The sequence below is a fragment of the Hyperolius riggenbachi genome, chromosome 1 (assembly GCF_040937935.1).
Source record: "Hyperolius riggenbachi isolate aHypRig1 chromosome 1, aHypRig1.pri, whole genome shotgun sequence".
NCBI classification, from domain to species: domain Eukaryota; kingdom Metazoa; phylum Chordata; class Amphibia; order Anura; family Hyperoliidae; genus Hyperolius; species Hyperolius riggenbachi.
Genome location: NC_090646.1, coordinates 23,011,989 through 23,084,077, shown reverse-complemented (window position 1 = coordinate 23,084,077; position 72,089 = coordinate 23,011,989). Strand labels below are relative to the sequence as shown.

At 46.7% G+C, this 72,089-nt stretch overlaps 1 long non-coding RNA gene across 1 annotated transcript; it reads right to left on the bottom strand.

Annotated features, from left to right (window-relative positions):
* Nucleotides 1-37,698: 37,698 nt before the first annotated feature.
* Nucleotides 37,699-64,946, bottom strand: LOC137545200 (uncharacterized). Its single transcript, XR_011026011.1, has 3 exons — nucleotides 64,599-64,946; nucleotides 48,055-48,423; nucleotides 37,699-38,030 (listed from the first exon to the last, which is right to left on the bottom strand). It is a non-coding gene; the product is annotated as an uncharacterized lncRNA (long non-coding RNA).
* Between the last annotated feature and the right edge of the window lie 7,143 nt (nucleotides 64,947-72,089).

Here is a 72,089-nt window from a genome sequence, read left to right as displayed (position 1 = left end):
TGTCCGTCCCGGTGCCGGCCCCGCCCCTCTGCTTGGCGCGGATATTCAGAAGGAAGACTGAGGATCAGACTGGGGAGGATTGGTCACGCAGAGCTTGGCTTTTTGCTCTATTCTATTCTGCCGGGTCAGTAAATGTCAGGACTATGTGTATCTGTTCATTGAGGAATGTGGAGCTGCACGATAGTGGCTGATCTGAAAAATTCTCCGCTTAGACTCCACTTGTTTTGCAAAGCTTTTGAAAGCTATCTTAATTTTGAATGAGTTATGCTACCAGGTCGGGAGTGTAGTGGTGACCACTGACCTTTTCAGGAATGCATGCATTTGTAGCAGTGGCGTAGCTAAAGAGCTGTGGGCCCCGGTGCAAGTTTTACATGGGGCCCCCCCAAGCACTCTATACATAACAATTGATACGGCGCACCAAAACCTGCCAAGGACAACCCCAGTGTCAGAGGTGCAAGAAGGGGTTGGGGAACAGTGTGTTAAGGATTACTACTATTCAAAGCATCTATAGAAGTAATTATTACCAGCACAGGACCAATAGAGAGGTAATACTGTGATAGAGGGTGGACCCTTCGGGGCCCCTCTGGCCCAAGGGCCCCGATGCGGTCGCTACCTCTGCACCCCCTATTGCTACGCCCCTGATTTGTAGTGACTATGCTAGGAGAATTGTAGAGGAGACTAGAGACAGTCTGACACCTCATGCCTGCTGTTTGGTGAGAAGGGACACAGTCTAGGTCTTGGTATGGTGCATAGTTGCAACAAAATGCTGCTGCTGAGGTCTAGCTGGCTGTGGTGACATAGGGCACAAGGCATCTGCTGTGGGCTCTTAACAGTAGGATGAGCTTGTGCGTTATCTGCTGGTTAGGAAGGCAACAGGCTTATTAGTTACAGATGCTGACCTGGGTGCGGAGCAGAAGGCGAGTGGAAGCAGGTAAAGTAATCAACACACACACACACACACACACACACACACACACACACACACACACACACACACACACACACACACACACACACACACACACACACACACACACACACACACACACACACACACACACACACACACACACACACACACACACACACACACACACACACACACACACACACACACACTATTTTGGCACATAAAATAAGTCCAGAACCCACAGAGAACAAGTGCTTTGGGTAGCGTTTTTTGTTGCTGCTTTTTGCGGCATGATTTCAGCTGTGATTGCAAAAGCTGCACAGAGTACTACCTGGGATTGTACAGCACTTGTGTTTTATTTTTTTGTCAATTAAGTTTAAACTACGCACCACCAGAAGATGGGGTAATGTGCCAGAAGCCAGCAGGCATAGACCTCCGGAGACCAGGCAGATAGATACAACTTTATTTAAACAAAATCGGCTATAAAGTCGCAGCACTTTTGAAAAGCGTTTGACAGTTCTACTAGCATTGGAGCGCTATTGCTCTAAAAATGCTGCAAGACCAGCGATTGTGATTTGGACAAATTTACATCACTCCTGTGTGTTCACCACTATTCACTTCATTGGTAAAACCACAGTGCAGCTGAAATCACTCTAGTTGGCCCTAAGTCTAAAATAATACTGTGCTTAGGGCCCCTCTCCCGTGCCTCACCTTTAAAAACACCTCAGATTAGTGGCAATATAAAGGCTTGGTTCACATTAGAGAGGACAGTGATACACAATGACAGCGGAGCAGTGACATCATTGCTCACTTTCTGCATTTGAAGTGTGCTGCATTGTAACAGTGCGCTGCTCTCTTCTCTAATCTGTAGGTCTGTGAGCCTTGGGGATGGGGGGGAGGCAAAGCATAGGAGGAGCTTCAGATAACTACACATCCCCACTCCTCTAACACTAGTACACCTATGCCGAGACAACTTTCACTACCTATACTGCGGACCGCCCCTTATTGGCACTTATACTAAAGGGCTACCTATACTGGAGAAACACTTCTTATACTGGGGGCCTACGTACTCTGGACACCTCTACTGGGGAGGGCTACCTATAGTTACCTGTACTGGAGGGAGAGCTTTGGCAAACCATACCGGAGGAGCTACCTATACTAGGCACCTAATAGTAGAGGGACATATTTGGCTACCTATACTGGGGGACACACCTCTTCTTACCTAAACTGGGAGTCTACCTATTCTGGAGAGACACCTTGGGCTATCTATGCTGGGGACTGTCAATTCTGGGAGGCTACATATTCTACCTAAACCTGGGGCTATTGCTGGTGGACTGCATATAGCTACCTTTGGGCTAATGCTGATGGACTACATATAGCTACCTATACGGGTGGAATGCCTGGTGAAATGCTAGCTACCTACCTAATACTACTATCTGATGAAGGGTCCATACATTGCTTCCTAATAATCCTACCTGGGGAACTCACAGGGCTACCAAACTGGCTGGAGCACATGTGGCTAACTGATGCTGATATTTAGGGGCACATGACTACTTAATTCGGTAGAGAATTTGGCTATTTGATTGTTGTATAATGTAATAGTGAAACTCTGTGGAAGTATAACGAATAATGGTCTCCCATTGCCCGTTGGACTGAGACTTTTTAACTTGCCTGAGCACTTTTTCAGTCGATAGGGAGGGGGCCCAAATTCATTTGTCCGCTTGGGGCCCTTTCTGGTCTTAATCTGGTGTGTGTGTGTGTGTGTGTGTGTGTGTGTGTGTGTGTGTGTGTGTGTGTGTGTGTGTGTGTGTGTGTGTGTGTGTGTGTGTGTGTAATGGATGGGGTGTTAGGGTGCTCTGCTCGTGGGAGGAGGGTTGCCCTGATAATGCAATTGTGTGGCTATTGAAGGCTTTATCAAAGGAGGAGTGCCCTCATTGTGTGTGAGGGGGCCTCCGATTGTGTAAAGGAGTTGCTCTGCCTAAGAGGGTGAGGTACGATGCTGTTAATCAAGGTGTTCTGACGGGGGGGGGGGGGGAGGGAGGGAGGGCGCAATTTTAGTGTTTGCCATGGGCGCTGTTTTACCTAGATACGCCTCTGGTCAGGCTACATTGCTCAGAACAGCTGCTGTCCCTGGTATAGGTCAATAAAGATAAACAATGTAATAAAATGCTTGGAGGGTCAGGGTCATTCAGGGATGTAACTGTATGTGTGTGCTTTATGCAGCCTTTTTCTGTATTCTCCTTGATCCCACCAGGCAGCCAGGTAATACTTAGCAGCTAGAATAAATAAAAGGGGAGCTGCCAGGAATATTCTAGCTGCTAAAGGGAGAAAAAAAGCAGGAGTTAGGAGAGGTGATTTGCTGTCACAGAGCACTGCACTTTTTTTCATTGGGGGTAGGGTGGGGTGCAGACAAGCAGTGCACAGCACTAGTGCTTTGTGACAGCAAGTCACCTCTTATGACCCCTGCTCTGCTTCACCCTTTAGTCACCTGAAGTAGACTATCGCCTTTTTTTCCTGATCCATAATTCATTGGGTGTAAGGGGCTCACAGGGTGCTGCAATTATCACTTCTTGCCTCTGGGGTTGCTAGTAGAGGGGTATGAAATAGCCTTTGGCACCCATTTATGTAGCATAAAAAAAAACTACACTTAAAAAATGTGACCTTCCCTTGTTTAAAAAAAAGTGTGCTACTGACTCCGCCCACATGTCCGTCCAAAAGTTTGTGTGTCCTGCTTTTTTGGACCTTTTGTCCGTAAAAAAATTAGAAATTAGGTTGGCAACCCTGGCGGATATCCGGGATATCCGGATCCGAAATACTGTAACTGAGGTGATGTCGTCCTGGAGCCAATCAGAGGGCTCCCAGCAGAAGCCCTAGCAACCAATCACAGAAGGGAACCATAGCCAGCCCCACCTGACCTCATTGAGCCATTTAGAGGGCTCCCAGGCTAAGCCCTGGCACCCAATCACAGAAAGGAACATTGGCCAGCCACCCTGGTATAATAAGGAGGGCTGCCATGATGAGACAGATCGTCCTGGCTTGCTGAATGCTCACTGAGAGACATGCTCCAGTGCTAGTGGTGGCCTAGCAAGGGGGCTGTACACAGTTATAAACTATCTGTTCATTGATTAACCCCTTCACTACTCTATAGTAAATCATTAATTAGCTTGATTGAGGTCTCAAAGTGTGACAGTTAAGCTGGCCATACACTGGCCCGATTTGCGCCCGTTTCGACAGCAGATTCGATCACTGGGATCGAATCTGCTGCCAATCGTTCACGCTACACGCCGAATTTCGATCCATTTCGTCCGATCCCGTCGATCGCGCCGTGCGGAAAATAACCGTCGATCGCCCGCGGGTAGGGAGCGCATCGCTAGCGGCGTTCGAGTGCCCGACGACCGACGCAATAGAGCCCGCATACATTACCTGCTCTGCCGGCGCGACTGCAGTCTCCCGGTCACCGCTGCTCTGTCTGCGCTCTGGTCTCCAGGTCCGGCATGCCTCACTTCTTCTAGCCCGGCAGGAAGTTTAAACAGTAGAGCGCCCTCTACTGTTTAAACTTCCTGCCGGGCTAGAAGAAGTGAGGCATGCCGGACCTGGAGACCAGAGCGCAGACAGAGCAGCGGTGACCGGGAGACTGGAGTCGCGCCGGCGGAGCAGGTAATGTATGCGGGCGGGCGGGGGCAGCAGTACCACCACAACAGATTGTGAACGGTTTCAGGCTGAAATCGGTTCACAATCTGTTTGCTGTAAAGGCAGCCATACGATCCCTCTCTGATCAGATTCGATCAGAGAGGGATCTATCTGTTGGTCGAATCTGATGGCAAATCGACCAGTGTATGGCCACCTTTAGAGTGTGTGCTGCAGTGCTGCTGGACCAAGGGCTGTACACAGTGATAAGCTCAGTGATTAACTCCTTCACTATCACTACACTATAGGTAAATAGTTAATTAGCTTGATTGATGTCTCAAAGTGTGACAGTTAGAATGTGTGCTCCAGTGCTGCTGGGCCAAGGGCTGTACACAGTCAGTGATAAGCTGTTCAGTGATGAACCCCTTCCCTATCACTACACTATTGTTAAATCATTAATGTGTTAGTGTGCACTAGTGTCTTCTCCTCTGCTGTCTGACTGTCACTTGGCACTCAGTCGGCACTTGCCAAGTGCCACGTGCCACGTCCGGCATGCTCCTGGCACACGTTACACCTGCTGCTGCTGCTGCATTGCCCTGTTCTTGCTGCCTGTGCAGCTCCCACCGCCAGCGACCAACTGTGCAAAGTATGAGATCCCTGCCATTAACAGTGTAAGAATGGCTGCAGTTTACATTTTCCAGTGAAATTTGTATTTGTCTCCGCCCCCTTTTTGGTTATGGGAATAAAAAGTATCCTATACCTTATTCCAGGTAATGTACTATGTGTCCAAAAGCTAGGAGTTTGCCATGAAGCTGCAGCACATATGTTCAAAGTTGCTCACTTCATATTGCTATATAGACAACTGGGGAATTGGTGCAGCCAGTAAATTAATGTATAGAGTTATTGCACAAAATTGGCCACATACACCTAGTACCTCTCGGTTGTATAAGTGATTCTTTATTAAACATATAGAACTGCCGGTATACACCTCTTACGACCAAATTACAGAAAGTATTAAAAACCTATTTCTGCGCAGAAATTAGAACAATAAAACCAAGGAGTCATCCCACATTTCCCCTAGATCAATACTCTAGGCTTGTGTGCATGGAGTGTGTCTAGGACTCCTCTGCTCCATGCGTACAAGCCCAGTCCACCCACAACTCACACACCACCCTGCACCATGCATACAGCAGCTGCCTCCCCCTATTAGGGATAAGTCCTGTGTTAGAGAGCAAAGCGCAGCAAGCAAGCGTTAGTCGGGATAGAAGGGTGCAAGCCACAATGTTGTTATATGGAGCAAGTTCTCCCATAGATCATCTTATGCAAACTTTAATCTTTTTATACTTGCAGTGTCCCAAGGCTTAGGGTAGCTCAGCTTCACCACTCCACTCCACTCCTCTCCAATTTTCCACGAGCCCATCCGCTGCTGCAATGGATCATCTGGCTTATGTCACTCTCTGGTCCACTCCACTCCAAGTGTTAACATCTATACTTTGCACGGAGGGGTGAGGTGCAGGCCATTCCCATCTACAGGTCTAGGGAGGTCAGCTGGACATGTCTCGCACTGCAGTCAGGCTTCGGCATGCAGTAGTCTCTATGCACTGGCTGCGAGCTGACTCACCATGTCAGCTTTGGATACTGCAAGGTTATGTACGCATGGTAGGCATAGAGGGCGCTTCCGCTTTGCCTGGCATTGCCAAGGTACGGCTAGCGGGCGCTATCTGGCTGTGATGTTGTGGGCAGCGGGGAACGCTGAGTACGCGTGATGTGGAGATAGGCTCCACCCACCGACGTTTCGCGTCACATGACGCTTCCTCAGGGCGTGTACTATGTGTGTGCCAAATTTCATTCAAATCCGTTCAGCCATTTTTGCGTGATCGAGTAACAAACATCGAAACATCCAAACATCTGAACTTTCCCATTTATAATATTAGTAAGATAAGACTCAAAATCATTTTCTTTTTATACTGACTTCAGCACATTTAAAGGACACCAGAAGTGAGAGGGATATGGAGGCTGCCATCAGGGTAGGATTTCATGAAAGGCTACAAAGGCCATGACCTTGGGCGCTAAAAGAGCAGAAGGGCAGCAGAACTTGGGAGAGATAAGAGGCCACATGTAAAAGTTAATGATCTCTCCTGGTCCGAAGCTGTCCTGCTTTGCTGCACACAAAGCCGGAAAGGAAATAATTCTGAAAGCCTTCATATGCCTCTCACTTCAGGTTTCCTTTAACCTCCAAGCTGTGTGCCTGACACTGTGCCAGGCTCGGGCATGCCACTCTAGAGGTGTTAAGTGCCTCAGGAGGCCCCCAGTTGAAAACTATTAGATACAATGCAATCAGTACATATTAGCTAGCACTAGGCTAGCTAGAATAGGTGTCGGCCCGTGCCCCCCTCCCCCCAGCGATTGCCCAGAATCCCCCTGATGCAGCCGCTTACACATTACCCAGCCAGGATCCAGCGATCGCCACAACTTCCCCGGACAGCTCCGCTCTTCGCTATGGGGAGGATCGGTTCTGCACATGACACTGATGATGTCATGACGTCATATACGACCCTCCCCATAGAGAAGAGGAGAGCTGTCCGGGGAAGGTTGTGGCGATCGCTGGATCCTGGCTGGGTAATGTGTAAGCAGCTGTATCGGGGGAATTCTGGGCAATCGGGGTGGGGGGCAGACCCCTTTTCTAGCTAGCCTAGTGCTAGCTAATATTTACTGATAGCATTGTATCTAAAAGTTTTCAACTGGGTGACTATGAGGCTACAAAACCTCCTGAGTGGTGTAACGCTCGGGAGGTTAAGGACTTTTCTTGAATTGCCATTTTCACTCATCGCTGTTTGCTAACATAGCTTGTCTGCCAGCAGAGCAGCACATCATCCCATCTGACAAAGGGCTGTATGAAAGGTACTCACATGTGTATATCCGTACAGGCTGAGTAACTGCGCCATGGCATGGGTCGTCTCATAACCAGATTCACCAATAAAGCCTCCAACCTGGTGATGTTTCGTACAGTCATAGTTAGGAGTTAGTCTTGTTGTCCCAGTCAGTATCTGCAAAGAGTAACCTTTAGTGTTCGATGGACCCCCACAGGTGTTGAATATGTGATAGCCCAGAGTAATATTAGGCAGAAGCTGTGTACTCCTATTAATCTCTCTCACCGCAAAGATAAACACCAAGATGGTGATATACTCATCATAGTCAAACCTGCAGAATATTCCAAATAAGATATAAGGACTCAGAACAACTAGACTTAAAGAGAAACTCCGACCAAGAATTGAACTTTATCCCAATCAGTAGCTGATACCCCCTTTTACATGAGAAATCTATTCCTTTTCACAAACAGAGCATCAGGGGGCGCTGTATGACTGATATTGTAGTGAAACCCCTCCCACAAGAAACCCCTCCCACAAGAAAAGTACGTACTCCTGGCAGTTTCCTGTCTGTGAACCTTGCTGCGTTGTGTGGTTAATAGCAGTTTACAGCTGTTTCCAACTGCCAAAAACCATGCAGCAGCTACATCACCTGCCAACAGTAACATGTTCACTGGAGTTCCCCTTTAAAGAAAACCGGAACTGAAAATTAAAAGTCAAAATAACCATACCCAAGTCATTCGTACCTCCTGTGTAGTCTACTCATCAATCTCTTTCTCCTGTCCCGCGTCCTGTTTGTCCACTGTGATCAATGGAATTCCCCATCCTCCATTTTGAAAATGGCCATTACCCATAACAGCTTTCTGGTCAGCACACAATTAAACTGTAACATCGCTCACTTGAGCCATAGAAAAACATGGATACATCAGTTCTCCTCTCAGCTGTAACTGACAGCAACTGATATATTTCAGTTCTGACAAAATGTTGTCAGAACTGGAAGGGATCATTATAAGAAGAAAATGGTGCGCTTCAGAGAGGAACTGATGGCAAGGTAACTATGTAATGTTCATTTGAAGTTACCTCATGTGTTTATTTTAAATAATTTTACTCAGTACAGGTTCCCTTTAAGGCTAGAAAATGGTGTTGACTGACAATATTTCTAGGGGTTGCCAATGTTCATTTAACCACTTTACCCCCGCGCGTACGGATTTCTCCGCCCCTTTTTCCATCCTTTCACCCCCAGGGACGGAGAAATCCGTACTTTGCGCACTCCCGCCGCTGTTCGCGCTCCCGCTCGTAAACACGCCGCCCGCCGCTAGTAAACACGCCGCCGCCCGCTCGCCCAGAGATCAACTAACGGGAAAATCCATTCCCGTTCGTTGATCTAAGCCCCGCAATGATCTGCTGCCGCTCGGCTGAGCAGCGCGATCATTGTGAAAAAATAACAAAGTCCCAGCCTCTTTCTACTTCCTGCAAGCATCCGGAAGGACGCTTGCAGGTCGCATGAAACAAATTGGTAATGTTGCCATCTTGTGGCCAAATAGTAAAACTACACCCTAACCATTTTTTACACACAAATAAACTTGTTTTACACAAAAAAATTAACTCCTTACCTCCCACACTCCCCAATTTTTTTTTTTTTGTAATTAAATAAAAAATAAAAAATTTACAATTTAAAAAAAATACATAAATAGTTACCTTAGGGACTGAACTTTTTAAATATTTATGTCAAGAGGGTATAACACTGTTACTTTATAAACTATGGGCTTGTAATTAGCGATGGACGCAAAACTGAAAAAAATGCACCTTTATTTCCAACTAAAATATTGGCGGCAAACATTGTGATAGGGACATAATTTAAACGGTTTTATAACCGGGATAAATAGGCATATACATTTAATGGGTTTTAATTACAGTAGCATGCATTATTTAAAAACTATAAAGGCCGAAAACTGAAAAATACTAAATTTTTTCCCACATTTTTTCCTATTTTCCCATTAAAACACATTTAGAATAAAATTATTCTTGGCATAATGTCCCACCTAAAGAAAGCCTAATTGGTGGCGAAAAAAACAAGATATAGTTCATTTCATTGCGATAAGTAATGATTAAATTATAGACGAATGAATGGAAGGAGCGCTGAAAGGTGAAATTTGCTCTGGTGGTCAGGGGGTAAAACCCCTCAGTTGGGAAGTGGTTAAAGGTGCCCATATATCAGATGATGTATGGGCAGACCGACCAGGAGATCAATCTCTGATCGGAGAGAGTTCTGTCAGCTGCCCATACACAGGGCCGAGTCTAGACTTTTTGCTGCCTGAGGCAAACTTGTGAGGATTTAATTTGAAATGATTGTGCAGCACCCAACATAACATTCACATGACATGCTGCAGCTCAACACAATAGCACACTGGCTGGCTGTGAGTCTGTGACAAAGACACTGCTCACCCTCAGCCACTCCATTTCTTCTCAGTCAGGACAGCAGTGCCACCTCCTCCCTCCTGCTGTGCAGGTCACATGAAACACTGCTGCTCTCCTGCCTCCTCACTCACTGTCAGACTCCTCACACAGCACAACAAGCTACTTTTCCCCAATGATGCTGTCCTGCCTCCCCCCTCCTCACTCACTGTCAGACTCCTCACACAGCACAACAAGCTGCTTTTCCCCAATGATGCTCTCCTGCCTCCCCCCTCCTCACTCACTGCCTGACTCCTCACACAGCACAACAAGCTGTTTTTCCCCAATGCTGCTGTCCTGCCCCCCTCCCCTCCTCACTCACTGCCTGACTCCTCACACATCACAACAAGTTGCTTTTCCCCAATGCTGCTGTCCTGCCCCCCCCCCCCTCCTCACTCACTGTCAGACTCCTCACTCAGCACAGCAAGCTGCTTTTCCCCAATGATGACCTCCTGCCTCCCCCTCCTCGCTCACTATCAGACTCCACACAGCACAACAAGCTTCTTTCCCCCAATGATGCTCTCCTGCCTCCCCCCTCCTCACTCACTGCCTGACTCCTCACACAGCACAACAAGCTACTTTTCCCCGATGATAACCTCCTGCCTCTTCCCTCCTCACTCACTGTCAAACTCCTCACACAGCACAACAAGCTGCTTTCCCCCAATGATGCTCTCCTGCCTCCCCCCTCCTCACTCACTGCCTGACTCCTCACACAGCACAACAAGCTGCTTTTCCCCAATGCTGCTGTCCTGCTCCCCCCCCCCCCTCCTCACTCACTGTCAGACTCCTCACACAGCACAACAAGCTGCTTTTCCCCAATGGTGACCCCCTGCCTCCCCCTCCTCACTCACTGCCTGACTCCTCACACAGCACAACAAGCTGCTTTCCCCCAATGCTGCTCTCCTGCCTCCCCCTCCTCACTCACTGTCTGACTCCTCACACAGCACAACAAGCTGCTTTCCCCCAATGCTGCTCTCCTGCCTCCCCCTCCTCACTCACTGTCAGACTCCTCACACAGCACAACAAGCTGCTTTCCCCCAATGCTGCTCTCCTGCCTCCCCCTCCTCGCTCACTGTCAAACTCCTCACACAGCACAACAAGCTGCTTTTCCCCAATGATTACCTCTTCACCTCGCTCTCCTCTTGCTTCTCCTCCTACTCTGACTGCATGCTGTTAGTGTAAACAGAGTAGAAACATGCTACCCCTGTAATCTCTGCACCTGATGCAAGTACCTTGCTTCATGAGAGAACTGGCCCTGCCTATACACGGCAGGCTGATTCCCAATCAATTTCATGCTGAAATTGTGCCTGATTCAGCCTTGTAGCGCCACATCCATCGCCTCGCCCGCCTGGCGTTGTCTCCCCTAATGTTTTATGTGACTCCCGGAGCCCAGTACACTCCATACATTACCTGTCTGTGTCCGCTGCTGGCTCTGAGCTCCATCCTCGGTCCACACATGTGCACCAAGTGGTTGCCAGAGTAAAGTGTACATCTGTAACCGCCAGTGGTGCTCACCGACAGGTCGTGATCACGAGTTGCCGTGATTTCACGACCATTTTTAAGCTATCCGCCACGGGTATTCGTCGCCGTGGACCAATTTTCAATCACTAAAATTTGCTTCAGCAGACCGTGAATGCGTACATTCGAATGCATTCACGCTTGTGAAATCTGGCGCAGAAGCCGTGGTTAGCGGAAATGCATAGAAATGGGTGGAAGTGACTTCCCTGGCCAATAAGAGGCTCCCAACCAGGCCCTAGCAACCAATCATAGGAGGGGAGGCTATGCCCTCCCCTCCCCTCCTGTATATAAAGCGGCGGCCATGATGGAAAGCTCCATCCTTGCTAGACTGTGGCACTGAGAGGATCATCTCCAGGCCATTGTAGCTTCAGCAAGTGCATTTTTGAGTGTGAAAATCCAGCGTTTTAACTGCTAACAGTGCTGTTATACTGTAGTTGTCAGTTGTATTTCAGAGGGCCCAACCGTCCCGATCTCGTCGGGACTGTCACGATTTTGGGGGCCTCTCCCGCTGTCACGGTATGAGCCCCCCAAGTCCCGGCGGCAGTGGGCAGCAGTAAAAAAAAAAATGATCGAGGCGCCAGCCGCGCCTAAATGATATGCGGGATGCCGGCCATAGCATTACTACCTCCCTCCCTCCTTCCCTTGAGATCTGCCCCCCTGTGTCCCCGTTAGCAGAGTGCGCAGCGAGCGGAGCGGGCTGTCATTACCTGCGTCCATGCACGCATACCGATGTCCGGCTTCACTCTGCTTCCTGTGACGTCACAGGAAGCAGGAAGCTGGATGAAGACATCGGTACCCGTGCATGGACGCAGGTAAGATGACAGCCCGCTCCGCTCGCTGCGCACTCTGCTAACGGGGACACAGGGGGGGCAGATCTCAAGGGAGGGAGGTAGTAATGATATGGCCGCATCCCGCATACCACGCGCGGCTGGCGCCTCGATCATTTTTTGACACCCATCCTCACCCTCCTCCCCACCCACGGGCACCCTTACCCTCCTCCCCACCCACGGGCAGGGTGTATGAGGGTATATTTAATTTAAAAAAAAAGAATAAGGATATAAATATTAATAAAAAAAAATATTAAAAAAACGATGGTAGGCGTGTCTTGGGGGTGTGGTTGGGGGTGTGGTTAGGGGTGTGGCCAGTGTCCCGGTTTCTTAGTTTAAAATGTTGGGAGGTATGGTATTTAGTTAGGTAGCCAGTGAGTCATTGCTGTAGTCAGTGTAGTCAGAGTGTACTGGTGGTGATTAGTGTGTGTAGTGCAGACAGACAGGCAGGGTCAGAGTGTACTGCTCACTTGTATTCAGCTAGCCAGTCATGCACTTCAGCTACTACTTACAGACACTGCCAGGGAAGCAGTAGATTTGGGCGCATGAGACAAGTGGACAAAAAGGGCGCCCCATTCACTTCCATTATAAATATCGTTTAATGGGCGCTGAACAGGGAAAAAAAGGCGCCGGAGATTTTTAAGGATTTATAACGGCGCCCGGAGATTTTTAAGGATTTACATTTACATTTACATTTACAAATTTACATTTTTTTCTTGACATTTTTTATTTATTAATGTCTGTAAAACATTATTATCCATAGGGGGTTTTAGGTTTAGGCACCAACAGGGGGGTCTTAGGTTTAGGCACCAACTGGGGGGTCTTAGGTTTAGGCACCAACAGGGGGGTCTTAGGTTTAGGCACCAACTGGGGGGTCTTAGGTTTAGGCACCAACAGGGGGGTCTTAGGTTTAGGCACCAACAGGGGGGTCTTAGGTTTAGGCACCAACTGGGGGGTCTTAGGTTTAGGCACCAACTGGGGGGGTCTTAGGTTTAGGCACCAACTGGGGGGTCTTAGGTTTAGGCACCAACAGGGGGGTCTTAGGTTTAGGCACCAACAGGGGGTCTAGGGGTTAGGGATAGGTACAGGGAGGGTTTTTAATAAACGTAAATATAAGTTTCACTTTACAAACAGGGAAGATTAACGTTTTAAGAATTGCCGATCTCATACACATTATTTAGTGATTTATAAATTCTTAAAACACTATTTATAAACGAAATTCTACACAATATTTCTATAAACGATATTTTCCATTTATCGTTTATACCACGCGCCCTTTTTTCCCGACGCCCTTTTCGTACGTACGCCACTGCCAGTTCAGTTTATTTAGTAAGTGACATTGTATACTGTGCTCACTGCTCACTGGTATTAATCATCTCAGTACCCAGTGATACCCTTCACTTAGGTTGTACTGTGCTCACTGCTCGCTGGTATTATACATCTCATTACCCAGTGATACCCTTCACTTACGTTGTACTCTGCTCACTGCTCACTGGTATTAATCATCTCAGTACCCAATGATACCCTTCACTTAGGTTGTACTACTATGCTCACTGCTCACTGCTCACTGGTATTACTCCCTGACATCGCCACCAGCAGCACAACTACCACCAGCAGCAGCAGCAACTGGCGCCCCGGAGATCTGAAGAGTCTAAGCAAGAGCCTGTATGGGACAGAGGGGAATACTCCATCCTAATCCTGTTGGATCTCTCAGCAGCTTTTGATACAGTTGACCACGAAATCCTGCTTATCAGTGGATCAGTCCTCCAGTGGTTCAGATCATTCCTGACTGACAGAACACAGAGAGTATCCCTAGGTCCTATAATGTCCAAACCTGCACCTCTACAATTCGGAGTGCCCCAAGGATCAATCCTATCCCCTCTGCTGTTTGCAATCTACATGTTGCCACTCGGTACACTTATCCAACGACATGGCCTGACGTACCACTGCTACGCCGATGACACACAGCTATACCTGTCCTTCAAACCTGGTGGAACAGACCCTACCTCAAAAATAAACTCTTGCTTAGCTGAGCTTCAGGCATGGATGAATGATAACTGGTTGAAACTGAATGCTGACAAAACTGAGGTCCTGTTTGTCCAAAGCCAGTGCTCGCCATCAAAACAGCTCTATCCTAAAGCAACACCAATCAGGATTGGGAATTCAGACATAAACAGCTCCAACCTTGTGCGCAGCCTTGGCGTACTAATCGATGGGGAATTGAGTTTCAGAAACCAAATTTCATCTGTAGTTAAATCTTCCTACTTTCATCTGAAGAACATTGCAAAGATTAAACATCTGATTCCCCCAGAGGATCTTCAAACCCTAGTCCACGCCTTCATCACATCACGGCTGGACTACTGCAATGCCCTTTATGCTGGCCTCCCCAAAAAGGACCTGCGTCGCCTGCAATTAGTGCAGAATGCTGCTGCCAGATTGCTAACAAACCAGCCTCGCCACTGTCACATTACACCGATCCTTCGCTCACTGCACTGGCTACCAGTAGAATGGAGAATACTCTTCAAGATTGGACTGCTGACATTCAAATCCCTGCACAATCTGGGCCCTGGATACATGAAGGACTTGCTGAAGCTGCACCACACCTCTCACAACCTCAGATCAGCAAGTTCTATAAACTTGGTCACTTCCAGAGTGCACCTCAAAAAATCTGGAGACAGAGCCTTCTGTCATGCTGCCCCTACTCTTTGGAACTCCCTGCCACACCCAGTAAAGACAGCACCATCCCTGAAGCTATTCAAATTCAAAAATTGAAAAGCCACCTGTTTAGCCTGGCATTTCCAGACTTATAAAATTCTTCCTCTGTACCACGATGGTCGGAGCCATGCTTATGCGCTTTGAGTCCCATGGGAGAAAAGTGCTTTACAAATGTTATTTGTTGTTGTTGTTGTTGTTGTATGCAGTGCAGCAGCCCACAGCAGAGGTGCCGGCAGCCACAACATCCACCTTCAACCAGCACTAGCAGCGACTGACCAGCATGGTGGCTGACTACATGGGGTCATTCAGCGGGCTCAATGACACCGACAGCCCCGTGACCCCTTGGAGTACTGGGTCAAGAGACTGGACATCTGGAGGGAGCTTGCCCAGTATGCCTTGCAACTCCTGTCCTGCCCCCCTTCCAGTGTTCACACTGCCCGGGTCCACTGACGCATCTAATTTTTTGGGCAGTACTATTACACTGTGGTACTACCAGTGAGCTGCCATGGTCCTTCTGTGCTGCTGAACTGACCGGCTGTTTTGTCCCCCTGGCTCAGTCGCTGCTACTACTACTCAGCGTTCACTCTGCCTGGGTCACCGGACTCATCTAATTTTTGGGGCAGCACTATTACACTGTGGTACTACTACCAGTGAGGTGCCATGGTCCTTCTGTGCTGCTGAACTGACCGGCCGCTTTGTCCTCCTGACTCAGTCGCTACTACACTCTGCATTCACACTGCCCAGGTCCACTGACAGCCAGGGCCGGCCCGCTCATGAGGCGGGGTGAAACTTTTGCCTCAGGCGGCAAATTTCTAGGGGTGGCATCCGCCCGTCGGAGGGTGCGGGGAGCCGGCCGCCCAGCTGGAGGGGTAGCGGGCAGGACGGGGGTATTGGGCCTAGCGGCAGGGAGGGGGGTCGGACCCCCCCCCCCCTCCCTCGCCTGGGTCCCCGTCCTCCGCTCTACTCCAGCCTTAAATACATCCGAACTAGCGCAACTCGTAAGAGGCAGTGGGCAGGGAGGACTCACCTCTTCCTCGCTCGATCCAGCGTGCGCTCCACTGACGTCACTTCCTGCACGCCGCCCACTGTATTGTAAATGGACGGCGCTGCAGGAAGGGACGTCAGTGGAGCGCACGCTGGATCGAGCGAGGAAGAGGTGAGTCCTCCCCGCCCACTGCCTCTTACGAGTTGCGCTAGTTCGGATGTATTTAAGGCTGGAGGGGAGCGGAGGACGGGGACCCAGGCGAGGGAGGGGGGGGTCCGACCCCCCTCCCCGCCGCTACGCCCAATACCCCCGCCCTGCCCGCTACCCCTCCAGCTCGGCGGCGCCCCCCCCCCCCATGGGGGGGGGGGGGCGGCGGCAGCAATAATTTTTTTTAAAATTTGCCTCAGGCGGCAAAAAGTCTAGGGCCGGCCCTGCTGACAGCTATGCTGTCATGTCATTGCTAATCACTGCAACCCTCCCCCCCCCCCCCCCAAAAAAAAAAAATTACAAAAACCTCTCTGGGCCTTTTTGGCATCAGCCACTCATCCTCCTCCAGTGGTACCATCACCGCCAAGTGCCATTGGGACTCACCTTCACCTCTGTGATTGCTTAACGTGTATTTCCCTGTTTAAAACCACTTATTACCAATTAATAGCCCCATTTAAAGTGTTGATTTCACTTTAAAATCCATTTTTTCAAAAACAAAAAATTATGTTTGGAATTTTTTTTTTTTGAAGTTGTAGCCCCTTATCACTTTGATAATCCGTGCAATGTGTGGGATTGTAGCATGTATGGGGGGGTTGCTATTAACGTTAAAAGAAAATCCAGACCCGGCCGTGGATCCGGCCGTGATTGCCTCATTCACGACTGAAAATAGGCGTGGCATGGACGCATTTCATAAATCGGAACCAATCACACCGGAGGCGGATTTTTTTTCTAACAACGGCCGTGGCCGCCGAATTCGGGGATGGAGACATCCGAGCATCACTAGTAACCGCGTGGGGCACGTGTATGGATGGAGGACGGAGCCGGAGCCAGCAGGAGACACAGATAGATAATGTATAGTGCACTGGGCACCGGGGGGCACACTGACCATTAGGGGGGCAGCTTTGTGGGTTTCATTGCGTTCATCGCTTGTCCTGATATTGCTCGATGTTAGCACCGCGCACCCAACCGGCCACGACGGTACAACATCTTGAAGCATGTCCGATTGACATGCTTGGCCCAAAATTGGTCGCATCGTCACTAGAGTATGCACTTGGTGGCACCAATTTTCATCCCACTCGCTAATATTTATCGGATTGGATGATCGATCGGCTGCCAAGTCACTAGATGTATGGGTACCTTTTTCACCATATATATTTTATTTACCATCTTTAGTTCCATCGTGTCAAATGGAAAAACCATATTTTCAGCATTTCTTTTGTTTTAAAGGACAACTGGCCTGTGGAGGCTGCCGTATTTGTTGCTTTTTTTAATAAAGCACGTTGCCTGGCAGCTATGCCGATCCTCTGCCTATAATACTTTTAGTCATAGAACAAGCATGCCGATCAGGTGCTCTTACTCAAGTCTTGCTAGATTAGCCTCATGCTTGTTTCAGGTGTGTGATTCAGACTAATACCAGAAAGATCAGCAGGACTGCCAGGCAACCTGAATTATTTAAAAGGAAAAAAAACTATGGCAGCCTCCATATTTCTCTCACCACGGATTCCTTTATAAAGAGCGTTAATAATAAAGTTGCTTAATTTTTAAAATATTACTTTAAAATCATTTAGGCAGCATTTGCCCGTTGCCAAATATTTCCTCTACCTGATTTGCATTCTGAAATTTGTCAGGGGTGGTGACATCTTTAGTGCTGGCAGGTACCTCTGTGTGGGACTCAAGCACTTTACTGTCATTGTGTAACACCACAAAAAAAATAGCTACCTATACTAGAGCACCTATGCCTGGTTATGTATACTGGGGCCAAAATTTCCAATACAAGGATCGCACACACGTCGGTAGGTAGGCTGGTGCTGGACCCCCAGGCAATGTGCAAGTAATTTTCATGAAGGAGTCCGCACACAAACCGTAGAAGCAATAAACGTGAAGTATTTATTCTCCCATCTCATACATGTGCAGACACGGTCTGACCTGCTTAGGTCGACGCACGTTTCGGGGCCAGGCAGGGTCCCCTTTGTCAAGACAGATAGCAGATAAGACATACCTTATCTGTCTTATCTGCTATCTGTCTTGACAAAGGGGACCCTGCGTGGCCCCGAAACGTGCGTCGACCTAAGCAGGTCAGACCGTGTCTGCACATGTATGTGATGGGAGAATAAATACTTCACGTTTATTGCTTCTATGTATACTGGGGGACACCTATACCTGGCTACCTATATTGGGGGAACTATGCCTGGCTGTAACGGTCTGCAGTGATGCTCGAATGTACCCAAATTCGATTTGAGTACATTCGAATTCGGTTCCGGGTCAATTCGGATTCGTACAGTTCGAATGGACTTAAATTCGATTCGGGTGGATTCATTCAAATCCGGGTCAGGGGAAAATTCGGCTGTGATCACGAATTTGTGATTCAAAACCTGCCGAATTTAAGGGTTAATTGCAAAGCCCCCTTAAATGCCAGAATCACCAAATGTGCAGATTATGTTAAGAAGAAAAGTGGGAGCAAGGGGCAAAACATTTTTTTCAAAAAGACCTTATACTTTTTGAGAAAATTGGTTTTAAAAGTTCAAAAAAAACCAATCTATATATATAATAGACTTATGCTACGTACACACATGCGACAACGATCGTTCGTTGTCAACGACGAACGATCTTTTAATTGACGAAAGAACGACCGAAGTAAAGTTAGTTGTAAAAAGTATGTAACGATCACATCGTTAGAACGAACGTTACACCACGTAAAAGCACTTAATGCGCCTGCGCATAAAATTGTAAAGTTCCTTGGAGAAAAAGTGAAATGCGCATGTCCAGCCTGGTACGAACGATCGTTTCCAACGATGTGCCACTTTTGCTAACGATCGTCGGTGGTAAAAATCCGCCAAGACAGAACTTTGTTTTGTAGCGATTTGCCTCGTTCGTCGTTTGCCTTAATAGTCGTTGGTTCGTTTTTTGTAACGATCGTCGTTGGTAAAGATCGGGGAACGATCGTTACAAACGACTATAGTCGCATGTGTGTACGCACCTTAAGTGCCTTAACCTTCAAACAAGAAGAAGAAGTACTTTGCATGAGAAAATGTATGCGTGATCAAACACCAAGTTTAAGACCTCTTTTCCACGGACTGTTGAGCTGTGTGCTCAGCAAGCAGTTACCAGGCAGCAGTGAGCAGATACCAGGCAGCAACAAGCAGTTACCAGGCAGCAGCAAGCAGTTACCAGGCAGCAGTGAGCAGTTACCAGGCAGCAGTGAGCAGATACCAGGCAGCAACAAGCAGTTACCAGGCAGCAGCAAGCAGTTACCAGGCAGCAGCAAGCAGTGATACCAGGCAGCAACAAGCAGTGATACCAGGCAGCAACAAGCAGTTACCAGGCAGCAACAAGCAGTTACCAGGCAGCAGCAAGCAGTTACCAGGCAGCAGTGAGCAGATACCAGGCAGCAGCGAGCAGTTACCAGGCAGCAACAAGCAGTTACCAGGCAGCAACAAGCAGTTACCAGGCAGCAGCAAGCCGTTACCAGGCAGCAGTGAGCAGATACCAGGCAGCAGCGAGCAGTTACCAGGCAGCAGCAAGCAGTTACTAGGCAGCAGCAAGCAGTTACCAGGCAGCAGCAAGCAGTTACCAGGCAGCAGCAAGCAGTTACCAGGCAGCAGCAAGCAGTTACCAGGCAGCAGCAAGCAGTTACCAGGCAGCAGCAAGCAGTTACCAGGCAGCAGCAAGCAGTTACCAGGCAGCAGTGAGCAGTTGTGAGAGTTTGAGAGCCATTTCACTGCCTATTCACAGTCCATGGAAAAGAGGCCTTACCCTAGCAAGTCTGACATTGCAAATCTGGCCTAATTGGATATTCATGAGGCAATGCTCATGCAAATGCATGCACAAACCAATACCACAAAAGCAGTCACCCTGCTACATGCTACATTAGCACTATCCGGCTGGGGCCTGGTGCACACCAAAAACCGCTAGCAGATCTGCAAAATGCTAGCAGATTTTGAAACGCTTTTTCTTCTTTTTCTGCAGCTTTTTAGCTAGCGTTTTGCGGTTTTGTGTAGCGGTTTTGGTGTAGTAGATTTCATGTATTGTTACAGTAAAGCTGTTACTGAACAGCTACTGTAACTAAAAACGCCTGGCAAACCGCTCTGAAGTGCCGTTTTTCAGAGCGGTTTGCGTTTTTCCTATACTTAACATTGAGGCAGAAACGCCTCCGCAATCCAAAATCTGCAGCAGCCCGGGAGTATGCGTTTCTGCAAAACGCCTCCCGCTCTGGTGTGCACCAGCCCATTGAAATACATTACCCTAGCGGATCCGCACCCGCAAGCAGATCGCAAACCGCAGCGGAAACGCTCCGGTGTGCACTAGGCCTTAGTGCACAATGCACACCAGAGCGGTTCGGCAGCGTTTTGCGATCCACTTGCGGCTGCAGATACGCTTGGGTAATGTATTTCAATGGGCTGGTGCACACCAGAGCGGGAGGCGTTTTGCTGAAACGCATACTCCCGAGGTGAGGCATTTTTTTGGATTTCGGATGCGTTTCTGCCTCAATGTTAAGTATAGGAAAAACTCAAACCGCTCTGAAAAACGGCAGTTCAGAGCGGTTTTGCAGGCGTTTTTGTTACAGAAGCTGTTCAGTAACAGCTTTACTGTAACAATATATGAAATCTACTACACCAAAAACGCTTTACAAAACCGCAAAATGCTAGGTGAAATGCTACAGAAAAATAAGAAAAAGCGTTTCAAAATCTGCTTGCATTTTGCAGATCTGCTAGCAGTTTTTGGTGTGCTCCAGGCCTCCAGGAGCGCCACGGGGAGGATTCCCAATGCCCCCTTTTTATACAACTGGGGGGACCGCAGGGTCCAAGGCTCTCTCACTGCCTGGAAACCACAGCGGCACCCCGGAGGGGGAGGCTGGGTGGCGTGGATGACCCCCCCCCCCCCAAGTGTGGCCAGCGCCGGGGAGAGCCGTCTGCACCCACCTCCCAATAATAAAAACAGGCACTTACCTTAACGTCCATTGCGTTCTGCTACATGCGCATTAATTTGGGGGCACCACATGAGAAAGGAGAGAAGCATGGGTCACCCCGAGCTTTAGAGCTCAGGGCTGGCTCACATACAGCACTCCAGAGGGGGGGGGGGGAGGACAGGCGCACTCACTCCTGGGTTCACACCACCGGAGCAAGCCATCCACCACCTGCCTCCAAAGGATACAAACTGCACAAAATGCTTTCCATGAGAAAATTAATGCGCATGTAGCAGAACCCAATGGACGTTAAGGTAAGTGGCTGTTTTTAATATTAGGAGGTGGGTGCGGACAGCTCTCCCCAGCGCTGGCCACGCTTGGGGGGGGGGGGCAGCTGCGCCACCCAGCCTCCCACTCCGGGGTGCCGCTGTGGTTCCCAGGCAGCGAGAGAGCACTTTGCAGTATTGGTTTTTTGACCCTGCATAGTTTGGCATGCGAAAGCAAATGCATATTTGCATGAGCATTGCCTCATGAATAGCCAATTAGGCCAGATTTGCAAAGCCAGACTTGCTAGGGTTAAACTTGGTGTTTGAGCATGCATACATTTTCTCACGGAAAGCCTACTTCTTCTTGCTTCAAGGTTGAGACACGTACTCTATTAGATAGATAGATGCGGCGTATGCTACGACGCGGGTTGACTAGTACATTTAAATGCCGGTCAATGACAGATCGTGGGAAATATTACCCAGCAGTTAATAGCAAAGGCCCCTTACATCCTAGCAACACCAAATTTGCAGGATATGTTATAAAGATAGTGCGAAACAATATTAAAAAAAAATATGTATATATTTTTGGGGAATGTTCTGAGTGTGGGAAATCTGAAAAAAAAAATGGCGTGGGGTCCCCCCTCCTGAGCCTCTGTAACCCCTTGTCCCCATGCAAGCTGGGATTGCCAGAATGCGGAGCCCCGGCCGACTGGGGCTTCGCACCCTGAGCTATACCAGCCCGCATGGTCCATGCTATAGGGGGGCCTTCCCCTCTCCCCCCGAGCCCTTGTCCAATCCATGGACAAGGGGCTCTTCCCCACCTCCGGTGCCCCAGGAGGAAGTGGGGGCAACGACTCCACCATGCCACCATGAACCTGCCCCCCAGGGAGTCGTCGCCCCCACCTCCTCCTGGGGCACCAGAGGTGGGGAAGAGCCCCTTGTCCATGGATTGGACAAGGGCTCAGGGGGAGAGGGGAAGGCCCCCCCATAGCATGGACCATGCGGGCTGGTATAGCTCAGGGTGCGAAGCCCCAGTTGGCCGGGGCTCCGCATTCTGGCTATCCCAGCCTGCATGGGGGACAAGGGGTTACAGAGGCTCGGGAGAGGGGACCCCACGTCATTTTTTTTTCAGATTTCCCACACTCAGACAGAACATTACCCAGAATTAAAAATGTTTAATTTTTTTTTTTAAATATTGATTCCCACTATCTTTTTAACATATCCTACAAATTTGGTGTTGCTAGGATGTAAGGAGCCTTTGCTATTAACTGCTAAAGTCTGTGAGTGACAAATCAACCAGAGTTATGGGGGTGCAAACGTGCTGAATTTTGCCATTGGATTTCATTGGGCCTCCTATTTCACTTTCCAAAATCTCAAATCTTTTCAAAGGACGATGGCTCAGCAGTGGCACATTTTCTAGCATTGTAGGGACTCTTAGGGGGCTCAAGACTGGTGAGTTTCAGGGGCCCTAACCCAAATAGATCATAGCCTAGGGTCACATTTTTGCAATGGTAATGGTGGCGATTCTGACGTACATAAATCGCAGCCATGGCCGTTAGCAACGTCTGAATCTCACGACATGTCGCATGCAGGTAGAAGGCATATTGTTGTACTTGCACTCCAATTTTAGGTTCCCTACATCTCCTACAAACCAAAGCTCGGGGGTGCAAAAGTGCTAAAATCCCCCATAGGCTTTCATTGGGGACTAGGTTTTGAGGGTACAAAAGCGCAGGTTTCTTCCGACTGGTACGTCTGAGCAAATTTTCAGGATTTGAAATGATTTGAGATGATTGTGTTTAGTTGTGTGTGGAAGATGCTTAGTTGTGTGTGGAGGGGGCCAAGGTCCAAATTCCATATCGGTGCCCAGAGGTCTGTAGCTATGCCACTGTATAGTCATGTCATTGAGTGACAGTCCTCAGAGGAGCTCACAATCTAATCTTACCACCCCTTATAATGTAAGCCTTTGGCAAGGTCCTCCCTTCCCTAGTGTATTGTACATGATTGTGTGCCCCATCATTAGGCTCCTTTCCTATGACTGCCTCGTACTTGTATTACTGGACCTACCTAACCAGCCCAAATCACATGATCATGTATCTTGTACCCTCTCCCTTCCCTAGTGTATTCTACATGATCCTGTGCTCTTTTCCTATGACAGCCTCGTACTTGTATTACTGGACCTACCTAACCAGCCCAAATCACATGAGCATGTATCTTGTACCCTCTCCCTTCTCTAGTGTATTCTACATGATCGTGTGCTCCTTTCCTATGACAGCCTCGTACTTGTATTACTGGACCTACCTAACCAGCCCAAATCACATGATCATGTATCTTGTACCCTCTCCCTTCCCTAGTGTATTCTACATGATCATGTGCTCCTTTCCTATGACAGCCTGTACTTGTATTACAGGACCTACCTAACCAGCCCAAATCACATGATCATGTATCTTGTATCCGCTCCCTTCCCTAGTGTATTCTACATGATTGTGTGCTCCTTTCCTATGACAGCCTTGTACTTGTATTACAGGACCTACCTAACCAGCCCAAATCACATGATCATGTATCTTGTACCCTCTCTCTTCCCTAGTGTATTCTACATGATTGTGTGCTCCTTTCCTATGACCACCTCATACTTGTATCACTGGGCCTACCTAACCAGCCCAAATCACATGATCATGTATCTTGTATCCTCTCCCTTCCCTAGTGTATTCTACATGATTGTGTGCTCCTTTCCTATGACAGCCTCATACTTGTATTACTGGACCTACCTAACCAGCCCAAATCACATGAGCATGTATCTTGTACCCTCTCCCTTCCCCAGTGTATTCTACATGATCATGTGCTCCTTTCCTATGACTGCCTCGTACTTGTATTACTGGGCCTACCTAACCAGCCCAAATCACATAATCATGTATCTTGTACCCTCTCCCTTCCCTAGTGTATTCTACATGATTGTGTGCTCCTTTCCTATGACAGCCTCGTACTTGTATCACTTGGCCTACTTAACCAGCCCAAATCACATGATCATGTATCTTGTACCCGCTCCCTTCCCTAGTGTATTCTACATGATTGTGTGCTCCTTTCCTATGACCACCTCATACTTGTATCACTGGGCCTACTTAACCAGCCCAAATCACATGATCCTGTATCTTGTACCCTCTCCCTTCCCTAGTGTATTCTACATGATTGTGTGCTCCTTTCCTATGACAGCCTCGTACTTGTATTACAGGACCTACCTAACCAGCCCAAATCACATGATCATGTATCTTGTACCCTCTCCCTTCCCTAGTGTATTCTACATGACCCTGTGCTCCTTTCCTATGACAGCCTCATACTTGTATTACTGGACCTACCTAACCAGCCCAAATCACATGATCATGTATCTTGTACCCTCTCCCTTCCCTAGTGTATTCTACATGATCCTGTGCTCCTTTCCTATGACAGCCTCATACTTGTATTACTGGCCCTACCTAACCAGCCCAAATCACATGATCATGCATCTTGTACCCTCTCCCTTCCCTAGTGTATTCTACATGATTGTGTGCTCCTTTCCTATGACAGCCTCATACTTGTTTTACTGGCCCTACCTAACCAGCCCAAATCACATGATCATGTATCTTGTACCCTCTCCCTTCCCTAGTGTATTCTACATGATCCTGTGCTCCTTTCCTATGACAGCCTCATACTTGTATTACTGGCCCTACCTAACCAGCCCAAATCACATGATCATGCATCTTGTACCCTCTCCCTTCCCTAGTGTATTCTACATGATCCTGTGCTCCTTTCCTATGACAGCCTCGTACTTGTATTACTTGACCTACCTAACCAGCCCAAATCACATGATCACGTATCTTGTATCCGCTCCCTTCCCTAGTGTATTCTACATGATTGTGTGCTCCTTTCCTATGACCACCTCATACTTGTATCACTGGGCCTAGCTAACCAGCCCAAATCACATGATCATGTATCTTGTATCCTCTCCCTTCCCTAGTGTATTGTACATGATTGTGTGCCCCATCATTAGGCTCCTTTCCTATGACAGCCTCATACTTGTATTACTGGGCCTACCTAACCAGCCCAAATCACATGATCCTGTATCTTGTACCCTCTCCCTTCCCTAGTGTATCCTACATGATCCTGTGCTCCTTTCCTATAACAGCCTCATACTTGTATTACTGGACCTACCTAACCAGCCCAAATCACATGATCATGTATCTTGTACCCTCTCCCTTCCCTAGTGTATCCTACATGATCCTGTGCTCCTTTCCTATGACAGCCTCATACTTGTATTACTGGGCCTACCTAACCAGCCCAAATCACATGATCCTGTATCTTGTACCCTCTCCCTTCCCTAGTGTATTCTACATGATCGTGTGCTCCTTTCCTAGGACAGCCTCGTACTTGTATTATTGGGCCTACCTAACCAGCCCAAATCACATGATCGTGTATCTTGTACCCTCTCCCTTCCCTAGTGTATTCTACATGATTGTGTGCTCCTTTCCTATGACAGCCTCATACTTGTATTACTGGACCTACCTAACCAGCCCAAATCACATGATCATGTATCTTGTATCCTATGTTGTATAACCTTGCTACGTCTGTCATCCTTTGTATCATTGTATGTATTTATTGTCCAGCGCTGTGTAATATGTTGGTGCTTTATAAATACAATAAATAACAAGAGTAATGGTGTAATGTCCTACCATATTATTATTAGTATGCACTAGCTGATGGTCCAGCGTTGTATTTGGCTGGTGTTGGCTCCGCCCACTTTTCCTAACCCTAACACACAATCACTCAATTACTTAATGACCAAGTTTGTGAGCTTTGCAGTCTTTGGCATCAATAATTTGCATTGAAATGAAACAAATCTGATTGGCTGTTTGTGGCTCCACCCCCTTTTCTGAATTTGAACCCCAGTCACCCAATGACCAACTGTAGCAGGTTTGAGGCTTGTGCCATTATTGTTGCATGATTCAAGATCAAGATGGCGCCGGACTCGGTCGCCTCGGCCACAGGGCTCCGGCCTTTTTCTTCTTTTTGAGGAGGTCTTTCCCTCCACTCACCTCTTGCCTCGTCTTGGGCTGGGGTAAGAGGCGGAGGGCATCGGTGGAATCCAGTCTGGCCCCGCAAACAGCCACGGACCGCGGGTGGAAGGCAAGGAAGCGGTGAGCTGCTCGGAGGGGATCAGCTGTTTGGTGAGCCCACGTGCAGCATGGATCTAGCTGCACGGAGCTCCGCTGACCTGCCGCCGCTACCCCCCGGACCATCGGGACACCATCCGCTCTGCAGGCAGGATCAGCTGTTTTGGTGAGCCCACGTGCAGCATGGATCTTAGCTGCACGGAGCTCCGCTGACCTGCCGCTGCTGCCCCCCGGACCATCGGGACACCATCCGCTCTGCAGGCAGGATCAGCTGTTTGGTGAGCCCACGTGCAGCATGGATCTTAGCTGCACGGAGCTCCGCTGACCTGCCGCCGCTGCCCCCCGGACCATCGGGACACCATCCGCTCTGCAGGCAGGATCAGCTGTTTGGTGAGCCCACGTGCAGCATGGATCTCAGCTGCACGGAGCTCCGCTGACCTGCCGCCGCTGCCCCCCCGGACCATCAGGACACCATCCGCTCTGCAGGCAGGATCAGCTGTTTGGGAGCCTACTGTACGTTCTCCGGGTCTGCCTTGCTGCGGGGCCTCTACCGTCCCCACCGACGCTGGCCCTGCCCTCCCGGGCCCAAGGGTGACCTCCGGGCACTGCTGGCTGCTCCAACACCCGCTGCATTGCCAGACATCTCTGCTCGGCCACCCACGTGGAGATCCCCAGTGCGAGAGTGGCTCCGCTGGCCACTCCAGAGGCAGTCTCCGCCGACTCCAGCCTGGTGGGCCACCCACGTGGAGGAGCTCCTCTCCTCTGAGCTCTCCCGCAGGCCAGGCCTCCCTCGGTGAGGCCACTGCCATGGAGATCACCCCCACATTCAGCCCTCAATCTGCGGCCATGTCTGATCACCCCACTAGGTCCCCTCTGCCTGCAACCAGGTCCCCTCTGCCTGCAACCATCATCTAATGGACTCTGGACCTGACCAGCCCAGACCGGGCACCAAGCCTTTTCCTTTACACTCTTTCACTTTACACAGCTCTCTCAGTTGCTTTCTCACTTTCTCTCTCTCTACTTTCGTGGACAAATCGGTGCACCTGTCTTGTTGGGAGCGTGTCGCTGTGTAGCGTCCAGTGCCGAAGATGGCAGCGCTCATATCAGCTCTCAGGCTGCTCCTCCAGTCCCACTCTTTTCTGTCCCTGCTATCAATGTATTTGCTGTGCTGTGTTTTGTATTTACGTTAAATGTACGTGTGTGCTGTAATGCCCTGTTTTGCTTTTTATTTTTGCTTTTATATTTTATACGTATGACCCATGCTTGACTGCATGTGATGCTGCACTCTGCTTAATTGTACGCACAAGCTGTAATGTTTTTTTTGTCCTATGTATGCTTGTCCTATGTATTTGCCATGCTTAACTGTATGCTATTTCTTGTCTCTTCAACAACGACCCTGTATGTGCCAAAACCAATTCCGGGTACAATCCACCGGTTGTACTTGGCGATAATAAATTCTGATTCTGATTCTGATTCTGATGATTGAGTAACAAACATCCAAACTTTTGCACTTATAATATTAGTGAGATTTATATAGCACTGATATCTTCTTCAGCACCTTACAGAGTACATAGTCATGTCACTGACCGACTGTCCTATGCTGGGTACACACGTTGCGATTTCCCGCTCGATCCTTGGGATCGATTGGATCGATTTGATGATTTCCAACATGTTCGATTGGTTTTCGATGGATACAGCCATCGATTTTGCATACTTAATATGCAAAATCGACGGCTGTATTCATTGAAACCCGATCGAACATGTTGGAAATCGATCCAATTGATCCCGTGGGTCGAGCAGGAAATCGCAACGCGTGTACCCAACATTATTAGAGGAGCTCACAATCTAATCCTACCGTATTCATATTCTAATGCCCACATATTAGTAGTAGTAGTAGTAGTGGTAGTAGTAATATTATATATTTATATGTTACTGGCTGACTGTTCTCACAGGAGCTCAATCCAATCCTACGGTAGTCATAGCCTAATGTCCACATATTAATTATTATTATTATTAGTATCGCTATTAATATTATTATTATTTAATTATATAACACTGACATCTTATGGAGCACTGTATAGAGTACATAGTCATGTCCCTGACTGTCCTCAGAGGAGCTCACAATCTAATCCTTACCATAATCATAGACTAATAACTTTACTGCAGGCCTTTTTTTAAGTGTCCGGAGAAAACCCACAGGAAAACATACTGATCGATCTTCATGCAGATTATGTCCGGGCCAAGGTTCAAACGGAGGACTGTGCTGTATTATAAGAGTGCTATCCAGTTATTATATGTTGTTGTTTTTTTTTTGGGGGGGGGACGTTGCCTAATTATCTTTAGGGTCACTTCGTCTAACTGTGTTTTGGGAGGAAACTTGAGCCCACTGCCTTTGAATTCAACTGTTACCAGGTTACAATACAGTTTTTTCTTCCTACATCATGTTATGGCCACGCCCATTATCACTGTGGCGCACCTTGCACTCCTTTTGCCCCAAATTTTGTTGCAACGCACTTAATGCCCCTCCCCCCAATAAAGTTTGATTGGGGGGGTTGTAAATAACCAGCACCATGTGTCACACACCCTAGGTACGCCACTGTATCTCTCGCCCTTCAGGTCCCCTTTAAGCCAGGGAGCACACTTGTTTGAATCTCATGCATGTTGTATTTAGTGGAAAATGCATGCAAAATGACCTTTGATGAGAGTCTTTGGCCACATACACACATCAGACCATAGTCTTTTGAAAATGAAAGATCACAGACCAATCTTACCACCCTTCATGTTGAGAGCCATCATACACACATGATTTAACTGACATTCATCTGCAGATCAGATCCACCAGGATGGATTTTCAGATCTGCGGATGATTGTTTGATCTGCAGATGAATGTCAGTTAAATCATGTGTGTATGATGATCTGCAGATCTCATAGACTATCATTGCAATTTGCAGGAATGGATTTTTGGCAGGAACAGATCTTTTGCAGCTACTGATCTTTTGTGTCTGTACAGCATCTGTGTGTGCAGCATCTTGCAAAGATTTTTTTCTGATGTGGAGTTCAGCTCCATAGAAAAGACTGTGTAGAGTATGGCTCTCATACTACATGGAAGGGTGGTAAGATTGGTCTGTGATCTTTCATTTTCAAAAGACTATGGTCTGATGTGTGTATGGGGCCTTTGGGTTACATAATGCGTTGCAGATCCCATGCTAGTCACCTGCAATGCTTTCTCATGGGGCCACAAAAATGCATGCGAAACAAAATCAGACCGGGCACTTTTCCACTACTAATTGCAATCACAAATGCCAGTGATTGCGATTTTTCATTAACTCTGTTATGCGATTGCGATTTTTCATTTGCATTGCATTATCCCTCTAAGGCCCCATTCACACTTACCAAATGCAAAACGCTTTTGCTAGCATTTTGCTCTGGCGTTTTTTGGCGATTAACGCCATTCACACTTGGGGCGATTTCCCGGCGATCGTGATTAGCGCTTCTATAGCACTAAACGCGATTACCGGGAAATCGCCTGAAAATGGTGCAGGATACAATTTTTTTTGAGCGATTTGCGTTAATCGCCAGCGATTAATGCAAATCGCCCAAGTGAGAACAGGCCCATAGGTTATTATTGCACTAGCACTTTAAAAAGCGCAAGCGCTTGAGCGTTTTGCTAAAATCGCTGGCAAAACGCTCTAGTGTGAATGGGGCCTTAAAAATTGCTCCAGAAAGCGATTGCGATTTCCAAATCGAATCACTATAGTGGAAAATACTGCTCATGATTTCTATGATATAGTAACAACCCTAGCGATTTAAAAATCTCACATGCACCCAAGAGTCAATCCTTTTTTTTGTACCATTTCACGATTTAAAAATCACTAACGATTTGGCGATTCAGCTGTGTAGTGGAAAAGGGCCCTTAGGGCCCATTCACACCTAAAATCGCTAATTACTAGCGATTTGCGGTAGCGTTTTCTGTGGGTGATTTTTCCCCGATTTAACGCAGAAAAATCACTGTACAAATTCGCGTTTTTGCAGCGATCGCGATTAGCGTTTCTATATATGCTATATATATATAATATCAATCGCTGCAAAATCGCCAGAAAAATGCTGTATGCAACACGTTCGTGGTTAGCGATAATCGCGGAACATCCGCGATTATCGCTAATCGCTCAAGTGTGAACACTGCCATAGACTAATATAGCACTAGCGTTTTTTAAAAAAAACACTAGCGCTTTAGCGGAATCGCACGATTCCCGCTGAGGTGTGAAAGAGGACCCTTCGGGCTCCGTTCACATTAGAGGAATTTTTGGGAATTTTAAGCGCAGGCGAGTTGTACAATTCGCCATAAAAGCGCTTCCACTACGCTTTCCAATGAGATAGTTCTCATTGGGGCGTTCCGTTTGCGTGTCGCTGACTAAAGCGCTGCATGGACCATTTTCAGGGCGATTTGCCCTGAATGGAAGGTATAGGAAAATCACAAAGCGCTTTGTATAGGGATTTCCCCAGCGCTTTGATGAATAAATAAATACATTGTATTTATTCATTTTGGGGGCAAAATAATTTAAATAATTGCTCTGCTAAAGCGCTCACAAAATTCGCTTAGGCCTTGTTCACATTGCGTTGCATTCGCGCTATCACCCGCGATGAGCATTTGTTTTTCAAAGCGCTCTGCGTGTTATAATCGCTTTTGTACAAATCGCCTGTGTTTAAAAATTCCCAAAAATACGTCTAGTGTGAATGAGCCCCTTATAACACGCAGAGCAGAGTGATGTGGGAAAAAATAATCGCTCCGCGCGGCGATAGCGCGAGCGCAACGCAATGTGAACAAGGCCTGCTACTTTATTATTATACTTAAAAGGGCAGATTATTCGGAAATGCAAACGTACAAAAAAACGTAATCGCATACAAAATCGTAAATCGAAAACAGGCAAACGCAGAAACGCACATGCCCGAAAACGCATTTTTCTACACCAAAAAATGTGCACCTAGCCTTAGCCACAGCCCCTGAACAAGCATGCAGCAGATCAGCTGTTTCTGATTGAAGTGTGTCTAGATTAGCCGCATGCTTGTTTCATGTACGTGATTCAGACACTACTGCAGCCATAGAGATCAGCAGGACTGCCAGGCAACTGGTATTGCTTAACCACTTCGCATCCAGACCTTGTTTTGTACTTATGGACCAGAGCAGTTTTGACAGTTTAGCTATGTCCCTATTTAATCAGAAATAACTTTATCCCTACTTATGACACAGAAATGAAATATATATTGTTTTTTTCAAGACAAACTAGGCTTTCATTGTATGCCATTTTTTCCCTCAAACTATTTTGTTTTCTATGAATTTTAATGGGAAAACAAAGAAAAAAATAGAAAAAACATGTATTTTTCAGTTTTACCAATTCCAGTTTAAAAATAAAAAGTGCTACTGTAGATTAAAAACACACATTTTGTTTGGCTATTCTTACTGCTTATCACAAAACTTAGATTATGTTCCTGTCACAATTTATGGTGAAGATATTTGATTCTGAAATAGTGCTACAGAGTGTGTTTTTCACTATGAAATGAGAAAATACAAGTATTTTTCATAGTAAAAATCAATCTCATTAGCTCAGGAAACTTATATTCCCATTCACCAATTAGTGCTGCATCAGATAGTGCCAGAAATGTGCACAGGAGCAAGCCCAATCCTGCACAGCACTGCTTCTGCTACAAGACGTATATCTACTGACCTGTGGCTTAGATGAAGTCCCAGAGGACGTATATCTACTGACCTGTGGACGAAGTGGTTAAAGACAACTGTAGTAAGAGTTATGTGGAGGCTGTCATATGTATTTCCTTTTGAGCAATACCTGTTCCCTGGCTGCCCTGCTGATCCTCTGTCTCTAATACTATTAGCCATAGACCCGGAACAAGCATGCAGCAGATCAGGTGCTTCTGATATTATTGTCAGATCTGACAAGATTAGCTGCATGCTGGTTTCTGGTGTTATTCAGACACTACTGCAGTCAAATAGCTCAGCAGGGCTGTCAGGCAACTGGTATTGTTTAACAGGAAATAAATATGGCATACCTCTCGCTACAGCTGTCCTTTAAACGGAACCTAAGGCAAGAAGTATATGGAAGCTGCCATATTTATTTCCCGTTAAACAATACCAGTTGCCTGGAATCCCTGCTGGCCTACTTGGCTACATTTGTGTCTGAATCACACCAGAAACAAGCATGCAGCTAATCTTGTCGGATCTGACAATAATGTCAGAAACACCTGATCTGCTGCATGCTTGTTCAGGGTTTATAGCTAAAAGTATTAGAGGCAGAGGATCAGCAGGACAGCCAGGCAACTGGTATTGCTTAAAGGACAACTGTAGTGAGAGGTATACGGAGGCTGCCATATTTATTTCCTTTTAAACAATACCAGTTGCCTGTCAGCCCTGCTGATCTATAAAGCAGTGTACACACAGTACAATTTTTCATCAGATTGATAGATCAAACAGATAATTTTCAATGATCCAATTGGATCCCGATCGATAAAGCGATCGGTTTTGGGTAGTTATTAACGCAAAATCGATCGCATTATCGATCGGGAGCAATTAGAATGTCTACATATGATGCAACTTATCAAATCACCCGTTTATCTGATGGGAAATTGTACCGTGTGTATGAGGCTTTAGGCTGCAGTAGTGTCTGAATCACACCAGAAACAAGCATGCAGCTAATCTTGTCAGATCTGACAATAATGTCAGAAACACCTGATCTGCTGCATGCTTGTTCAGGGGCTATGGCTGAAAGTATTAGGGCTGGAACCCACAAGGGCGTTTTTGTGAGCATTTAGGGAGCGCTTGAAAACGCTAAAGATTTCCCAAAACACTCAGCTAATGTTAATGGATGGGGCAACTTCCACTGGAGCGTTTGCGATTAGGAAAATCGCAAACGCAGGACAAGCAGCATTTTGTTAGCGTTAGCGCTTCAATGTAAAGTATATAATTGCTGGCGTAATCGCTCATCAAAACCTGCACGGAGCGATTTTGCTAGCGTTTTTAAGTTACCACACACTGTAATAAAATTAAAATTAATAGAAAGGACCAATCAGACTTTAAAACGCTAATCGCTAATCGCTACACAACCACTGGCAAAATGATACACTTTGTAAAATCACTTCCTAAAACCCTCATGAAACCGCTGACAAACTGCTCATACAAAACGCTAGCGCTTGCGATTAGCGATTGCGTTTTACAGTGGGTTCCAGGCCTTAGGCCCAGTGCACACCGAGCGGGTTTTGGAGCGATCCGCCGGCCGCATCCGCCTGGAAAAATGCTTGGCTAATGTATTGCAATGGGATGGTGCACACCGGCGGTTTGAGGTTTTTGCCAAGCCGCAAACGTGCCTCCTGCTGCGCGTTTGCGGTTTGCTAAAAAACCTCAAACCGCCGGTGTGCACCACACATTGAAATACAATAGCCAAGCGTTTTCACTGGCTGATGCGGCTGGTGGATCGCATACAAAATCCGCTTGGTGTGCACCCGGCCAAATATCTGCTCTCTGCTCCCAAAACCGCTAGCGTTTTGACGATCTGCTAGCGGTTTTGGTGTGCACTGGGCCTCAGAGGCAGAGGATCAGCAGGACTGCCAGGCAACTGGTATTGTTTATAGAGAAATAAATATGGCAGCCTCCATATACCTCTCGCTTCAGGTTCCCTTTAACAGTAAATACATTGGCAGCCTCCATTCCCCTCTCAGTTCAGGTGTGCTATAAGCCCTGTGACATATGAGATCAATCAGTTACAAGGAAATTGCAGACTTTACACTGAACTGCAAACAATGAGCTTTGTGTTGCTGCAGCCACACCGAAAGCTGAATGAAAATGTGAGACTTACATTACACACAATCTGTTCTGTGGTGAGGCAAAACCCCTCATGTTAATTCCATCCAAGCTTACTTTATGCACAGAGAACAATCCTCCAATAATGACATCTCCCTTCCAGTAGTATTCATACTTGAAGTCTTCTTTTGCGGGATGGAGTCTGCACAGCGATTCTGAGCCCTGGGTCTTGCGTCCATCAGACAACACTGGTGTGATCAGCACATGGCAGACAAGGAGCAATATGAGTGACCGGTGCATAACAAAGATCTAGCCGCCACACAGCCTCAGATCCCCAGACCCCTGCACAGGAGCCCAGGAGAACCTGTACAGGCAGCATTTTATATGTTTTATGTCAGATAGTTTTAGATCTTCCAAAAAGAAAAATAGTACACAGAGCTATAAAAATGAAAACATAAGAAAAAGAATATGGAGAAAGCTGCAGATGTGCCTGTGTGGTTTCTAGATAATTTAATTCATCAAATAAGAAATTTCAAAATAATCAGATCTATAAATAATCAGTTGAGAGGTTCAGAGGCTTCCTTCGACTGAGGTGAGTACCCCTTCTGGGCCTACTACAAACTGGGCCTATATACTCTTCCAGTTTGCTGTCAGTTGCCTCAAACCAGGGCCAGTTCTAGCTACAATGAGGCCCTAAGGCAAAAGTACCTTTGGGGGCCCCCCCTCACACCACCCCCCCCCCCCCCCCCCCAACTAAATTGCCCCCAAGGCCCCTGAGCCAACTGCCAGGCCTGATCCAATCCCCCTTCCCCCTTGTCACATATTATCCATCATCTGTCCCCTAAAAATAATTTTTGAGGTTCCCATTATTTACCAGCACACTGTCATAGCTGGAGGGGAGGAGGGGCACCTTGGGGGGCCCCACAGGCTCTGGGGCCCTGGGGCAATTGCCCCCTTTGCCTCTATGGAATCACCAGCCCTGCCTCAAAACAGAACATACAGGCATGCCCTGTCAATCAGGGGGAGCTGCTTGCAAGCTCAAGCACTCCCATGGCACATTCATGCTGGGACTTACTTGGCAATGATTGGTGAATGGGAACACGTGTTCCCAAATCCAAACAAAGTGCCTGTGAATGAATGATCATGGTTTCAGCCAGACGTCATGTTCATGAATTAACATGAAAGTAAAAAGTAAAGTAAAACCATTCATAAACAATTCCTGTGAGCACAGGATAAAGCGTGTAGGGACATCTAGTGGACAAATAGTAAAATGACAATAAAAATACATTAAAAAATAAATCCCCTATAGTCATTAACCCCTTCTGCTTCATCCCACACCAACCTAGTTAACAAGATAAAACACTTGTAACCAAAAAATTAAAAAAAACAGCAAAAGTGACAGCATTAAAATACATAAATAGTAAACTTAGGGACTCAGCTTTTTCAATATCTTTGTCATGAGGGTATATTACTGTTATTTTTGCAGATGTGGACTTGTACAGTGAGAAAACAAAAAATCCAAAAGAGGAAAAATATAACTTTATTTCCCAATAATATATTGCCACCATACATTGTACTAGGGACATAACTTAAATGCTATGAAAGCCAGGACAAATGGACAAATAAAATGTGTAGGTTTTATCAGAGCCGGGACAAGGTCCTCCAGCACCCAAGGCAGAGACACCATAGTGTGCCCCTCCATCCCTCCCACCCCAGCCGTCACACACTGATTGCTATTAGACTAAGAGGGCCACAGGGCCCCCAACACCTTATTCTCTAGTTATGTGGCTTGCAGTCACTGCCATGTATCCCCTTTTCTTATTTCTCTCTGCTTCATACACAATAGGGGAATGATAGCTGAGTGAGTTGAGTGCCCCCTCCTACACTGCGCCCTGAGGCTGGAGCCTCTCTCGCCTCTGCCTCGGCCTCAGCCCTGCACCCACTCCTACACTGTGCCCGGAGGCGGGAGCCTCTCACGCCTCTGCTTTGGCCCCGCCCTGTGCCCACTCCTACACTGTCTCCTGAGGCTGGAGCCTCTCTCACCTCAGTCTCGGCCCGGCCCTGGGTTTTATTTACAATAGCATTGTTTATTTTAAAACTTTAGAGGATGGAATTTAAGAAATAGTGTATTTTATCATTTTTATTTAGAATCAGAATTATTCATTCGCCAAGTGCTACAGATTTCACGCCCCGGAATTATTTATGGACACATGGCAGTCGGCATAGTGCAAATACAAACACAATGACATAGCATAAATTAAAAACATAAGCATAGCAACAATACAATAATGTGACAGTAACATTGCGAAACTTCAGGATCACAACCCCCGACCCCCCCCCCCCTTCCCGTGCAGGACATGCACCAGTAGCAACATGTGGTACTGTTCAGCCGATGAGAGTCAGCCTATGGGCAAGCACTCAGCTTGAGTTGAGAAGGACGACCACCTGTGGGAAGAAAGTGTTACTACGTCTGGAGGTTTTGGAGGGGATTGACCTAAAACGGTGGCCTGAGGGGAGGAGGTTGAAGAAGCAACTGCCATGGTGGGGGCAGGGGGATCTTGTGTGATCCTGTTGGCCCTGGACCTCATTCTCGTTGTGTGGTGGGGGTCCAGAGAGGGTAGGGGGAGGCCTGATGATCTTCTCAGCTGCGTTGAATACTTAAAAGAAAAGGCCCTCTGCCTGAGAAACAAATATAAGTCTGAACCAATCAGTACTTCCATATGTCAATCTTTATTGAAAACACCTTAACACAGAAAAAACTTAAATCATTTAAAAAAAAAAAAGCACATGGACAATGGGGGTCCTGTTACAATAATTACATAATAGCGATACCAAATATGTATCTCACCATATTATATTGCAGCACGGGCAAAAGCATATATAATGTCTCATAAATACAATTGAGCAATGAATCCAGGGCCGGAGCTACCATAGGAAAAAATGGGCAATTGCCCCAGGGCCCCAGAGCCTGTTGGGGCCCCCAAGGTGTCCCTCCCCCATCTTAACTGTTGCTCCCCAGGGACTATGCAGAGTCTTTTGAGTTGGGAGGTGATTGGGGGAGGGTCAGCAGCCAGCTCTTGGGCCCAGGAGGAAAATTTGGCTGCAACAAAGGGCCTCTAATGACGCATTTTGGTCGGGGGGTGTCTGTTGGGGGGCCCCCAGGCTAATCTTGTCCTAGGGCCCAATTTTTACTTGAACCGGCCCTGAATGAATCGACACCTTGTGTGCATATTATAAGCATGAAAAATGCACAACAATTGAAAATCAATATATAGCAACAACAACACCGAATGGTAAAAATATCAAATGCAAAAAAACCTCTTGTATTTCCTATAAATATCCTGCGCTTCCACACATACCAAACAGTGCTGCTTGTAGTAGAAATGGTGCCAGTACAGTTAAGCCCATAGTACAAAAAGTGTATATATAATTACCTGCTCCTTGCATCTGTGACCAGTAATGTCACACGTGACCAACCACATATCCTCTGATAATGATAAACCATTGACATGATTGAGAATGTCTCCTGTATCCTTCACATAGGATTCCAATGTCTCAACCAGGGGCTGCAAGAGAGAGTCAATGTATTTTCCACATTTTTCCGTAAGACTCCCTATACCCGAAATTATCGGTCTCCTCGGCGGTTTTTCAGCATTTTTATGTACCTTCGGGAGTAGGTAAATTGTCGCCACTGTGGGTTTTTGAATCCATAGGAATTTCTCCTCCTTATCTTAAATGATTGAATTCAGTCTCGCCCCCTCCAATATGATCTTCAGTTCTGATTGAAACTTTTTTGTTGGATCCTGTGACAGGAGACAATAACATTTTTTATTTGTGAGTTGTTTATTTGCTTCCTCTATGTACATTTGAACTGGCCACACCACTACATTCCCTCCTTTGTCTGCCTCGCGAATAATAATGTCTGTCCTCATTTTTAATCCTTTGAGTGCCCTCCTTTCATTTGTGCTGAAATTATCATTTTTAACTCTACTCTTAATTGTCCCACCTCAGTCCAACATTTGTAGTTCTAGCTACAATGGGGCCCTGGGGCAAAAGTACCTTTGGGGGCCCCCCTCATGCCACCCCTCCCCCCAACTAAATCGCCCCCAAGGCCCCTGAGCCAGCTGCCAGGCCTGATCCAATCCCCTTTCCCCCTTGTCACATATCATCCATCATCTGTCCCCTAAAAATAATTTTTTAGGTTCCCATTATTCACCAGCACACTGTCATAGCTGGAGGGGAGGAGGGGCACCTTGGGGGCCCCACAAACTCTGGCGCCCTGGGGCAATTGCCCCCTTTGCCTCTATGGAAGCACCAGCCCTGCCTCAAACAGAACATACAGGCATGCCCTGTCAATCAGGGGGAGCTGCTTGCAAGCTCAAGCACTCCCATGGTGCATTCATGCTGGGACTTACTTGGCAATGATTGGTGAATGGGAACACGTGTTCCCAAATGCAAACAAAGTGCCTGTGAATGAGTGATCATGGCTTCAGCCAGAAGTCATGTTCATTCATTAACATGAAAGTAAAACCATTCATAAACAGTTCCTGTGAGCACAGGATAAAGTGTGTAGGGACATCTAGTGGACAAATAGTAAAATGACAATAAAAATACATTAAAAAGTAAATCCCCTATAGTCATTAACCCCTTCTGCTTCATCTCCCGCCAACCTAGTTAACAAGATAAAACACTTGTAACCAAAAAAAGAAAAAACATCAAAAGTGATAGCATTAAAATACATAAATAGTAAACTTAGGGACTTAGCTTTTTCAATATCTTTGTCATGAGGGTATATTACTGTTATTTTTGCAGATGTGGGCTTGTACAATGAGAAAACAAAAAATCCAAAAGAGGAAAAATATAACTTTATTTCCCAATAATATATTGCCACCATACATTGTACTAGGGACTAGTGTTGGGCGAACATCTAGATGTTCGGGTTCGGGCCGAACAGGCCGAACATGGCCGCGATGTTCGGGTGTTCGACCCGAACTCCGAACATAATGGAAGTCAATGGGGACCCGAACTTTTGTGCTTTGTAAAGCCTCCTTACATGCTACATACCCCAAATTTACAGGGTATGTGCACCTTGGGAGTGGGTACAAGAGGAAAAAAAATTTAGCAAAAAGAGCTTATAGTTTTTGAGAAAATCGATTTTAAAGTTTCAAAGGGAAAACTGTCTTTTAAATGCGGGAAATGTCTGTTTTCTTTGCACAGGTAACATGCTTTTTGTCGGCATGCAGTCATAAATGTAATACATATAAGAGGTTCCAGGAAAAGGGACCGGTAACGCTAACCCAGCAGCAGCACACGTGATGGAACAAGAGGAGGGTGGCGCAGGAGGAGAAGGCCACGCTTTGAGACACAACAACCCAGGCCTTGCATGAGGACAAGAAGCGTGCGGATAGCAATTTGCATTTTGTCGCCATGCAGTCATAAATGTAATACAGATGAGAGGTTCAATAAACAGGGACCGGAAACGCTAACCCATCACAGATGTTCATTGTTCATGTTACTTGGTTGGGGTCCGGGAGTGTTGCGTAGTCGTTTCCAATCCAGGATTGATTCATTTTAATTTGAGTCAGACGGTCTGCATTTTCTGTGGAGAGGCGGATACGCCGCCGATCTGTGACGATGCCTCCGGCAGCACTGAAACAGCGTTCCGACATAACGCTGGCTGCCGGGCAAGCCAGCACCTCTATTGCGTACATTGCCAGTTTGTGCCAGGTGTCTAGCTTCGATACCCAATAGTTGAAGGGTGCAGATGGATTGTTCAACACAGCTACGCCATCTGACATGTAGTCCTTGACCATCTTCTCCAGGCGATCGGTGTTGGAGGTGGATCTGCACGCTTGCTGTTCTGTGTGCTGCTGCATGGGTGTCAGAAAATTTTCCCACTCCAAGTACACTGCCGATACCATTCCCTTTTGGGCACTAGCTGCGGCTTGTGTTGTTTGCTGCCCTCCTGGTCGTCCTGGGTTTGCGGAAGTCAGTCTGTCGGCGTACAACTGGCTAGAGGAGGGGGAGGATGTCAATCTCCTCTCTAAAGTCTCCACAAGGGCCTGCTGGTATTCTTCCATTTTGACCTGTCTGGCTCTTTCTTCAAGCAGTTTTGGAACATTGTGTTTGTACCGTGGATCCAGAAGGGTATAAACCCAGTAATTGGTGTTGTCCAGAATGCGCACAATGCGTGGGTCGCGTTCAATGCAGTCCTAGGCCGAAGAGGTCATAGCCTAGGGTCACAAAACCTGTTTATTGGGCAATTTCAATGGTGGCGAGTCTGACGTACATAAATCGCAGCAATGGCCGTTAGCAACGTCTGAATCTCACGAAATGTCTCATGCAGGTAGAAGACATATTGTTAGACTTGGGCTCCAAAGATGGGTTCCCTACATCTCTGCAAACCAGAGTTACAGGGCTCCAAATTTGGTAAAATCCCCCATAGGCTTTCATTGGGCCTCCTATTTACAGTTCCAAAATCTCACATCTTTTCAAAGGGCAATTACTCAGCAGTGGCAAATTTTCTAGCATTGTAGGGACCCTTAGGGGGAACATGACTGGTGAGTTTCGGGCCCCTAGGCCAAAGAGGTCATAGCCTAGGGTCACAAAAACCTGTTTACTGGGGCTATTTCAATGGTAGTGATGGTGACGTACATAAATCGCAGCAATGGCCGTTAGCAAAGTCTGAATCTCACGAAATGTCTCATGCAGGTAGAAGACATATTGTTAGACTTGGATTCCAAAGATGGGGTCCCTACATCTCTGCAAACCAGAGTTACAGGGGTCCAAAATTGGTAAAATCCCCCATAGGATTTCATTGGCTCCCTATTTCACTTTCCAAAATCTCACATCTTTTCAAAGGGCAATGGCTCAGCAGTACCAAATTTTCTAGCATTGTAGGGACCCTTAGGGGGAACATGACTGGTGAGTTTCGGGCCCCTAGGCCGAAGAGGTCATAGCCTAGGGTCACAAAAACCTGTTTATTGGGGCTATTTCAATGGTAGTGATGGTGACGTACATAAATCGCAGCAATGGCCGTTAGCAAAGTCTGAATCTCACGAAATGTCTCATGCAGGTAGAAGACATATTGTTAGACTTGGATTCCAAAGATGGGGTCCCTACATCTCTGCAAACCAGAGTTACAGGGGTCCAAAATTGGTAAAATCCCCCATAGGATTTCATTGGCTCCCTATTTCACTTTCCAAAATCTCACATCTTTTCAAAGGGCAATGGCTCAGCAGTACCAAATTTTCTAGCATTGTAGGGACCCTTAGGGGGAACATGACTGGTGAGTTTCGGGCCCCTAGGCCGAAGAGGTCATAGCCTAGGGTCACAAAAACCTGTTTATTGGGGCTATTTCAATGGTAGTGATGGTGACGTACATAAATCGCAGCAATGGCCGTTAGCAAAGTCTGAATCTCACGAAATGTCTCATGCAGGTAGAAGACATATTGTTAGACTTGGATTCCAAAGATGGGGTCCCTACATCTCTGCAAACCAGAGTTACAGGGCTCCAAATTTGGTAAAATCCCCCATAGGATTTCATTGGCTCCCTATTTCACTTTCCAAAATCTCACATCTTTTCAAAGGGCAATGGCTCAGCAGTACCAAATTTTCTAGCATTGTAGGGACCCTTAGGGGGAACATGACTGGTGAGTTTCGGGCCCCTAGGCCGAAGAGGTCATAGCCTAGGGTCACAAAAACCTGTTTATTGGGGCTATTTCAATGGTAGTGATGGTGACGTACATAAATCGCAGCAATGGCCGTTAGCAACGTCTGAATCTCACGAAATGTCTCATGCAGGTAGAAGACATATTGTTAGACTTGGATTCCAAAGATGGGGTCCCTACATCTCTGCAAACCAGAGTTACAGGGGTCCAAAATTGGTAAAATCCCCCATAGGATTTCATTGGCTCCCTATTTCACTTTCCAAAATCTCACATCTTTTCAAAGGGCAATGGCCCAGCAGTACCAAATTTTCTAGCATTGTAGGGACCCTTAGGGGGAACATGACTGGTGAGTTTCGGGCCCCTAGGCCGAAGAGGTCATAGCCTAGGGTCACAAAAACCTGTTTATTTGGGCTATTTCAATGGTAGTGATGGTGGCGTACATAAATCTCAGCCATGGCCGTTAGCAACGTCTGAATCTCACGAAATGTCTCATGCAGGTAGAAGACATATTGTTAGACTTAGATTCCAAAGATGGGGTCCCTACATCTCTGCAAACCAGAGTTACAGGGGTCCAAAATTGGTAAAATCCCCCATAGGCTTTCATTGGGCCTCCTATTTACCGTTCCAAAATCTCACACCATTTCAAAGGGCAATGGCTCAGCAGTGGCAAAACTCACCAGTCATGATCCCCCTAAGGGTCCCTACAATGCTAGAAAATTTGGTACTGCTGAGCCATTGCCCTTTGAAAAGATGTGAGATTTTGGAAAGTGAAATAGGGAGCCAATGAAATCCTATGGGGGATTTTACCAATTTTGGACCCCTGTAACTCTGGTTTGCAGAGATGTAGGGACCCCATCTTTGGAATCCAAGTCTAACAATATGTCTTCTACCTGCATGAGACATTTCGTGAGATTCAGACTTTGCTAACGGCCATTGCTGCGATTTATGTACGTCACCATCACTACCATTGAAATAGCCCCAATAAACAGGTTTTTGTGACCCTAGGCTATGACCTCTTCGGCCTAGGGGCCCGAAACTCACCAGTCATGTTCCCCCTAAGGGTCCCTACAATGCTAGAAAATTTGGTACTGCTGAGCCATTGCCCTTTGAAAAGATGTGAGATTTTGGAAAGTGAAATAGGGAGCCAATGAAATCCTATGGGGGATTTTACCAATTTTGGACCCCTGTAACTCTGGTTTGCAGAGATGTAGGGACCCCATCTTTGGAATCCAAGTCTAACAATATGTCTTCTACCTGCATGAGACATTTCGTGAGATTCAGACGTTGCTATTGGCCATTGCTGCGATTTATGTACGTCACCATCACTACCATTGAAATAGCCCAAATAAACAGGTTTTTATGACCCTAGGCTATGACCTCTTCGGCCTAGGGGCCCGAAACTCACCAGTCATGTTCCCCCTAAGGGTCCCTACAATGCTAGAAAATTTGGTACTGCTGAGCCATTGCCCTTTGAAAAGATGTGAGATTTTGGAAAGTGAAATAGGGAGCCAATGAAATCCTATGGGGGATTTTACCAATTTTGGACCCCTGTAACTCTGGTTTGCAGAGATGTAGGGACCCCATCTTTGGAATCCAAGTCTAACAATATGTCTTCTACCTGCATGAGACATTTCGTGAGATTCAGACTTTGCTAACGGCCATAGCTGAGATTTATGTACGTCACCATCACTACCATTGAAATAGCCCCAATAAACAGGTTTTTGTGACCCTAGGCTATGACCTCTTCGGCCTAGGGGCCCGAAACTCACCAGTCATGTTCCCCCTAAGGGTCCCTACAATGCTAGAAAATTTGGTACTGCTGAGCCATTGCCCTTTGAAAAGATGTGAGATTTTGGAAAGTGAAATAGGGAGCCAATGAAATCCTATGGGGGATTTTACCAATTTTGGACCCCTGTAACTCTGGTTTGCAGAGATGTAGGGACCCCATCTTTGGAATCCAAGTCTAACAATATGTCTTCTACCTGCATGAGACATTTTGTGAGATTCAGACTTTGCTAACGGCCATTGCTGCGATTTATGTACGTCACCATCACTACCATTGAAATAGCCCCAATAAACAGGTTTTTGTGACCCTAGGCTATGACCTCTTCGGCCTAGGGGCCCGAAACTCACCAGTCATGTTCCCCCTAAGGGTCCCTACAATGCTAGAAAATTTGGTACTGCTGAGCCATTGCCCTTTGAAAAGATGTGAGATTTTGGAAAGTGAAATAGGGAGCCAATGAAATCCTATGGGGGATTTTACCAAATTTGGACCCCTGTAACTCTGGTTTGCAGAGATGTAGGGACCCCATCTTTGGAATCCAAGTCTAACAATATGTCTTCTACCTGCATGAGACATTTCGTGAGATTCAGACTTTGCTAACGGCCATTGCTGCGATTTATGTACGTCACCATCACTACCATTGAAATAGCCCCAATAAACAGGTTTTTGTGACCCTAGGCTATGACCTCTTCGGCCTAGGGGCCCGAAACTCACCAGTCATGTTCCCCCTAAGGGTCCCTACAATGCTAGAAAATTTGCCACTGCTGAGTAATTGCCCTTTGAAAAGATGTGAGATTTTGGAACTGTAAATAGGAGGCCCAATGAAAGCCTATGGGGGATTTTACCAAATTTGGAGCCCTGTAACTCTGGTTTGCAGAGATGTAGGGAACCCATCTTTGGAGCCCAAGTCTAACAATATGTCTTCTACCTGCATGAGACATTTCGTGAGATTCAGACGTTGCTAACGGCCATTGCTGCGATTTATGTACGTCAGACTCGCCACCATTGAAATTGCCCAATAAACAGGTTTTGTGACCCTAGGCTATGACCTCTTCGGCCTAGGACTGCATTGAACGCGACCCACGCATTGTGCGCATTCTGGACAACACCAATTACTGGGTTTATACCCTTCTGGATCCACGGTACAAACACAATGTTCCAAAACTGCTTGAAGAAAGAGCCAGACAGGTCAAAATGGAAGAATACCAGCAGGCCCTTGTGGAGACTTTAGAGAGGAGATTGACATCCTCCCCCTCCTCTAGCCAGTTGTACGCCGACAGACTGACTTCCGCAAACCCAGGACGACCAGGAGGGCAGCAAACAACACAAGCCGCAGCTAGTGCCCAAAAGGGAATGGTATCGGCAGTGTCCTTGGAGTGGGAAAATTTTCTGACACCCATGCAGCAGCACACAGAACAGCAAGCGTGCAGATCCACCTCCAACACCGATCGCCTGGAGAAGATGGTCAAGGACTACATGTCAGATGGCGTAGCTGTGTTGAACAATCCATCTGCACCCTTCAACTATTGGGTATCGAAGCTAGACACCTGGCACAAACTGGCAATGTACGCAATAGAGGTGCTGGCTTGCCCGGCAGCCAGCGTTATGTCGGAACGCTGTTTCAGTGCTGCCGGAGGCATCGTCACAGATCGGCGGCGTATCCGCCTCTCCACAGAAAATGCAGACCGTCTGACTCAAATTAAAATGAATCAATCCTGGATTGGAAACGACTACGCAACACTCCCGGACCCCAACCAAGTAACATGAACAATGAACATCTGTGATGGGTTAGCGTTTCCGGTCCCTGTTTATTGAACCTCTCATCTGTATTACATTTATGACTGCATGGCGACAAAATGCAAATTGCTATCCGCACGCTTCTTGTCCTCATGCAAGGCCTGGGTTGTTGTGTCTCAAAGCGTGGCCTTCTCCTCCTGCGCCACCCTCCTCTTGTTCCATCACGTGTGCTGCTGCTGGGTTAGCGTTACCGGTCCCTTTTCCTGAAACCTCTTATATGTATTACATTTATGACTGCATGCCGACAAAAAGCATGTTACCTGTGCAAAGAAAACAGACATTTCCCGCATTTAAAAGACAGTTTTCCCTTTGAAACTTTAAAATCGATTTTCTCAAAAACTATAAGCTCTTTTTGCTAAAAAATTTTTCCTCTTGTACCCACTCCCAAGGTGCACATACCCTGTAAATTTGGGGTATGTAGCATGTAAGGAGGCTTTACAAAGCACAAAAGTTCGGGTCCCCATTGACTTCCATTATGTTCGGAGTTCGGCCATGTTCGGCCCGAACCCGAACATCTAGATGTTCGCCCAACACTACACGTGACCCGTTCGGCCAATCACAGCGCTAGCCGAACGTTCGGGTAACGTTCGGCCATGCGCTCTTAGTTCGGCCATATGGCCGAACAGTTTGGCCGAACACCATCAGGTGTTCGGCCGAACCCGAACATCACCCGAACAGGGTGATGTTCTGCAGAACCCGAACAGTGGCGAACACTGTTCGCCCAACACTACTAGGGACATAATTTAAATGCTATGAAAGCCAGGTCAAATGAACAAATAAAATGTGTAGGTTTTATCAGAGCCAGGACAAGGTCCTCCAGCACCCAAGGCTGAGACACCAAAGTGTGCCCCTCCATCCCTCCCACCCCAGCCGTCACACACTGATTGCTATTAGACTAAGAGGCGCTCCAGGGCCCCCAACACCTTATTATCTAGTTATGTGGCTTGCAGTCACTGACATGTATCCCCGCTTCTTATTTCTCTCTGCTTCATACACAATAGGGGAATGATAGCTGAGTGAGTTGAGTTCCCCCTCCTACACTGCGCCCTGAGGCTGGAGCCTCTCTCGCCTCTGCCTCGGCCCTGCACCCACTCCTACACTGCGCCCGGAGGCTGGAGCCTCTCACGCCTCTGCTTTGGCCCCGCCCTGTGCCCACTTCTACACTGTCCCCTGAGGCTGGAGCCTCTCTCACCTCTGTCTCGGCCCGGCCCTGGGTTTTATTTACAATAGCATTGTTTATTTTAAAACTTTAGGGGATGGAATTTAAGAAATAGTGTATTTTATCATTTTTATTTAGAATCAGAATTATTCATTCGCCAAGTGCTACAGATTTCACGCCCCGGAATTATTTATGGACACATGGCAGTCGGCATAGTGCAAATACAAACACAATGACATAGCATAATTTAAAAACATAAGCATAGCAACAATACAATAATGTGACAGTAACATTGCGAAACTTCAGGATCACAACCCCCTCCCCCCCCCCCCCCTTTCCCGTGCAGGACATGCACCAGTAGCAACATGTGGTACTGTTCAGCCGATGAGAGTCAGCCTATGGGCAAGCACTCAGCTTGAGTTGAGAAGGACGACCACCTGTGGGAAGAAAGTGTTACTACGTCTGGTGGTTTTGGAGGGGATTGACCTAAAACGGTGGCCTGAGAAGAGGAGGTTGAAAAAGCGACTGCCAGGGTGGGGGGAGGGGATCTTGTGTGATCCTGTTGGCCCTGGACCTCATTCTCGTTGTGTGGTGGGGGTCCAGAGAGGGTAGGGGGAGGCCTGATGATCTTCTCAGCTGCGTTGAATACTTAAAAGAAAAGGCCCTCTGCCTGAGAAACAAATATAAGTCTGAACCAATCAGTACTTCCATATGTCAATCTTTATTGAAAACACCTTAACACAGAAAAAACTTAAATCATTTAAAAAAAAGCACATGGACAATGGGGGTCCTGTTACAATAATTACATAATAGCGATACCAAATATGTATCTCACCATATTATATTGCAGCACGGGCAAAAGCATATATAATGTCTCATAAATACAATTGAGCAATGAATCCAGGGCCGGAGCTACCATAGGAAAAAATGGGCAATTGCCCCAGGGCCCCAGAGCCTGTAGGGGCCCCCAAGGTGTCCCTCCCCCATCTTAACTGTTGCTCCCCAGGGACTCTGCAGAGTCTTTTGAGTTGGGAGGTGATTGGGGTAGGGTCAGCAGCCAGCTCAGGGGCCCAGGAGGAAAATTTGGCTGCAACAAAGGGCCTCTAATGACGCATTTTGGTCGGGGGGGTGTCTGTTGGGGGCCCCCAGGCTAATTTTGCCCTAGGGCCCAATTTTTACTTGAACCGGCCCTGAATGAATCGACACCTTGTGTGCATATTATAAGCATGAAAAATGCACAACAATTGAAAATCAATATATAGCAACAACAACACCGAATGGTAAAAATATCAAATGCAAAAAAACCTCTTGTATTTCCTATAAATATCCTGCGCTTCCACACATACCAAACAGTGCTTGTAGTAGAAATGGTGCCAGTACAGTTAAGCCCATAGTACAAAAAGTGTATATATAATTACCTGCTCCGTGCATCTGTGACCAGTAATGTCACACGTGACCAACCACATATCCTCTGATAATGATAAACCATTGACATGATTGAGAATGTCTCCTGTATCCTTCACATAGGATTCCAATGTCTCAACCAGGGGCTGCAAGAGAGAGTCAATGTATTTTCCACATTTTTCCGTAAGACTCCCTATACCCGAAATTATCGGTCTCCTCGGCGGTTTTTCAGCATTTTTATGTACCTTCGGGAGTAGGTAAATTGTCGCCACTGTGGGTTTTTGAATCCATAGGAATTTCTCCTCCTTATCTTAAATGATTGAATTCAGTCTCGCCCCCTCCAATATGATCTTCAGTTCTGATTGAAACTTTTTTGTTGGATCCTGTGACAGGAGACAATAACATTTTTTATTTGTGAGTTGTTTATTTGCTTCCTCTATGTACATTTGAACTGGCCACACCACTACATTCCCTCCTTTGTCTGCCTCGCGAATAATAATGTCTGTCCTCATTTTTAATCCTTTGAGTGCCCTCCTTTCATTTGTGCTGAAATTATCATTTTTAACTCTACTCTTAATTGTCCCACCTCAGTCCAACATTTGTAGTTCTAGCTACAATGGGGCCCTGGGGCAAAAGTACCTTTGGGGGCCCCCCTCATGCCACCCCCCCCCCAACTAAATCGCCCCCAAGGCCCCTGAGCCAGCTGCCAGGCCTGATCCAATACCCTTTCCCCCTTGTCACATATCATCCATCATCTGTCCCCTAAAAATAATTTTTTAGGTTCCCATTATTCACCAGCACACTGTCATAGCTGGAGGGGAGGAGGGGCACCTTGGGGGCCCCACAAACTCTGGCGCCCTGGGGCAATTGCCCCCTTTGCCTCTATGGAAGCACCAGCCCTGCCTCAAACAGAACATACAGGCATGCCCTGTCAATCAGGGGGAGCTGCTTGCAAGCTCAAGCACTCCCATGGTGCATTCATGCTGGGACTTACTTGGCAATGATTGGTGAATGGGAACACGTGTTCCCAAATGCAAACAAAGTGCCTGTGAATGAGTGATCATGGCTTCAGCCAGAAGTCATGTTCATTCATTAACATGAAAGTAAAACCATTCATAAACAGTTCCTGTGAGCACAGGATAAAGTGTGTAGGGACATCTAGTGGACAAATAGTAAAATGACAATAAAAATACATTAAAAAGTAAATCTCCTATAGTCATTAACCCCTTCTGCTTCATCTCCCGCCAACCTAGTTAACAAGATAAAACACTTGTAACCAAAAAAAGAAAAAAACAGCAAAAGTGACCGCATTAAAATACATAAATAGTAAACTTAGGGACTCAGCTTTTTCAATATCTTTGTCATGAGAGTATATTACTGTTATTTTTGCAGATGTGGGCTTGTACAATGAGAAAACAAAAAATCCAAAAGAGGAAAAATATAACTTTATTTCCCAATAATATATTGCCACCATACATGGTACTAGGGGCATAATTTAAATGCTATGAAAGCCAGGTCAAATGAACAAATAAAATGTGTAGGTTTTATCAGAGCCGGGACAAGGTCCTCCAGCACCCAAGGCTGAGACACCAAAGTGTGCCCCTCCATCCCTCCCACCCCAGCCGTCACACACTGATTGCTATTAGACTAAGAGGCGCTCCAGGGCCCCCAACACCTTACTATCTAGTTATGTGGCTTGCAGTCACTGACATGTATCCCCGTTTCTTATTTCTCTCTGCTTCATACACAATAGGGGAATGATAGCTGAATGAGTTGAGTGCCCCCTCCTACACTGCGCCCTGAGGCTGGAGCCTCTCTTGCCTCTGCCTCGGCCCTGCACCCACTCCTAAGTAGCAACATGTGGTACTGTTCAGCCATGAGAGTCAGCCTATGGGCAAGCACTCAGCTTGAGTTGAGAAGGACGACCACCTGTGGGAAAACAGTGTTACTACGTCTGGTGGTTTTGAAGGGGATTGACCTAAAACGGTGGCCTGAGGGGAGGAGGTTGAAGAAGCAACTGCCAGCGTGGGGGGAGGGGGATCTTGTGTGATCCTGTTGGCCCTGGACCTCATTCTCGCTGTGTAGTGGGGGTCCAGAGAGAGTAGGGGAGGCCTGATGATCTTCTCAGCTGTGTTGATTACTCTCTGAAGTTTGTCCCCCTCTCATTTGCCCCTGAGTACCAGACAATGATAGAGGTGCAAAGGACAGATTCAACAGTAGCAGTATAGAAATTGGTCATTATCTCCTTTGGCATTCCAAACTTCCTCAGCTGCCTCAAGATCAGCCTTTGCTGCGATTTCTTCTGGATTGTGGTGGTATTTACATGCCATCTCAGGGTCTCTCTGATGGAGGTGCCGAGCGTTGTGTACCCTGGTGTCCTCAGTTCCATCCATAGAGACCAGGCTAAGTGGTGGTGCGTTTCTTTTGAAATCCACTATCAGTTCCACAGTCTTGGTCTTATTTAGAACAAAATTGTTGGGCCTCCTATTTACCGTTCCAAAATCTCACACCATTTCAAAGGGCAATGGCTCAGCAGTGGCAAAACTCACCAGTCATGATCCCCCTAAGGGTCCCTACAATGCTAGAAAATTTGGTACTGCTGAGCCATTGCCCTTTGAAAAGATGTGAGATTTTGGAAAGTGAAATAGGGAGCCAATGAAATCCTATGGGGGATTTTACCAATTTTGGACCCCTGTAACTCTGGTTTGCAGAGATGTAGGGACCCCATCTTTGGAATCCAAGTCTAACAATATGTCTTCTACCTGCATGAGACATTTCGTGAGATTCAGACTTTGCTAACGGCCATTGCTGCGATTTATGTACGTCACCATCACTACCATTGAAATAGCCCCAATAAACAGGTTTTTGTGACCCTAGGCTATGACCTCTTCAGCCTAGGGGCCCGAAACTCACCAGTCATGTTCCCCCTAAGGGTCCCTACAATGCTAGAAAATTTGGTACTGCTGAGCCATTGCCCTTTGAAAAGATGTGAGATTTTGGAAAGTGAAATAGGGAGCCAATGAAATCCTATGGGGGATTTTACCAATTTTGGAGCCCTGTAACTCTGGTTTGCAGAGATGTAGGGACCCCATCTTTGGAATCCAAGTCTAACAATATGTCTTCTACCTGCATGAGACATTTCGTGAGATTCAGACTTTGCTAACGGCCATTGCTGCGATTTATGTACGTCACCATCACTACCATTGAAATAGCCCCAATAAACAGGTTTTTGTGACAAGAGGCTATGACCTCTTCGGCCTAGGGGCCCGAAACTCACCAGTCATGTTCCCCCTAAGGGTCCCTACAATGCTAGAAAATTTGGTACTGCTGAGCCATTGCCCTTTGAAAAGATGTGAGATTTTGGAAAGTGAAATAGGGAGCCAATGAAATCCTATGGGGGATTTTACCAATTTTGGACCCCTGTAACTCTGGTTTGCAGAGATGTAGGGACCCCATCTTTGGAATCCAAGTCTAACAATATGTCTTCTACCTGCATGAGACATTTTGTGAGATTCAGACTTTGCTAACGGCCATTGCTGCGATTTATGTACGTCACCATCACTACCATTGAAATAGCCCCAATAAACAGGTTTTTGTGACCCTAGGCTATGACCTCTTCGGCCTAGGGGCCCGAACTGAGAGGTTGTGCGTACCAGAGCTCCTGTGGACTTCCAGACCCTATTGCTGGCTTATTCCTGGCCCAGCTTGAGAGGAGGTTTTCTGGGTACTTTGGACTACTAGAGGTCCCTGCTCAGGCCTGGCCTGCAGGGGCCTCCCTACTTCTAACCGGCTGCTTCCAGCCATGGAGCAGCCGGCTCATACCCCCCCTGACCTGTCTTACCTAGGGGAAGGGGGAAGCGCTAATGGAGGTAAGCCTGGAGATATCGTGGCAGATGTGGTGACGTGGAACCGGCTGATAAAGTTCCATACCGACCAGTACGAGCAACTTTGTCTGCAATTGAAACAGAGGATCCACCGCTTTGGAGTCCGTTGGAGACCTGAATTCCTCCTAGATGATCCTGCGACTGCGGAACTAAAGAAAAAGGTTGAGGATCAGTGGAGAGTGGTGTCCGATTTAGAGAGGAAAGGTGGTCCTTTTCGTGAGACCCGTCAGAACACGGCCAGGTTCCGCCTGATGACTGTAGAAGCAGTGGTGAAAGGTGCAGTGAGCGGTATCAGACCAACATCTGTGAGACCTGCGACTTCCCAAGCCATAAGCCCTGCGAAAAAGGTAAAACCCATTAATACCCAAGACAGGCGGGTGGTGGAGAAGAGTAAAGCAGTTGTGAAAAAGAAAAGTAGTGAAGGTGCTGAGCCAGTAATCACTAAACTAAATACAGATGTGTGCACGAAAGATGATAATGAATCAGTGGAAAAACTTGAATCATGTGTGGAGGAACCAAATCAAAGTTCAAAAATGAGTGATGACAACATGCCTAAAAAGGTGGAAATCAGTGAATCCAGTGTAAAAGATAAGGAATGCAGCATGGAAACGGAGAAAGTTGAGCCAGATGTGCCCAAAACAAAAAATGAACGTTTTCCGGCAGAACCAGATGAGCCAGATGCTTTTCCTGACTCCCAGTCTGATATGGAGGCACTGGAAGAATCTGAAGCCTCACAGCAGGCAAATGAGGGATTCTCACAAACCTCAGGCAAACCACCTCCAAAAGCAAAGAAGAGAAAGAGGAGGAACGGTGGAGCAGTCAGAAGAAAGACCTACTATGTTCGCAAGTCTGTGAACATAGTGAGGCAGCGCGCAGCAGAGTTTGCCAGCGTGGCAGTGGCTGGAAGGGCGCCGGCGCAGACCGGAAGTGACGTCAGCGGTACTTCCGGTTGCGCTCCGGCGAGTTTGGCGTGCGTTCCAGCACGTCTGCATGGCGCTCCGGAAAGCTCAGTGTGTACACCAGAGGGGAAACATCCTGTGAAGCCCGCAGGCAGCGCGGAGGCACCTGGGAGGGAGAGAAAGGAGGCAGAGAGCAAAGGAATCCCCCTGGCAAAAGAGCAGAAGCCTATCATCGGAGGGACAGTCGCAGAGCGGCATGAACCAGGAGAGGAAAAAGTTTCTGGGACGGAATGCACAGAAACCGCAGGTGAAAAACGGCATTTACTGCCTGAGGGGGAGGAAAGGAATGAAGAGTGTGATTCAGCTAATCCAACCAGCACTGCAGTTCAGCCTTGTGAAAGGAAAGAACAAGATGGGACTGGTGTTTCAACACAGCAGGAGAGGAATGCAGCAATGGAGGTGAGCAGTAACAACAATGTGGAACTTGCAAATGCTGGGTCTGAGACCAAGACTAAAAGTATATGCAGTAGTGATGGCAATACTAGTGTGCAACCTCATAGTGAAAAAGATATTTCATGCAGTAATGTTGTTGGTGATTCTATAGTCAACCAGGAACTTTTGTATTCTGATTCTAACCCTCAATTACCAGTTGTAAAGGTTAACACTATTTTTGGAGATGTAAATGTGATAAATGCTGAAAATAAGGGAATGATGATTGTAACTTCTGAGGCTTTGGAAACAGGCGACACGGGTGTGCAAACCCAGGAGTGTGATGGTAGTGATGGGTCTGTGGTGTTTAAGCCAGAGAGCTTAGGAACCAAAATAATTGGTGATTTCATAGCAGGAGAAAGGCGATATGTCATTGAATCAAATATGATGTATATTTTAGAAGTCAAAACATGTAAGCTTTTAGACTTCATTCCGATACAGGATGATATTAACCTAGGCAGAATTGAGTCTGCAGGTCAGGGTAATACAAACATTGGTATACAGTCAAAGTTTTTTGCAGGAGAAAAGCTTTTCCTAATACGGAATGAAGTTTTGTTTTGCTATGACAAAAAAGGGAATGAAATCCTAATGGAAGTTATTAATGGTACGGGTGAATGTCACCCATCTGTTCGGACGTCAGCCGGCTCATCTTCCGTCCCTGAGCTAGCTTCCATCTCAAGGGGGGGTGACAGTTCATTACCCATTCCAGGGCCAGCGACTCGAGCACCCGTTGCTCCATCCTATGCACAGGCGACAGGTCAAATGGGTGGGGGACGGGTCGGTGGCAGGAGAATACCCGCTCCCTTGAAGCAGGGGGAGGATGCACCTGTGGCTGGGGGGAGACGGAACGTGGTCCGTCTGAAATGGACAGGGGAGTCTCGGATTCCTAATAAACAAGACTTCGTTCGTCTCCTCCTAGGCACGGGTGTAAAGGCCCAGGACCTATATGCCATCATTGCTCCTGGTGACCCCCCTGAGTACTACGATGTTAGCTTTCTTACATCAGGGGGTCAAGAGTTTTTTATTGAAGAGAAAGAAAAGAGAAGAGCGGAATGGAAACATTTCACAGCTTCTTACATTTCCGGACAACCCCTGGTGAGGAGGGCTAACATCGTGGTAACAAATGAATCCATTCCAGTGCAGGACATTGTCCTCTGGCTCTCTCACTACGTTGATGTGGTGTCCCCTCCTCAGAAGGTCCTGGATGACCTGGATATCTGGTGGGGTGGGTATGAGGTACAAATTAAAATGAAATATAAAAACGGCATTTACTTGCATGTTCCCCGTACAGCATTGCTAGGTAGAGACAAAATTACAGTTTTTTATCCGGGTCAGCCCAGGATCTGTAATCGTTGTGGAGGGAGGGGACATTACAGTTATGGGTGCAAGCAACCACGTTGCGGTTTGTGCCAGGAGTTCGGACATGATGCAAAGGATTGTAACAACATTAAATGTAATTTGTGCCACAGTTTTGGTCATCCGTATAGTATATGTCCGAACTCCTGGGCAAACCTGCCCGAGTCAGTAAAAGAGGCCTTGCTAACGAAGATGGAAGAGGAGGGTATACAGTCTTACGCTTCCAACCTACCCTTGGTGTTACCCTCCCAGTCTGTTTCTACCCAGTCAAATCCTCAGTCTTCTGTGTCAGTCTCTGTTACCAGTGTGTCAAATCCCATGTCTGAATCCCAGAAAGATCTCGGGGCTGTGCCCTCTTCTGATAAGACACCATCTGGCAAGGCCTCTGAAACATCATGGCAGGTAGTGAAGAGAGTCAGGGGAAAGCGCCGTACTGTGAATGTGACCGAGGGAGCGGGTGCTTTCCCTGAGCAGACCGATTTTCAGGATGTTAAGAATCCAGGGGGTAGTTCTCCTTCTGGGAGACCCAAAAAGAGGTTTCTTGGGGGACCTCGGGGTGTATCAGGGGGGGTTTCCGATTCCCAATCACCTGGGAGTGGTCCTCAGACTGCTCTCGATCCTTCCCCAATCCTTCTCCCTTCCCCTCCCCTCCCCGCCGATCCTTCCCTTTCCTCAGACCCCTGTCCACCTTCTTCACCTGATAAAACCCCTAAACCCGTGGAACTTACATCCCAACCTTCCACTTCTGGAGTTCTCTCCTCATCAAGGGGACGGGAAAAAAAGGCGATTGATGTGGAGTCTCTCCATCCGGATGATCTACGTTATCTGGAGGAGAGACTGTACAGTAAAAAGAAACATAAATTCAAAACACTGAAAGACAGACGGGTTCAGAAGCAGAGTGAAGTGGCGGCCAAAAGGTTGGTCCGTCAACTAGCAAATAGGTTCATGGCCTTGAGTGAGGAGCAGGAAGAGTCGCCCTCTGGAGAGAGTATGGAGGAGGGTGATGCTGAACAGGAGAACACTTCCTAATGTTGTCTACATGTTTTGTATCTCTTTTATTTTTTGTCCTGTGTGGAGTAAGCTGGAATGAAACTATCTCAATTACTCAAATGGCTGTTCCCCCACCACTTAAATTGGCGACTATTAATGTTGCCAGTATTAAATCAGTAAGAGCTCGTAACCTGGCCTTATTTTTTCTCAGTAGTTTTGATGCTGACATTTTGTTTTTGCAGGAGACTAGGCTCACCTCCTTGGCCGATATCCATCTGGCCAGGAGGGACTGGAGATCTGGTCCGAGCTATTGGTCTCTTGCGGCCGAGCCTTACAGTGGTGTGGCAGTGCTTTTCAGAACTGAGATGGTAACTTGCCGGCGAGTAATTGAGGTGGAGATGGGGAGATGTCTGGTCCTAGACGTTGTTGTGAGAGGACAGAACCTCAGGTTAATTAATGTTTATGCACCTCAGACTTATTGGGAGAGGAGACGTCTTTTCACAGCGATCAGGCCGTACCTTTTTACGACGCAACCGATTGTGTTTGGTGGTGATTTTAACACCATTGTTAGGGTAATGGACAGGGAAGGTACCAACACTCGGTTGCGTCCTGATAGCGTTTTCTTAAATAAGATAGTTAAAGAGGCGGGTCTGGTGGATGTTCATGTTCAGCATTCACCAGACCTCACTGGGTTCACTTTTCCACGACCAGGGAGACAGAGTAGAATAGATAGATTTTTTGTTACAGAAAATTGCACTGCTTCAGCCCCTAGGGTCCAGGCAGTGGAATTCTCGGATCACTGTATTCTATCGGTGGATCTGGGTGCGTCCTGTGCTCCTCCCAGGGGTAGGGGTACCTGGAAGTTAAATTCGTCCCTGCTGTTGGAAGAGAATGTGAGACAGTCTGTTGAGGAATTTTTTCGGGCACAGATCACTATCCTGGAATGCTTCGACAACAGGTCAGAGTGGTGGGAGGTGGTCAAAAGTCGTGTCATCAGACTTTTCAAGGGCCTAGCCAGGAAGAAACAGATTGGTAGAAATATTGCTTACCAGCAACTGAGAAGAAAGCTTGAGATCCTTGTCTCGGAGAATGGAGATCAGGGGGAGATCTCTGAGGTCAAGGCCCAACTCAAGCAACAGCAATATGACCGTCTGACCTCTCTGTATTTAGAGAGGGATTATGGCAAATACCACTCGCCTGATCCCTATCAGAACTGCAGACAAGGTGCAGCCCTTAAAACGGTTACTGGGCTCAGAGATGGATCGGGTTCTGTGGAAAAATCCAGGCACGGAATCTTATCCATCGCTAGAGATTTTTATGCTGATTTGCTTGGGAGCAAGCCGATTGACCAGGCAGGAATGGAGACCTTTCTAGTCTCAACTCCAGGTCTGGGGAATGCAGATGTTTCTGACATAAGCCTGACAGAAGCAATCACCGCTGAAGAAGTAGTGAGAGCCATTGATAGTCTCACGCCCAAAAAGTCTCCGGGTCCAGATGGTCTGACAGCCGAGTTTTACAAAGCTTTCAAGATCTTTCTGGCACCTCAATTGGCAGATATGTTTAATCAGTGTCTTGCTGAAGGTGACTTACCACCCTCCATGAGAAAGTCAGCGGTCATTCTCCTGTCTAAAGGCAAAGATCCTGAGATGATTGAGAACTGGCGTCCCATCAGCCTTCTCAACATCGACAGAAAAATTCTGGCAAAAATATTATTCTGGCGTCTATCCCAGGTGACATCCCTGCTTTCCCACCACCAGCACTGCTCGATTTCAGGTAGAGGCACTTTCTCAGCACTTTTGTCTGTCCGGGAAGTCCTGGAACGATGCAGGGCTGAGGGTTGGGGAAAGTACTTGCTGGCATTGGATCAGTCTAAGGCTTTTGATCGTGTCAACCATGAGTACTTATGGCGACTACTTTGTGTGTATGGCCTACAGGAAAGGTTTGTTGATTGGCTTCGCATTTTGTACAAAGAGGCGGAGAGTTTCATGCTTATAAATGGCTGGGTTGGCGAATCTTTCAAGGTTCGTTCTGGAGTGCGTCAGGGGTGTCCGCTGAGCTCCCTCCTGTACGTATTCGCGATCGACCCCTTTGTAAGAAGGCTAGAGAGCGGTGCGCTCAGTGGAGTTCCTGTGGGCATTTCTGATGTGCCTCCCCTAAAGGTTGTGGCCTATGCCGATGATGTGACGGTGATAGTTTCTGGGACAGAGGAGGCGGAGGTAGTGGTCTCGGAGATTGCACTGTACTCAAAGGCATCAGGGTCACAAGTCAATCCAGACAAGTGTGAAATTTTCTGGATGGGGAACGATGGTGAGAGCTTCGAGCTTCCTGGCTCCTTTCCCGTGCCTCAACAGAAAATCAAGATTCTTGGCATCGAATTTGGTCCTGGCGATTACGGCCATCAAAATTGGGTGTGTAGGCTAGATGATGTCGACGCCAAAGTAACACGCTGGAAGAATTGGTCTTTGACCTTCAGGGAAAAGGTGGACCTGATCAAGAGTCATCTGGTTCCAATATTGCTTTACGTCAGCTATGTCGCAATTTTGCCCCAATCTCTGTACACGAGGATCTGTGGTTTGTTTTTTCAGATGCTCTGGGGAAACAGATTAAACATTATGCGCAGGAACATCACCTACAAAACCAGACGGGAAGGTGGCCTAGACATGGTCAATCCAATTGTTTTCTTTTCTCTGCTGTTTATTAAACACAATCTTGGTAGTATGCTTGCAGAGGACCCACCTGGTTGGGTAGGCATTTTCCGGGCATGGTTTGGGACTTCGCTCACAAGTTGGGAAAGCGGTGGCTCAGTGAAAAGTCTGGGGTCTCGTCAGGACTATCTCCCGGTCTATGTTGTCACGTGTTTGAAAAAATTGAGACAGTGGGGTTTGACGGTGGAGGATATCAGATCGGTCGGGAGGCGTGACCTAACGAAACGAGTGATAGATTCTCATTTTCATGTCTCACTGGACTTAAGAGACTGCCCAGGCGTGCAATTGGAAGAGGGTTTGAGGATGATTAACTCCCCACGCATTCCGAATAAATTGTGGGATATTGCTTGGCTTTCCTTCCATGGCAAGCTCTATGTTAGGAGCAATGTTAAGTACTTGAATGTGGATACACGTGGATGTCCTCGTGAGGAGTGTGGTGGTGTCGAGGAATCCATGGACCACTTTTTGCTTCATTGTCCCTTTAATATAGAGGTGTGTAAACAGGTGGGTGGGATCCTAGGTATCCCCTTTCTGGAGCGTCTGAGTTACGCTGAGTGGGCATATGGAGTTTTCAGGTCTTACCAGGGTTATGATTTATGCACTTTATATTTAGTTAGCTTAGCCATTAGACAGCACACATGGTTGGCACGGTGTCAGTTAATTATTAGACAAAAATCCATCCCTGTCCAGGTGGTGGTGAACAATGTTCTTGGTGAGGTGTCCAGGATTCGGTGCTCGGAGAGGCGTAGGTTGGGCAGGAGTGCTTGGATTCTTGCTTGGCAGAATGTCAGGCCTCCTTAGCTCATCCATGTCTCTCCTGGGTGGGCTTTCTATCTCCTTAACTCACCCTGCTTAGATTTTGATTATTTTCTCAATATTTTTATGTTCGGCCGCAGACATAACTGAAGTCTTCCCTCCAGCTTACTTGGGGGTTCTTTGTTTTGTCTTGTTACAGTTTTGATTATTTCTGTCTCGTGTGTGTTATCCCTCCTGGTGTGAGTGGGTTGCTGCATGACTATGTCTGGTTATATGTCTGGTGTTTGGTCACCAGTGGGTTGGTGTAGGGTGGCGGTTTATGTCGTCTAGTCTTGCGTCGTATAAATGTAGCAAATGCATGGTTCTCCTGTTTCAGGATTTATGCTTCCTTGTGGATGTCCTTTTGGACATAGGATTGTTTTTGGAAATATTTGTTTGCGATATGAAAAGTTGGTTCTTATGTTGGGCGTAAAAGTCCCTTTGTATATAAGAGAATATGCGAAAATGCATTATAGTCAATTTTGACTTTATGAGTTTTTGTACATATTTTTGTGTAAAAGGTTTATGTTTATTCAGATGTATGTAATTCTTTGATTTGTGTGGTCATTTTTGGTCACTATATTTTCATTTATATTATTTATTGTACTGTAAATTTGTATATATTTTTACAATAAAAATCACCATTGAAATAGCCCAAATAAACAGGTTTTTATGACCCTAGGCTATGACCTCTTCGGCCTAGGGGCCCGAAACTCACCAGTCATGTTCCCCCTAAGGGTCCCTACAATGCTAGAAAATTTGGTACTGCTGAGCCATTGCCCTTTGAAAAGATGTGAGATTTTGGAAAGTGAAATAGGGAGCCAATGAAATCCTATGGGGGATTTTACCAATTTTGGACCCCTGTAACTCTGGTTTGCAGAGATGTAGGGACCCCATCTTTGGAATCCAAGTCTAACAATATGTCTTCTACCTGCATGAGACATTTCGTGAGATTCAGACTTTGCTAACGGCCATTGCTGCGATTTATGTACGTCACCATCACTACCATTGAAATAGCCCCAATAAACAGGTTTTTGTGACCCTAGGCTATGACCTCTTCGGCCTAGGGGCCCGAAACTCACCAGTCATGTTCCCCCTAAGGGTCCCTACAATGCTAGAAAATTTGGTACTGCTGAGCCATTGCCCTTTGAAAAGATGTGAGATTTTGGAAAGTGAAATAGGGAGCCAATGAAATCCTATGGGGGATTTTACCAATTTTGGACCCCTGTAACTCTGGTTTGCAGAGATGTAGGGACCCCATCTTTGGAATCCAAGTCTAACAATATGTCTTCTACCTGCATGAGACATTTCGTGAGATTCAGACTTTGCTAACGGCCATTGCTGCGATTTATGTACGTCACCATCACTACCATTGAAATAGCCCCAATAAACAGGTTTTTGTGACAAGAGGCTATGACCTCTTCGGCCTAGGGGCCCGAAACTCACCAGTCATGTTCCCCCTAAGGGTCCCTACAATGCTAGAAAATTTGGTACTGCTGAGCCATTGCCCTTTGAAAAGATGTGAGATTTTGGAAAGTGAAATAGGGAGCCAATGAAATCCTATGGGGGATTTTACCAAATTTGGACCCCTGTAACTCTGGTTTGCAGAGATGTAGGGACCCCATCTTTGGAATCCAAGTCTAACAATATGTCTTCTACCTGCATGAGACATTTCGTGAGATTCAGACTTTGCTAACGGCCATTGCTGCGATTTATGTACGTCACCATCACTACCATTGAAATAGCCCCAATAAACAGGTTTTTGTGACCCTAGGCTATGACCTCTTCGGCCTAGGGGCCCGAAACTCACCAGTCATGTTCCCCCTAAGGGTCCCTACAATGCTAGAAAATTTGCCACTGCTGAGTAATTGCCCTTTGAAAAGATGTGAGATTTTGGAACTGTAAATAGGAGGCCCAATGAAAGCCTATGGGGGATTTTACCAAATTTGGAGCCCTGTAACTCTGGTTTGCAGAGATGTAGGGAACCCATCTTTGGAGCCCAAGTCTAACAATATGTCTTCTACCTGCATGAGACATTTCGTGAGATTCAGACGTTGCTAACGGCCATTGCTGCGATTTATGTACGTCAGACTCGCCACCATTGAAATTGCCCAATAAACAGGTTTTGTGACCCTAGGCTATGACCTCTTCGGCCTAGGACTGCATTGAACGCGACCCACGCATTGTGCGCATTCTGGACAACACCAATTACTGGGTTTATACCCTTCTGGATCCACGGTACAAACACAATGTTCCAAAACTGCTTGAAGAAAGAGCCAGACAGGTCAAAATGGAAGAATACCAGCAGGCCCTTGTGGAGACTTTAGAGAGGAGATTGACATCCTCCCCCTCCTCTAGCCAGTTGTACGCCGACAGACTGACTTCCGCAAACCCAGGACGACCAGGAGGGCAGCAAACAACACAAGCCGCAGCTAGTGCCCAAAAGGGAATGGTATCGGCAGTGTCCTTGGAGTGGGAAAATTTTCTGACACCCATGCAGCAGCACACAGAACAGCAAGCGTGCAGATCCACCTCCAACACCGATCGCCTGGAGAAGATGGTCAAGGACTACATGTCAGATGGCGTAGCTGTGTTGAACAATCCATCTGCACCCTTCAACTATTGGGTATCGAAGCTAGACACCTGGCACAAACTGGCAATGTACGCAATAGAGGTGCTGGCTTGCCCGGCAGCCAGCGTTATGTCGGAACGCTGTTTCAGTGCTGCCGGAGGCATCGTCACAGATCGGCGGCGTATCCGCCTCTCCACAGAAAATGCAGACCGTCTGACTCAAATTAAAATGAATCAATCCTGGATTGGAAACGACTACGCAACACTCCCGGACCCCAACCAAGTAACATGAACAATGAACATCTGTGATGGGTTAGCGTTTCCGGTCCCTGTTTATTGAACCTCTCATCTGTATTACATTTATGACTGCATGGCGACAAAATGCAAATTGCTATCCGCACGCTTCTTGTCCTCATGCAAGGCCTGGGTTGTTGTGTCTCAAAGCGTGGCCTTCTCCTCCTGCGCCACCCTCCTCTTGTTCCATCACGTGTGCTGCTGCTGGGTTAGCGTTACCGGTCCCTTTTCCTGGAACCTCTTATATGTATTACATTTATGACTGCATGCCGACAAAAAGCATGTTACCTGTGCAAAGAAAACAGACATTTCCCGCATTTAAAAGACAGTTTTCCCTTTGAAACTTTAAAATCGATTTTCTCAAAAACTATAAGCTCTTTTTGCTAAAAAAATTTTCCTCTTGTACCCACTCCCAAGGTGCACATACCCTGTAAATTTGGGGTATGTAGCATGTAAGGAGGCTTTACAAAGCACAAAAGTTCGGGTCCCCATTGACTTCCATTATGTTCGGAGTTCGGCCATGTTCGGCCCGAACCCGAACATCTAGATGTTCGCCCAACACTACACGTGACCCGTTCGGCCAATCACAGCGCTAGCCGAACGTTCGGGTAACGTTCGGCCATGCGCTCTTAGTTCGGCCATATGGCCGAACAGTTTGGCCGAACACCATCAGGTGTTCGGCCGAACCCGAACATCACCCGAACAGGGTGATGTTCTGCAGAACCCGAACAGTGGCGAACACTGTTCGCCCAACACTACTAGGGACATAATTTAAATGCTATGAAAGCCAGGTCAAATGAACAAATAAAATGTGTAGGTTTTATCAGAGCCAGGACAAGGTCCTCCAGCACCCAAGGCTGAGACACCAAAGTGTGCCCCTCCATCCCTCCCACCCCAGCCGTCACACACTGATTGCTATTAGACTAAGAGGCGCTCCAGGGCCCCCAACACCTTATTATCTAGTTATGTGGCTTGCAGTCACTGACATGTATCCCCGCTTCTTATTTCTCTCTGCTTCATACACAATAGGGGAATGATAGCTGAGTGAGTTGAGTTCCCCCTCCTACACTGCGCCCTGAGGCTGGAGCCTCTCTCGCCTCTGCCTCGGCCCTGCACCCACTCCTACACTGCGCCCGGAGGCTGGAGCCTCTCACGCCTCTGCTTTGGCCCCGCCCTGTGCCCACTTCTACACTGTCCCCTGAGGCTGGAGCCTCTCTCACCTCTGTCTCGGCCCGGCCCTGGGTTTTATTTACAATAGCATTGTTTATTTTAAAACTTTAGGGGATGGAATTTAAGAAATAGTGTATTTTATCATTTTTATTTAGAATCAGAATTATTCATTCGCCAAGTGCTACAGATTTCACGCCCCGGAATTATTTATGGACACATGGCAGTCGGCATAGTGCAAATACAAACACAATGACATAGCATAATTTAAAAACATAAGCATAGCAACAATACAATAATGTGACAGTAACATTGCGAAACTTCAGGATCACAACCCCCTCCCCCCCCCCCCTTTCCCGTGCAGGACATGCACCAGTAGCAACATGTGGTACTGTTCAGCCGATGAGAGTCAGCCTATGGGCAAGCACTCAGCTTGAGTTGAGAAGGACGACCACCTGTGGGAAGAAAGTGTTACTACGTCTGGTGGTTTTGGAGGGGATTGACCTAAAACGGTGGCCTGAGAAGAGGAGGTTGAAAAAGCGACTGCCAGGGTGGGGGGAGGGGATCTTGTGTGATCCTGTTGGCCCTGGACCTCATTCTCGTTGTGTGGTGGGGGTCCAGAGAGGGTAGGGGGAGGCCTGATGATCTTCTCAGCTGCGTTGAATACTTAAAAGAAAAGGCCCTCTGCCTGAGAAACAAATATAAGTCTGAACCAATCAGTACTTCCATATGTCAATCTTTATTGAAAACACCTTAACACAGAAAAAACTTAAATCATTTAAAAAAAAGCACATGGACAATGGGGGTCCTGTTACAATAATTACATAATAGCGATACCAAATATGTATCTCACCATATTATATTGCAGCACGGGCAAAAGCATATATAATCCAGGGCCGGAGCTACCATAGGAAAAAATGGGCAATTGCCCCAGGGCCCCAGAGCCTGTAGGGGCCCCCAAGGTGTCCCTCCCCCATCTTAACTGTTGCTCCCCAGGGACTCTGCAGAGTCTTTTGAGTTGGGAGGTGATTGGGGTAGGGTCAGCAGCCAGCTCAGGGGCCCAGGAGGAAAATTTGGCTGCAACAAAGGGCCTCTAATGACGCATTTTGGTCGGGGGGGTGTCTGTTGGGGGCCCCCAGGCTAATTTTGCCCTAGGGCCCAATTTTTACTTGAACCGGCCCTGAATGAATCGACACCTTGTGTGCATATTATAAGCATGAAAAATGCACAACAATTGAAAATCAATATATAGCAACAACAACACCGAATGGTAAAAATATCAAATGCAAAAAAACCTCTTGTATTTCCTATAAATATCCTGCGCTTCCACACATACCAAACAGTGCTTGTAGTAGAAATGGTGCCAGTACAGTTAAGCCCATAGTACAAAAAGTGTATATATAATTACCTGCTCCGTGCATCTGTGACCAGTAATGTCACACGTGACCAACCACATATCCTCTGATAATGATAAACCATTGACATGATTGAGAATGTCTCCTGTATCCTTCACATAGGATTCCAATGTCTCAACCAGGGGCTGCAAGAGAGAGTCAATGTATTTTCCACATTTTTCCGTAAGACTCCCTATACCCGAAATTATCGGTCTCCTCGGCGGTTTTTCAGCATTTTTATGTACCTTCGGGAGTAGGTAAATTGTCGCCACTGTGGGTTTTTGAATCCATAGGAATTTCTCCTCCTTATCTTAAATGATTGAATTCAGTCTCGCCCCCTCCAATATGATCTTCAGTTCTGATTGAAACTTTTTTGTTGGATCCTGTGACAGGAGACAATAACATTTTTTATTTGTGAGTTGTTTATTTGCTTCCTCTATGTACATTTGAACTGGCCACACCACTACATTCCCTCCTTTGTCTGCCTCGCGAATAATAATGTCTGTCCTCATTTTTAATCCTTTGAGTGCCCTCCTTTCATTTGTGCTGAAATTATCATTTTTAACTCTACTCTTAATTGTCCCACCTCAGTCCAACATTTGTAGTTCTAGCTACAATGGGGCCCTGGGGCAAAAGTACCTTTGGGGGCCCCCCTCATGCCACCCCCCCCCCAACTAAATCACCCCCAAGGCCCCTGAGCCAGCTGCCAGGCCTGATCCAATACCCTTTCCCCCTTGTCACATATCATCCATCATCTGTCCCCTAAAAATAATTTTTTAGGTTCCCATTATTCACCAGCACACTGTCATAGCTGGAGGGGAGGAGGGGCACCTTGGGGGCCCCACAAACTCTGGCGCCTGGGGCAATTGCCTCCTTTGCCTCTATGGAAGCACCAGCCCTGCCTCAAACAGAACATACAGGCATGCCCTGTCAATCAGGGGGAGCTGCTTGCAAGCTCAAGCACTCCCATGGTGCATTCATGCTGGGACTTACTTGGCAATGATTGGTGAATGGGAACACGTGTTCCCAAATGCAAACAAAGTGCCTGTGAATGAGTGATCATGGCTTCAGCCAGAAGTCATGTTCATTCATTAACATGAAAGTAAAACCATTCATAAACAGTTCCTGTGAGCACAGGATAAAGTGTGTAGGGACATCTAGTGGACAAATAGTAAAATGACAATAAAAATACATTAAAAAGTAAATCTCCTATAGTCATTAACCCCTTCTGCTTCATCTCCCGCCAACCTAGTTAACCTCCTTGGCGGTAACCCCGTGTGTGACACGGGGTAAGCCGCCGGAGGGTGCCGCTCAGGCCCTGCTGGGCCGATTTTCATAATTTTTGCTTTGCTGGACGCAGCTAGCACTTTGCTAGCTGCGCCAGCACTCTGATCGCCGCCGGCCCCTGCCCGATCGCCGCTATCTGCTGCGGCGCGGGCCCCCCCCCCCCTCCAGACCCCAGCGCTGCCTGGCCAATCAGTGCCAGGCAGCGCCGAGGGGTGGCCCGGGACTCCCAATGACGTCCCGACGTCAGTGACGTCGGTGACGTCATCCCGCCCCGTCGCCATGGCGACGGGGGAAGCCCTCCAGGTAATCCCGTTCTATGAACGGGATTTCCTGATCGGAGATCGCCGAAGGCGATCGAAGCGGGCGGGGGGATGCCGCTCAGCAGCGGCTATCATGTAGCGAGCCCTCGGCTCGCTACATGATAAAAAAAAAAAAAATTTAAAAAAAAACTGCTGCGCTCCCTCCTGGCGGTATTTTTCATACCGCCAAGGAGGTTAACAAGATAAAACACTTGTAACCAAAAAAAGAAAAAAACAGCAAAAGTGACAGCATTAAAATACATAAATAGTAAACTTAGGGACTCAGCTTTTTCAATATCTTTGTCATGAGAGTATATTACTGTTATTTTTGCAGATGTGGGCTTGTACAATGAGAAAACAAAAAATCCAAAAGAGGAAAAATATAACTTTATTTCCCAATAATATATTGCCACCATACATGGTACTAGGGGCATAATTTAAATGCTATGAAAGCCAGGTCAAATGAACAAATAAAATGTGTAGGTTTTATCAGAGCCGGGACAAGGTCCTCCAGCACCCAAGGCTGAGACACCAAAGTGTGCCCCTCCATCCCTCCCACCCCAGCCGTCACACACTGATTGCTATTAGACTAAGAGGCGCTCCAGGGCCCCCAACACCTTACTATCTAGTTATGTGGCTTGCAGTCACTGACATGTATCCCCGTTTCTTATTTCTCTCTGCTTCATACACAATAGGGGAATGATAGCTGAATGAGTTGAGTGCCCCCTCCTACACTGCGCCCTGAGGCTGGAGCCTCTCTTGCCTCTGCCTCGGCCCTGCACCCACTCCTAAGTAGCAACATGTGGTACTGTTCAGCCATGAGAGTCAGCCTATGGGCAAGCACTCAGCTTGAGTTGAGAAGGACGACCACCTGTGGGAAAACAGTGTTACTACGTCTGGTGGTTTTGAAGGGGATTGACCTAAAACGGTGGCCTGAGGGGAGGAGGTTGAAGAAGCAACTGCCAGCGTGGGGGGAGGGGGATCTTGTGTGATCCTGTTGGCCCTGGACCTCATTCTCGCTGTGTAGTGGGGGTCCAGAGAGAGTAGGGGAGGCCTGATGATCTTCTCAGCTGCGTTGATTACTCTCTGAAGTTTGTCCCCCTCTCATTTGCCCCTGAGTACCAGACAATGATAGAGGTGCAAAGGACAGATTCAACAGTAGCAGTATAGAAATTGGTCATTATCTCCTTTGGCATTCCAAACTTCCTCAGCTGCCTCAAGATCAGCCTTTGCTGCGATTTCTTCTGGATTGTGGTGGTATTTACATGCCATCTCAGGGTCTCTCTGATGGAGGTGCCGAGCGTTGTGTACCCTGGTGTCCTCAGTTCCATCCATAGAGACCAGGCTAAGTGGTGGTGCGTTTCTTTTGAAATCCACTATCAGTTCCACAGTCTTGGTCTTATTTAGAACAAAATTGTTCTCCTTACACCACCTGTAGATCCGCTCAATCTCATTTCGATATTCCTGTTCCCCATTTTCACCGATGAGTCCCAGTATGGTGGTATCGTCTGCAAACTTGATGACCTTAACAGTGTCCACCGATGATGTTCAGTTGTTTGTGTACAGAGAGAAGAGAAACGGGGATAGTACACACACTTGCGGAGCACCTGTGTGTGGTTCTAACAATGGAGGAGCGGCCACCGAATCTGACTAGCTGCGTTCTTTTTGTGAAGAAGTCCGTGATCCAGATGCAAAGGGTGAGGTCAACACCGAGTTGTCCCAGGTTATCATGCAGAATGTGGGGGCAGATGGTGTTGATTGAAGGCTGAACTGAAATTGAGGAGGAGGATCCTGGCATAGGTGTTTGGTTTAAATAAAAGAACAATCAAATGGACCTAATAGTGGAATATGCATCAATATCAATATATGGATAAATAATTACATAATAAAAATAGATAATAAATATTTTATAATAAAAAATTAAAAAACATAAACCAGAAATTGGAAACTAAAAAGGAGAAGATATGATAAAAGAGGCGACTGACTTAAAAAATATATATGACAAATTTTGGTTAATAGATTTTTTTCTAGTTGTTCGTTGAGTCCTTCTGGTGTAAGGCTTCTCAACATTTGTATTCAATACATTTCTCTAATCTTTAAACGCTCAAAAGCATTCAGTTGATTTTGTCGTATGGTTTCTATGAAAGTGATTTTGAACAAGCTTGGGTCGCTGTTGTGGTGAGTGGTGAAATGAAGTGAAACACTGCAGGTGAAAATTATTTTTTATATTTCTTTTATGCTGCCCAATTCTACTTCGAGCTGGTTGGGTGGTGCGCCCCACGTACTGAAGATGGCAGGGGCAGGAAATAACATAGATAATGTTTCGGGAGGTACAAGTAATATGATCTTTGATTTGAAATTGTGTATGGGTTCTGCTGGAAGTAAATGTAGTAGTGGTGGTCTGGATAAAGGTACAGGCTAAGCATCTGGTGTTGTTGCAAGGATAACATCTTGGTTCTAGCTACCTGAGCGGGTGTATAGGTTCTGGTATAGGGCGCAGATGGCTAGGGGCCAGTATATTTCGAAGATTGGGTGCTCTTCTATATGTGATAGCTGGCGTTGGGGGCAGAAATGGTCGTTGGTATGGATCCTGTAATATGTCCCATCTGAGGGTGTTGAGCATTGTAACGCGTGATGAACTGAGGGTAATTAACAGAGGTGGAGACAGCTGTACTGGGTGATTTGTTTTGGGGTTTTGTGACTTTTGCAATAAATTTGGCGTCTTTTATCAGTTTTTTCGGGTATTTTCGGACAAGGAATTAGTTGGTGAGAATTTTAGACTGAGCATTGTAATCAAGTGGATCTGTGCAGTTCCTATGGATTCTCCTAAACTGGCTGTATGGTGTATTGATGGTCCAAGGATGGTGATGAAAGCTGTCAAAGTGAATGTAGTTATTGGCGTCAACTTGTTTGAAATATGTTTTTGTTTTTATTAGGTTGAAGTCAATGAGTAGTGTTAAGTCGAGGAATTCTATGGTTGTTGGAAGTTGGTGAAATGTAAATTGGAGGCCCGCTCTGTTTGCGTTCAAGTAATCGATGAATTGTGGGATTAAGGTGATGCTTCCTTTCCAGATGAAGATTAAGTCATCGATATACCGTTTATAAAAAAACAATGTTTTGTGAAAATGAATTGATGTGTGTCATTTTTTGATGTTCTAAATATCCCATTGAGAGGTTAGCATATGAAGGGGCAAAAGAGCTCCCCATGGCTGTGCCGTTTGTTTGGTGGGATATTTTATCCATAAAAGTAAAAATGTTATTGTGAAGGATGATTCAGTGCATTGGATTAAAAAGGATTGTTGACTTTGGGGCATGGATGGATTAGATGAAAGAAAATGTTGAATGGCTGTTAAGCTATAGGAGTGGAGTATGTTTGTATATAATGAGGTGACATCGCATGTGAGCCATATGTAATCGGGCTGCCAAGTGGTAGTACTGAGTAGTTGTATGAGGTGTGAGGAGTCTTTGAAGTAGGAATCTAGGGATTGAACATAACTTTGTAAGTGTTGATCTATGAACTGTGACAGGTTGCTAGTGAGATAATTAATGCCGGAAATAATGGGTCGACCTGGTGGTTTGGTGAGGCTTTTATGAATTTTAGGTAAGTAATAAAAAAATGGAGTCTTGGGTTGTGTGTTGATAATAAAGTTTCTTTCATTTCATTATGATATTATTGACAAATGCATCGTTAATCAGAGATCTTAAGATTTTGCCTAGTTGTTCGGTGGGGTCTGTATCTAAAATCTCATAATATCGGTTATCATCGAGTAAACGTGCTGCCTCTTCTAAGTAGTCTTTTCAATTTAGGATGACAATCCCTCCTCCCTTGTCCACTGGTTTAATTACTAAGTATATCATATATGTTACTTGGTCCTGATGTACAACGCCATTCTCTGCCTTTGTCTCCAGTTGTATGCTCCTTTATGTTTATTGTCTGAGGAAGCAGGTTTAAGCCTGTGAAACGCGTTGCAGTCCCCCGTTTTTGGAGTATGCCAATAAAATCTATATTTATTTTGAATAAGACAGTTTTCAGTGTCTGCTTGTAGGAGGTAAGTCCACCACTGCCTCCTAAGCATTTTTAACCTTTTATCGTGTTGATTTTATTCTGTTGGCGCCTCTGTATACTCTACTTAATACTGAATATCCACCCTTGGTGGAGGGGGATACCCCTTGTTTCCTATCTACAGAGAGCGACTTCTTATTCCTGAGTGGGGACAGGATAATCTCCCCACCTGCCCATACAGTGGTTGCTTAGGAGGTAACCCTGTTTTGTGAGTATAAATCTTGTACTTTTTTCATTATTCCATTTTTTACAATACATACTACACTATATTGGGCTCTCGGTTTCCCCTTTTTCTATATGTGATGTGTTCCAGGCTGATATTAACTGGCGTCCTCAACAGACCAGTTTGCCCTGTATGCAAATTGGAGAGGACCCAGTAGGGTGGCAGTGTGGCATTTCAGATAGGAGAGGACCAGTCTTTCGAAGGTAAGGTAAGGCAACAGGTTGGTAGTTGTTTAGATCTGTGACTCCTGGCTTCTTGGAGATTGGGATGATGTCAGATTTTTCGAAGCAGGAGGGAACCTTGCCCTAGTGATTTGCTGAAGATGGAGGTGAGGACTGGGGCAAGCTGGCCTGCGCAGGTTTTCAGGCAGGATGGGGATATGGGGATATATGGGATATGGGGATATCTGGGCCAGAAGCTTTCCTGGTGTTAAGCCTCTGGAGGTGCCACAGAATGTTGACCTCCTCAACTGTTTTCAGTGCTGGAGGGGCATGACCAGCGTTGGCAGATTGGCAGGCTAGAAGCTGCCTGAGTGAGGCTGTGACGATTTTCCTTGTTCATCCCTTTAAAATGTGTAGAAAATAAAGTAATTACTGAAAACAAGTATCACACACAAAAAGCCTAATTTGTTGCAAAAAAACAAGATATAAATCATTTGTACAGGTGTGATAAGCAGTGATAAAGTTATGGCCAAATTAATGGGAGGAGCGCTGAAAGGTAAAAATAGCTTTTAGGCAAGAAGGGTAATGCTGGGAACAAACCATACAATTATTACACCCAATTCCTTTTTTCAATCAAGAAACTTTATCAGATCAGAAGATTTTCAGTTTGGCTATCGCAAGGCAGCATGAGATTTTTAGCTCAGTATCGTTAGGTTTCTCGATCGAAACTTCATCGGACATGATAAATCCTATCGATCGACAATACAATTCTAGGACTGTGTGGTTGTATTATTGATAATTGAGTTTGTTTATGTGATCGATAATTGCTGCTCCTTGTCATTGTACAAGACCCACCCACAAGCAGAATGTCATCAAGTGGGAGGGCAGAATGTCATCAAGTGGAAACATGTGCGTATACTTCCAATAGCAATGGGCATTTCTGCTAGTCTGCATACTTATGATTATGACAGCGCATGGTCCAAAGTCAAACACCCCAACATCCACAAGAATCTGGTGATCCAAAAAGTCCAGGAGAAGCTGTAGAAGCACTTTAAGGTAAAAAAAAAAAAAAAAAAAAAAAAAGCAAAAGGGCGCACTGCAAAAGAAGTGGTTCAACCTCAAGAGGGACCACAAGCATCTTAAAGAAATCCGGAAGGCTATCGCTAAAGTGTACATGTATCTGTAATGTGCACTGTTAACAATGCATATTGAATATGTGGAAGGAAATAAAAATCTATTTCCTTCTGTGTCCTTCTCTCACTCAGGTAAGAAGAAAAGTCACAACTGGCCAACCATGAGCAACATGCAAGGGGATGACATTGTGGAGGAGTAGCAAGCAGGAAGGAAAAAAACACCATTCATCACCTAACTCATGGCTGGCCAAACTTTGCACAGCCATGGCCGAATTCCTGGCATTCTTCCCCTCCTCCCTCCCTTCCACCCAGCAGAGTCACGGGCAGGCAGTAGCAGTG